This window comes from Vicia villosa, unplaced genomic scaffold (genome assembly GCF_029867415.1).
Source record: "Vicia villosa cultivar HV-30 ecotype Madison, WI unplaced genomic scaffold, Vvil1.0 ctg.000182F_1_1, whole genome shotgun sequence".
In the NCBI taxonomy this organism is placed as follows: domain Eukaryota; kingdom Viridiplantae; phylum Streptophyta; class Magnoliopsida; order Fabales; family Fabaceae; genus Vicia; species Vicia villosa.
In genome coordinates this window covers 378,135-450,223 of record NW_026705057.1, presented here as the reverse complement: position 1 = coordinate 450,223, position 72,089 = coordinate 378,135, and the positions used below count along the sequence as shown (strand labels likewise).

Below are 72,089 nucleotides of genomic sequence, written 5' to 3'. Positions count from 1 at the left end.
AATACGTTTAGAGGCAACAATAATTAAGGCAACAAGGCAACAATATAAGGCAACAGGCAACAAGAGGGATCACCTTAAAGGTGTGTGGGTGCACAATCACGTGGTTCAATTCAGTTATTTATCTTATAATTAGTGAGCTAATTTGTTTTAAACAAGGTTTGCACTCCCTAGGATTACTAACCACGCATTTAAAAAATAAAGGCAGAAAAACATAATGTCCTTTTACAATAAACACCTGCGGGGAAGGGGAAATAAAAGACAGAAAATAAGAGGGAACAATAATTAAGATAAACCCTTGAATGCCTTGATCTTCCTCAAACTCTCAATCGACTCTGAAAATTAAAAGGAAAATAAACAAGGGTGAGTGTAGGCGGAATTCTTTAACATTCGAAAGTAAACTCTAATTTAGATTCTATAAGATAAAAATAAATAATATTTACAATAATTATTAAATAGGAACTTAGCTTTTATTGGCATGGCGCATAATCGGAACATCTTGGCTAACCCTGAAAAATGAAGAAGAGAAAGGGTAGTGCATTACATATTGACAATAAGGGTTATCAAGCTAATAAGGATTAGAGGTTTTTTATGGTGATAAACTCTAAATCTTAAGGGTCACTGAACAAACCTAAAAATACAATTAGTGGTTAAAATTAACAAACCTAAAATTAAAATTAATTAATCTAATTAATAATTAACTTAAGAAAATTTAAGTTTTTTTTTAAAAAATAAAACTAATTATTAATTCTTTTTAATTGTTAATCCACATTCTAAAATTAAATTAAAAACTAATTATTAGTCAAAAACTAAATTAAAGTTATTAACTAATTTTTTTAGCCTAAGATTAACTATTAAATTAATATATTAATTGGGTTTTTAGAAAGTTAATAGCACATAAAAAGTGGTTTAAAAAGAAAAATAAAATTAAAAGAAAGAAGAGAAAAAGAATTATCTGGCTGGGGGCGTGTGATTCAGTGTGGCAATTCCTGGAGGGTGTACCATGAGCTGTGCGCTCTGAATCCTTGGATTACTCCCTCTTTGAATCCAACCACGTACTGCTGAGGGTGTACGATAAGACTCTGAAGACGCCATGCACTTAATCTGGAAGGAAATAATTCACAAAAGAAACAATGTTGCCTCCTGGATTCGAACCCAGGAGTTGAAACTAGTACCCATGGATCATTAGCCAATTGTGCTGCTTTATCTTTCTGATAATATATTAACTCAATAATCATAAATAGAAATCAATAACAATAATGGAATAATAAAAAGAGAAGTCAGAGGGGTCCCACCACCTCGTTCACGCCCAATGAGAGAAGGGGAGAAGACATTGACGCTTTGACCAGCCAATCACAACCTCGCTGTCGCGGGCGAAAAACCGTTTTGTTCCTCTTTTTTGTGGGATGAGACACCTGATGCCTTCTTTGGGCTCGAGTGCTCATAAAAAATGATTTTTCTTTTGTATCGACCAAACTTTTTATTATTTCCAAAGGAGGAAAAGGAAAAAAGCTGCAATAACCTAAAAGTGGGGGGAGAGATCTTTGGGTAAGAGGGTTGGTTATACGAAGGGAAGGTATTAGCACCCAACGTATCTATAGTACTCTATAGGTTTCTTTGCTTTGTTTTTTCATTCCATATTATTGAGAGGTTTTTGTGAAATAGGTGGGACCTAAGGTGTTTGTTTGATTATGCTCGCAAAGATCATCGCGATCCTCTGCATACATATCCCCTAGAGGGAATCAGAGCATCTGTAGCTCGGGGTCTACGGGTGCTAAGGTTTGAATGGTTTTTTTGTTTTGTTATATTTTGCTCGCCAAGGATCGACCTTGTGCCTACGTATTCTCAAAGGGATGTTGAGAAAGTCAGAGCAATCGTAGTTCCCACTTATGCTAGTGGAAGCAAAGGAAAATAGACAAATGTCGTCTAAATGCTAGATGTATCTAATCTATATCATCACATACATCTGTTTGATTTTTGTTTGTTTAACCAGCCTTGTGGCAAAAACTTTCAATGAAGTCAGCCTTGTGACAAAAAGTTTTGATTAATCAGCCAGCCTCGTGGCAAAAGTTTCAATGAAGTCAGCCTTGTGACAAAAACTTTGATTAATCATCCAGTATGGTGGTAAAACAGTTTGATTTGATTAGCCAGACTTGTGGCAAAAAGTTTGATTGATTAGCCAGACTTGTGGCAAAAAAGTTTGATTGATTGATTGTTTGTGATGATATATAAGAGATACTATATAAGAGATACTCCTAGCATAGAGATGAAAAATGTCTAATCTCCTAGGGTATTTGGATTTGGATATTGGGGGATGCTTATAAGAAGCCCGTGGGTCCTTGTACGAAGCCCAAGAGGAGGCTATCCGAGGGTCCTTGCATTGTAAGCCCAAGAGGAGGCTATGGGAGGGACAATCCAGGGTCCTTGCATTGTAAGCCCAAGAGGAGGCTATGGGAGGGTCACTCGTTTGTATAAAGCCCAAGGGGAGGCGTGGTATAGTTGGTTTGAGCTCTTAGAGCGATTTCACCGGGAAACCATACTCTATGTCCTAACCTAAACTAGTGGAGATTCTTTGCACGAAGCCCAATAGGAGGCTATGGGGAACCTAGTGTTGTACTAAGTTGAACGAGCATATATAACACAGTCACAAGTATGAACAAGTACGAACAAATATGCACAAGTACATGAACAAATATGAACAGTTATATGAATAGATATGTATATATGACAGAGTGTGTGTATATAATGGAGTTTATGAAGGAAATATACCTGTAAGCATGCTCCATTTGTATACATAGGGCTCGGGACTCATACTCGGGGAGAAGTCCACTTGAATTCATTCAAAGCTATGTAAACAGGTATTTACAAGGGGCTTGGGACTTATACCTACATGGAGGCCCATGGTATCTTTTTTGGGAAGATTTAAGGAAAACCTTCATTTTTGGTTTGTTATTCAAAGTTAAAAACAAATTGATTGAGATATGTACAAAAGGCGTACAATGAAATACCTAATTTCATGTACTGGAGTGGGTATGTACAAAAGGGCTTGGGACTTATACCTACATGGAGGCCCATGGTATTTTTATAAAACATGGTTGATTGTTTTATTTACAGACGCGAGGTTTGAAAAACCGTTTGAAAGTTTTTGTTTTGAAAGAGTTTTCTGTATAAAGAAAAAACTGTATAAAAGAAAAAAAGAGTGGGTCTTATACTCTCTAATATTCGAGAGGCCCCACATCGTTTTGAAAATCAATTGATCAATTAAAAGATTTAATCAATAGTTTCAAAAGAAGAAATGGTTTATCGTTTTTGAAAAGAGACGCGATCGCTCGTTTTAAAACGATTTGAATTTTGAAAGGAGTCAAATTAATCAAGATGAACAAAAAAATTATCCTTAATTAACACTTAGATGATTAGGGTTTGCTCAAAAAATATTTACAAATGATTAAGTTTGAAAATCAAATGAAAAAAACAATATTTAAAGTATTTAAAAATACTTAAAAATGTATCATTTTAAACCTAATTAAAAATATATCAAATGAATCTTTTTTTGTGATTTTTTTTAATATTGTCAAAATATGTATATTAAATAAAGAGTGTAAAAAAAATGAAGTGAAAATAATGAATTTTGATTGGTTAAATGAATGGTTAAAGTTTGTTAAAAAATGAAAGAAAATAGGTTGCAAAAAATTGGTTTTGTCTCCAATAGGGCTTGAACTCACGCCCTCTCTCTCACCAGCCAAAACACTTGCCAACTGAGCCACGCTTGTGGCTTGTAATACATACGCTTCCAGTTTAATATATTTTAAAACAACAATTTGAATTTTCTGAACCAAAAAACGCGCCAAGAACACAACCCTAACTGATTTTCAAAATTCTTCAAAACTGTGTTGTTTTGATCGATCAAAGGGTCTATCTCACTCGGTTTTGGACGAGGAACATGATGATGACCTTTAATTTCATTTATTTTTGCTCTAAGATGATTAATTCTCTGATGAACACGAAGAACCCTAATTCTGAGATTGATCATGAAATCGTGTATGTGCAAGATAAATAGCAATTGATTGAGGGTTAATGATCCTCATGTGTGCAGAAATGAGATGGTATGTTCATATTTCATTCATGATGCATGATTCATAGAGTTTGAAGTTCAAGTAGCTTACCTTCAAAAACGGCAAAAGTGAGAATCGAATTCTGCAAATGAGAAGTTCCAGTTGTTGTTTCTTGGTCTGGACAGCATCAATGGACCTTATGGAACATGTTTGAATGCTTGGAACAATTTGAATTCATTTGAGCAAGTTCATGGAACCCGATCTGCAGAGCTATGGTGTGAGGATCAAATTTGATGATTTTGATGTTTCAGATCATGGATGATGATTGGGATAGTTCATATTTGGTACATGGATGGTGTTTGGATGATTAACTTGGTCAGAAATGAGCTTAAATGAAAATTGGCATGATAAGTCTCATGTTATGCATATTTGGAAAGTGAGGTAGTGATTTTGAGTTTTAGGTGTTTTTGGGGTGTATGGATGGTTCAAACACATCATATATGATGTTTATGGTTTGTGGGAAGCATCACTTTGGTCAGAACTTGCAAGGGATGGAACTTGCATTTCCTCCTCTTTGAAACTTTATGAAACTTGTAATTCAAGAAAGAAAGAGAAAGCCTATAATTTGTGAGACTTTGGTGTGTATTTGAATGAGGTAATGACCTCTATTTATAGGCCAAACATTCTGAACTCAGAGCTTTGCAACTTGCTTCTTCTTTGGTGATTTGGCACTTAAAGGATAGAAAGGAATCTTACCATTAAATGCACATGGTTAAAGTTACTAAACCATGGTTAAAATTGGCTATGCTTCTTATCTCTTTCCCATCTGTCTCAAATCAGAAAATATCTTCCAATTATTGCCTCTATGTATCATTACTTGGACCATTTGGCAATTTGGTTCATAACTTTGCAAAAATGGCTTGAAATTTCAAGTGAAATGGTCACTAATGTCAAAATTCAAAACCATAGCTACACTCCATATTTTTTCATGCTCTTGGACATTTTGGAAAGCTCATATTACACACTTCAAAACCCTAGTTGAAAGTTTCTTCAAGACCTTTAAGGAAATGGGTGAAAAAGATCCATGAACTTTGGGAAAAATGAAGTTTTAAGTGAAATTTTCAAAAAGTACCAACTTTGAAGCACCATATCTCTTAAATGGTTGATCTTATGGAAAAAAATTATATGTGACAAAGTTGTTCATTGGATCAAAATCTACAACTTTCATGTTGGAAGTTTTTTTCAGTTTGTAGGTGAAATTTTGAGTTATTCCCTTTCAAAGTTTGGAAAAAACCATTGAAAAACACTTAGAAATTTTTCTAAGTATGAAAGTCAAACTTTTGACTTTTTGATTCTTGATTGATTTTCTTGATTTTTCTTGATCAAATGACTTCTCATATCATATATTGATGATTTAAAACTTCAAAAGTCATGGTTGACCAAAATTCCCCAAAAGTCAATGGTGATCTTGTACAGTTGACTTTTTAGACGAATCGCGTTTCTGGAGATTTCAAATGAAACAGGCTATCCTCACCAAATGAGTGGTATGAATGGATCATATTGAAGCATTAGAGGATATTGAGCCATGGTTTGAGTTGTGGCACCATGTCCTGATTAAAAAGTCAGTTATTCAGTGAATTAGGTCAAAACCCTAATTGTCGACCTGATGAAATTGATGACTGTGGACCTTGAATTGAGATGCAATTTCCATGGGATATTGTCATAGGGATTATTTGAGGATGATTGAAACCTTTGATTGACTTCCTGGGGGTTTTTAGGGTTTCCCAAATGTGATCCCTGATTTTGGTCCCTGATAGTTCAAAACTCTGATCTGAGGATTTGTCTGATCAATCTTTGTGTAGGAGATGTTATGAGCCAATGGATTAGGTCAAAATGATGTACTTGGGGTCTTGAGGTCATGTCCCAAGTCATTGGGTCACATCCTGAGCAAAAGTCAGGAGTATGCTATCTTCAGTCAAAACCCTAATTCAGTCGATTCAAAGCTGTTGAGCTTGTTGAAATGAATCTCTGAGGACCAAATGTTGATTATTGATGAAGATGATTCATTTGAGATGAAGGGAGAACAAAACCCTAATTGGTTGTTACTTGTACTGATGAGTGATTTCCTGATTAAATCCTGCTGAGTCACAAGTAGCAAACACAAGCTATGCAATTTTGTTAGAGATGCAAATGATGCATATGCAATGATATGAGGTGGTATCTTAGGTCAAAAATTGGGGTATGACAGATGCCCCTATTTAAGTTTCTTCAACCTGAGACATGAAGATTGAAAATCTTCGTTTTGATAGGGTGGAAGAGACTTAAATATCAGAAGACGCGAATTTTGGACCTAAGATACCAAAACTGCGAATGATGCAAGGATATCTTTACCGAGGGATATCAAAACTGACTCCACTGGGGACAAGAGATTGGGAAGGATGCCTCAATCTGTTTTAGGAAGAGAATCTGTTTTATCGGGAAAACAAGTGTATGCTTCACCGGAGAATGATAGCTTTGTAAGAAAAGCTTACCTATCGACATTATCGACTATCAGCATGGGGATAGACTTGTTTAATAATGCGAAGGTGAAAGGTATGAAACTATATTACCGACTATCAGCATGGTGATAGACTTGACAAGGTAAAAAGAGTTTCAAAGGTTTGGTTAATATTACCGACTATCAGCCTTGTGATAGACATGTTGAATAATATAACCAGAACAAAAGGATTACCGACTACCAGCCTCGTGATAGTGGTTTTGAAGACATGATCAATTATCAGCCGAGTGATAAAATGATCCTGGAGACTTTGCTAGGGAAATTACTGGTTATTCAGCCTTGTGAACAGTAATAAGGCCCTGATTGTCAAATGGTCTTCATGATTGATTTCCTAGAGAGGAAAAATCTTTTGAGAGAGACATAAGCTGCTCAGATGATGAGGCTATTGCTTATGGTCTATTTTTCACGACTCTATTTGAGGAATCGGAATTTGAATTTTTGGTAAAGACAAAGTTCTAACCAAGAATGAATTGGAAAGAAACAATCAAACAACACTTTGTACCCAATGAGGAATGAACTCGAATGGGTATTTTCTCCTTCGTTTTGAGAGGAGAAACTAAAGCAACCTTCTTCCACGAGGAATGATCTCAGTGGGGAACTGGAGAAAGAAGATGTTCTTTCTGCTTATGGGTGACAACCTACTTGGAGAGATGACACGCCCATATCTGTCTCTTTTTTTTCTTTTCTTTTTTTCTTCTTTTTTTTTTTTTTTGAGGATAAATATATCCTAAACAAGTAAGTATTGAAAAATGCAAGAATGCATAAATGATGCAAATATGTATGAATGATGAATGTCAAGAATGTAGCATGCATACTGACAATACTGACAGACAGAGGAGTATATACTGGAGAAGGACCGACGTCGCAATACAACCAAATACTTGGCAAATGTTCTTCAACACGGTGATGAATGGTGCTGCATGTTTTAAACTTCTCTGGGGAAGATAAGCATCTTTTCTCATTGAGATGGAAGAACCTCTTCATTGGTGATGGAAAATCTTCGTCACTGGGGATAAAAGACCTTCTTTACTGGGGATAGAAGAGCTTCTTTACTGGGGATAGAAGAGCTTCTTTACCTCGAGGGATAATTGCTTCAAGAATTCTTTTCTGGGACAAGAATACCGTTGTCTCAACAATTTTTCAGGGAGAATCCTTTTGTTCATCCTATGGAGACGACTGCTGATGTTCCTTCCGTGGTTCACAACTCAAAGGAAAATTTCGCTTTTATTTTGAAAAAAAGAAAGGTAAAGTAAATTCATTTAAAACTTATTTTTTCTTTTTTTCTTGTTTCAAAAGTGAATAACACAATTAAAGCGTCATTTTGCAAGCTAAAAGAAATTAGAGATTGCAAACAAGTGGGCACAAGGCTCAAATTTATTTAATAGGATGGAAATCAGCTAAAGGCGTGATTCCATGGAGTATTTACAAAAGTTGGAAATGGTAATTATGCGGAAAAGGCTACATTGAAAGCAATAACCACTATTCCCTAACAACTTTGAGTTCCAACTGTGCTTGTCGCTTCAGATTGGCGATGATTTGATTGTAGATCCTTTGATGAAAAAGACTCTTCAGGTGGCGAAGTATGGACTGATGCAGTTACTTTGTCATGAATCCCTAATTTTTGCCTAGATTGCCCTTTCAGGTTTTCAATCTACCAGGATGAATTTTTTCTGTTTATTGTCTCTAATTTTTGCCTGGACCGCCCTTTCGGGTTTTCAGTCCACCGAGACGCTCATTTTTGCCTAAGTCGCCCTTTGCGGGTTTTCGACTTACCGAGCTGTTCTTTTGTATTTTTTAGACAAAGTATTTCTTGACTGCATCAGCATTCACAGGATGTGGGAGTTCATCACCATCCATGGTTGTAAGAATCATGGCGCCGCCAGAAAATGTTCTTTTGACAACATACGGGCCTTCGTAATTAGGAGACCATTTGCCCCTAGAATCTGGTTGAAAAGACAAGATCTTTTTAAGCACGAGGTCGCCTTCTTGAAATTCACGAGGTCGAACCTTTTTGTTGAAGGCGTGTTTCATCCTTGCTTGGTACAACTGTCCATGGCATAGAGCAGTCATACGTTTTTCTTCGATTAAGTTCAACTGATCGTATCTGCTTTGACACCATTCAGCCTCTGATAACTTGGTCTCCATGAGGACTCTCATTGATGGGATTTCAACTTCTACGGGGAGCACAGCTTCCATGCCGTATACTAGAGAAAAGGGAGTTGCCCCTGTTGAAGTACGCACTGAGGTACGATACCCATGTAAAGCAAATGGCAGCATTTCATGCCAGTCTTTGTAAGTGATGACCATTTTTTGGACGATCTTCTTAATGTTCTTGTTGGCAGCTTCAACGGCGCCGTTTATTTTTGGTCTATAAGGAGAAGAGTTATGATGCTCAATCTTGAATTCCTCACACAATTCTTTCATCATTTTGTTGTTCAAGTTTGAACCATTGTCAGTAATGATCTTGCTGGGAACACCATATCGGCAAATGATGTTATTCTTGATAAACCTCACAACCACTTGTCTTGTAACGTTGGCGTAAGATGTTGCTTCGACCCATTTGGTGAAGTAATCGATTGCTACTAAGATGAAACGATGACCGTTTGAAGCTTTCGGTTCGATCATTCCAATCATGTCGATACCCCACATGGAAAAAGGCCATGGAGATGATAGAACGTTGAGTAGAGTCGGTGGTACATGGATCTTATCTGCGTAGATCTGGCACTTGTGACATCTCTTCACGTGTTTGTAACAATCAGATTCCATTGTCAACCAATAGTATCCTGCTCTTAAGATCTTTTTGGACATTGCATGCCCGTTTGAATGAGTTCCAAAGGACCCTTCATGCACTTCATGCATTAACATGTCTGCTTCGTGTCTATCCACGCATCTGAGCAAAACCATGTCGAAGTTTCTTTTGTATAGCACATCTCCGTTCAGGAAGAAACTGCCAGAAAGTCTCCTTAGAGTTTTCTTATCTTTGTTTGATGCCCCAAGCGGGTACTCTTGAGTTTGAAGGAAGCGTTTGATGTTGTGAAACCACGGTTTATCATCGATGACTGCTTCAGTTGCAAACACATAGGCAGGCCTTTCAAGGCGCGTAATTCTGACTGTAGGCATATCATTCCAGTGATTAACTTTGAACATGGAAGATAGAGTAGCCAAGGCGTCTGCCATTCGATTCTGATCTCGAGGTATATGATGCAATTCAACCTTGTTGAAGAAAGTCAACAGACGTCTTGCATAATCTCTGTAAGGAATCAAGCCAGGGTGATAAGTTTCCCACTTGTCTTTGATTTGGTTGATCACAAGGGCTGAATCTCCATATATGTCTAGGATTTTGATCCTTAAGTCAATGGCTTCTTCGAGACCCATGATACAAGCTTCATATTCTGCGATGTTGTTGGTACAATCAAATAGTAATCTGGCAGAGAACGGGATATGAGTACCCTTGGGAGTGATGATTATTGCCCCAATTCCATTGCCAAAAGCGTTTACTGCTCCATCGAAAATTAGGCCCCATCTTGATCCAGGCTCAGGACCTTCTTCAGGTAACGGTTCGTCACAATCTTTCATTTTCAAGTACAAGACATCTTCATCAGGAAAGTCAAACTTGAGAGATTGATATTCATTAATTGGTTGATGCGCCAAATGATCGGCGAGAATGCTTCCTTTGACCGCTTTTTGAGCACGGTATTCAATGTCATATTCGGATAACAGCTTTTGCCATCGGGCAATCCTTCCTGTTAATGCAGGCTTTTCAAAGACATACTTGATCGGATCCATTCTGGAGATTAACCAAGTAGTATTGTTGATCATGTATTGGCGGAGACGTTTTGAAGCCCAAGCCAAAGCACAACACGTTTTTTCGAGCATGGAGTAACGGGACTCACAGTCTGTGAATTTCTTACTCAAGTAATAGATGGCATGCTCCTTCTTACCGGTTTCATCTTGCTGTCCAAGCATACAACCCATGGATTCTTCCAACACAGTAAGGTACATGATTAATGGTCTTCCTTCAACCGGAGGAATCAGTATTGGTGGTTCTAACAGGTACTCTTTGATACTGTCGAACGCTTTCTGGCAATCTTCAGTCCATACAACCCCTTGATCTTTGCGGAGAAGCTTGAAAATTGGCCCACAAGTAGCAGTCATTTGAGAGATGAATCTGGAGATATAATTCAATCGTCCGAGAAATCCTCTTACTTGCTTTTCAGTTTTTGGTGCAGGCATCTCTTGAATAGCTCTGACTTTGTCAGGATCTACTTCAATACCTCTTTGGCTGACAATGAAACCCAAGAGTTTTCCAGATCTAACCCCAAAAGTACATTTGTCAGGATTCAAGCGAAGCTGATATTTCCTTAACCGTTGAAACAACTTCAAAAGGTATTCAATATGTTCTTCTTCTGTGCTGGACTTGGCTATCATGTCGTCCACATAAACTTCAATTTCTTTATGCATCATGTCATGAAAGAGAGTAGTCATTGCCCTTTGGTAAGTTGCGCCTGCATTCTTCAATCCAAACGGCATCACTTTGTAGCAAAAGGTACCCCATGGGGTGATGAAAGATGTCTTCTCCATGTCTTCAGGAGCCATCTTAATCTGATTATAACCGGAGAACCCGTCCATGAAGGAAAAGACGTTGAACTTAGCGGTGTTATCGACCAGCATGTCGATATGTGGTAATGGAAAGTCATCTTTTGGACTGGCCTTGTTCAAGTCACGGTAGTCAACACACATTCTGACTTTGCCATCTTTCTTCGGAACTGGCACTATGTTAGCCAACCATTGAGGATACTCAGAGGTGACAAGAAAACCTGCGTCGAGCTGCTTTTGAACTTCCACTTTGATCTTGTTAGCCATATCAGGGTGAGTCCTTCGCAATTTCTGCTTAACTGGCGGACATTCTGGCTTCAATGGCAAGTAATGCTGAACAATATTGGTATCCAACCCAGGCATGTCTTGGTAGGACCAGGCAAACACGTCAACATATTCTTTGAGAAGGTCTGTCAACTTACTCTTGATATCAGTATCAAGCAGCGATCCAATGGTCACTTCTTTTTTGTCTTCTTCAGAACCCAAGTTGATCTTTTCTAAAGGCTCTTTGTGAGGCAGAATGGCTCTTTCCTCGTGCTTAAGTAATCGAGAGATCTCGTCCGGGATCTCCTCTTCTTCCTCTTCTTCGGCTTCGAACACAGGAAACTCAAAGTTGGGAGAGGGCATAGGGTTATTGCATTCAATGGGTTTATCAATAGTAAATCTGCACATGTGATTTATATTTATTTCAGAAAATTTATGAATGCAAGAGTGTATGCAGATTTTTTTTTGAAAAAGTTTTTATTTTTTTTATTTATTTTTTGGTTTTTTAGGATTACCATTTCCAGAAAAAAAAAGCAAAAATAAAACATATAATGTAGGGAATTCAAAATGACACTTTATTTATGATTCATCTTTGAAACAAAGCCCTAAACACAAACTCATTTGTCTTGGGCAGGACAAAGAGGGAAACTTTTTAAACAAAGCCCTATATACAAAGTTATTTGGGCGGAACATTTAAAAGCAAAGCCCTATAAAACATCTCTCTGCTTTGGGCAAGGCAGGAGGTCAAAATAACAGCGAGGTGATTACTTTGAGCGGCGAACAACATTCGGAACGTCAACAGCCTTCCAGTAGCAACGAACTCCTCTGTGTATTATGTATTCAGGAAAATTCTCCTCAGAGTTATCTTCAGTATTGACATTGACCGCTGGTCGAGCAGGATTTGAAGGTCCTGGTTTGTCAACCTTGTTCTTTGTAGAGTTGAAACGGTCTTCTTCTACTTCTTGAAGAGCATAAGACGAGTCACAATCTTCAGAATTTTCAGGATGTATTTCCCAGTCTTCAGGATGAAGAGACTCATTGTCAGCGACACTTTCTGAGTCAACTGCGGGACCATCTTCCCCTTCATCTTCAAAAATGGCATTTATGTGATAATAACCATCTTCAGGATTGTTAATCTTGGCAGATGCATTGAATCCGAAATCTCCAGTAATTTTAGGCTGCTGAGAAAATTGACAGGGCTGATAAACCTCTTCTGGTTGACTATCATATTCAAAGGAATCTCCCCATCCAGTTGGTTGGATGTCCTCAATCGCAATCTTGTAACTTTCAGGTGCAGTATATTTCACCATATAATCAAATTTCCCACTTGGTTGTCCCAAGGTGTCCCAGATTTCTGCAGGAATAGGCTTAGTTTCTTTGCCTTTGGATTTCTGTGACGGAGGATATGGTTCTTCCTGAGATATGTATCCCGAGTCATTGAGATAACACTTCCATTCTTCTTCAGTATCGGGTAAACCTTCTTCGATGCATTCTTCGATAAGGACATTAACCTCTTGAGGAATTGGATTAAGGAATCCTCCACTAATGAATGTCTCTTTGATCGGACGAAGGGTTTCATCTTTCTTGGTGCAGTTTGAGAATGTTGGTGAACATCCGAGACCTGATCTAGTTTCATTCTTGGTCGGGATCACAACTTGCCCCCAGCCAGTGGTAGCTCCATCTTTTACTACTTTTACCGCCTCTTTGTAAGAAGAGATCGATGCTTTCTTTTTGGAAGATTCGTCTTCTAAAGAGAGACCTTGGAACTGAGTTCCTTCCACATCATCAGCACCAATGAAAGAGAAATTGGATAAATGGCTCACCATCAAGGCTTGTTCTCCACTTATTGTTACCAATTTTCCATTTGTTACAAACTTTAACTTTTGATGGAGCGTAGAAGTTACTGCCCCTGCTTCATGGATCCATGGTCGTCCTAACAGACAGCTATAAGCAGCTTGTATGTCCATGACCTGGAAGGTGATTTGAAATGTATGTGGACCAATTGTCATGGGAAGGTTGACTTCGCCAATAACCGATTTTCGCGATCCATCAAATGCTTTGACAACTACACCACTGAACTTCATAGGCATTCCTTGGTAAGACAAGCGAGCAAGAGTCGTCTTTGGCATCACATTCAAGGAAGATCCGGTGTCTACCAACACATTGGACAAAGAGTCTGACTGACAGTTCATAGAAATGTGCAAAGCAAGATTGTGATTTTTACCCTCCTCGGGGAGTTCTTCATCACAGAAGCTTAAATTGTTGCAAGCTGTTATGTTGGCTATTATCCCATCAAAGTGATCAACAGTCACATCATGATCTACAAAAGCTTGATCTAAGACTCTCATCAGGGCTTCCCTGTGGGCTTCTGAATTCAACAGCAATGAAAGTATTGAGATTTTTGAAGGAGTCTGCATAAGCTGATCCACAATCTTGTATTCACTTCTTTTGATAAGTTTCAAAATTTCATCAAAGTCAGGATTCACATTGGTTCCACTGGATTGACCAACATCAGTGTTTTTATTACTAACAGGAGTTTCCACAGGATTTCCCACTGGTGTATTCACAGGATTTTGCCCGGATGCAGGAGCAACAGGCTGTTTCGGAGGTAGCGGAGTATACACACGTCCACTTCTTGTTACACGACTTACATCAGCAATGTTTTCAACAGATGAGAGAGTAGGCAAAGGAACTTCTTGTCCATCTTTTATCATTGTAGCATTGTAGTTGTATGGAACTGCCTTGTCAGAGTTATAAGGAACAGGTCCAGGTAGACAAATGATCAAAGGAGCAATAGGAACCTTCGGCTTGTTGTAAGTAACTTCCATGCGCTCAGGCATGTTGAAATGAGGAACGATGACGTTAACTGTAGGCATTTCCGAGTTGATATCTGAGACTAAAAGCTCATGCGGATAACATCCTATCATGTTAACTTCATTTTCATCCCTATTTCTGTAGATCTCAATAGTACCATTATCTAGCAAAACTTGGAGATCTCTTCTCACAATCGAACACCCGTGAGGATCCACACAACATATTCTACAGGAACCGTATTGATGCTGGCGAAAATTCGGCCCCCGACAAAGAGTAGCGTGCATTTGTACCAAATCTGCTCTTGAGAAGTTGATATTATAGACTCGGTATTGGCCAGGACATCCATATACCATGTTTACAACATGCCCTCCATGATTGGGCAGCGGATTTGCTTGCACATTAGGATTCAAATTTCTGAAAGAGAGGAGATTAGATCTAACCAACCTCTGAACTTCATACTTCAAGGCTATGCAATGCTCAAGATCATGGCCAGGTGCTCCTTGATGATAAGGGCATGAGACCTCAGCTTTGTACCACCATGGGAGTTTCTCAGGTACTGGTGGTGGTGCTTTAGTTTGAACAAGACCTCTTTCAACCAAAGCAGGGTACAATTCTGTGTAGGTCATTGGAATCGGATCGAACTGTGGAGCTCTTTGTACACGATTCTGATTATTGTTTAACTGCTGAGCCTGTGGTCGAGGCTGTTGTTGTTGAAACTGCGGGGTAAATCCCGGATTCGGTGCGGTATTAACGACTGGTGTGATAGAAGCAACCTGTCGCTGACGATTGACATTTCCTCTTGGCCTCCCTTGGGATACCATGTCAACACTTTGTTCTTTCTTCTTTGGGAAACCACTTCCGAACTTTTTGGTTCCACTTGAAGATCCACCTTCTTTAGTTAGACGTCCGGTTCGGACTCCTTCTTCTAGACGCATACCCATGTTTACCATTTCGGTGAAATCACTTGGAGCACTAGCAATCATGCGTTCATAATAAAACGGACTGAGAGTATTCAAGAAGATCTTTGTCATCTCTTTCTCTTTTAACGGTGGATTAATCTGAGCAGCGGTTTCTCTCCATCGTTGGGCATATTCTTTGAAAGCTTCATGGTCTTTCTGAGCCATGGATCGAAGCTGATCTCTGTCTGGAGCCATATCCGAGTTATACTTGTATTGTCGGACAAAGGCCTCACCTAGGTCATTGAATGTTCGAATATTGGTGCTATCCAAACCTGTGTACCACTTCAATGCGGCACCAGTCAAACTGTCTTGAAAGTAATGGATGAGCAACTGATGATTATCTGCATAAGTAGACATCTTCCTGGCATACATCACAAGATGGCTTTGTGGACAAGAACTACCTTTGTACTTTTCAAAGTCAGGGACCTTAAACTTAGCCGGTATTTGTACACTGGGAACCAAACATAGCTCCTGAGCATTCTTTCCAAACAAATCTTTCCCACGGATAGCCTTAACTTCCAGCTGAATCTTGTTAAACTGCTCTTGGAGATCTCCCACAAGATTACGCTGATTTGTGCTATCACCTTGATCATGATAAATCTCATTACCGTCATAAGGAACAGTGTGAACCGTAGGGGTCGGAACCGTCATAGTGGGTTGAGAAAGTGCCATAGTGACTTGGGAAAAAGTTACCCCTGAATGTGGAATAAAAGCCGAACCTTGTGCAGCAGGCGCTTCAGTTGTAGCTGTTTGAACCCCAGAGAAATTATGACGGAAACCTGTACCAAAGCTGAAAGGCGGGCCCCAACCTTCTGGCATGGAGAAAGATGGAATACCGAATGCAACTGTAGAAACTGGAGTAGTGACTTCAGATGTTACTGTCGCTTGACTGTTAGGTGGCGGCGGCTGATTCTGTGCGGCCATTAAGGAGTCAACCAGAGTCGTGAGACTTTCCAACTTTTCCTGAAGGGTGGTCACCGTACCACGAAGTTCAATATTCTCTTGTTCAGAGTGTTCCATTACTCTTCTTCTATTCGAACGAGTATTGTATCTGTGATCTGATTGCGAGCGTGGTCGAGAAACTTTGAGACGCGACAGCTTGACGATCTATTGGAGAAAGATCCAAAAGATGAGACTCTATACAACAGACTCGATATGCAGAATGATGTATGCAAAAAGAAATTTTATGATTTTTCCAAACATTTTAAAGATTATTTCCTTGCAAACATTTGAACACAAACAATTCTTTTATTCATTCATTTTTTTTTTGTTTTTTATTGCAATAATGGGAAATGTTACAACATTGGAGCGTAGCTCCTTACAAAAGCAAATGATAAATAAAAAATCTAAACAAATCCTAAACATCTTCATCAGACGAAGAACCAAATGCATTGTGCAGCTTGAGCTTCATGATTTCTTTCCCATAGTGAGCTTTCAATTCGGCCTTTTCAGCTCTCAGCTTGTCAACAACAGTCTTCCAATCATCAGGAGTCGGAGCGTTGCTTGTCGAGCCTTCCAGATTTTTCTTGCTTTCTTTGATGTACCTCTTGATTGCAGCGTCTTTCTGGCGAATCTTCTCATCTTTGCTCATGAGCCATCCATCTTGATAATAGAGAGTTTCTTCGTGATCTTTCACTCTTTTCTTCAACTTTCTATTTTCCACCTCAGTGCTACGAAACTTTTCTTCCCAAGCATCTTTTTCTGCCCTCATTTTAGCCAAAGTGCGTTGGTATTCCTCCATAGCTGGAATGTTGGGTCGTTGAGACACAGCAGGAAACATGGGTTTTTCATAAGCATAAGGCATTTGGAACTCCTTGGCTCTTTTCTTTACCCAGCAGGTGTAGGCGTCCATGGCAATGCAATTTCTTTCCTCACCTTTTTCTTTCCATCGGATGTCGTACCAAGCTCTCATCATTCTTGCTTTCAATTTTTTAGGATTATCCCCTTCTCGGTAAAAGTATCCTTCCACTGAGGGACCAGCAGGTTTAACTGAATTTGCATACCCGAGTTGTCGTCGGGCTAGGACCGGATTATAGTTAATTCCTCCTTGTGTACCAATGAGGGGTACATTGGCGAACTCTCCACAACTTTCAATGGTTTCTATACCACAGCGAGCCAAGGTATACCAACGAATATCATTATTAGTAAGAGACATAAGTCTTCGAGGCCAACGCAAGCCTTCTCGGTTTTCTGTGAAAATAGGAGACTCAGGTAAGTGTGAGACAATCCATTTGAACAACAAAGGTGCACAACATACAATGATTCCACCGCCTTGGCGATTCCTATGATGGACAGAGAAATACATGTCACCAAGTAAAGTCGGAACAGGATTTCCAATCAGAAAGATCTTTATGGCATTGATATCAACAAAGTTATCGACATTGGGAAACAGAACCAACCCATAGATGAGCAAGGCCAGTATAGCTTCAAAAGCTATCATGCTACCAGTTTCGATGAAATCAAAGGCTTTCTTTATCAGGAAGTGTGAGGTTAAACCCGGGAGGTTTCCTTTGGTAGTCCAATTACTTTCTACTTCAGACTTTTTCATGTGGATACTTGATGCAATGACGTGTGACTTAGGAATGGCTTCCAAACCATTGAAGGGTATTTTGTCAGACACAGGGATACCCAAAAGATTGGCATATTCTTCCAAGGTCGGTACCAACTGGTAGTCTGGAAAGGTGAAACACCGGTAGACGGGATCATAGAACTGAACCAGAGTTTTGAGAAGTCCTTCATCAACATGAGTGTTCAAAATAGGCAAAAGCTTTCCATAACTTTTCCTAAAATTAGAAGGATCTTGTACAGAAGATGCTAACTCTATCAGTCTTTCTACATCATGCGCTTTGAAACCGTACTTTTTGGTATACCTTTTTTCCATAACCTAATCCTATAATGTTTGCAAAGAAAATTCTCTAAATTTTTTGGAAAAATCATGTTTTTATGGAAAAAGATGGGTTTTTTAATGAATGTATGAATGCATGGATGCATGGATGCCACATATTCAAACATGGTGAAACAAACATGGTAATGCAAACAGGGTAACGCGAACATGGTAGCGCGTACATGGTAACACAAACATGGTAACGCAAACATGGTAACGCATAGGTTCAAAGGTCCAAAGTCACGAGCATGAGGTCAGAGAACCAAAAATGGGATAGATCTAGTTAATCACCTGCATGACATGTTCTACTGATACGTCAGAGTCTACATTTTTCTTTCGGATATTACCGGCCTTCCACAATTAAACTCATGAGCCAGTAATATTCTCAAGAAAAACTCGTCTGAGTGTGGTTCTCCGCATGACAACTAATCCAAGTCTTCACCTGAATAGTTTCTGCACCACAACCTAATAAGGCCAGGATGGGTTGGGGTTCTACGGTCTCTCAGCTTCTACAGTTCAATGAAAGTAATAATGTCTTCGCTACGAAACATGCTAAACATATATTACCAACAAGGAACCTCCACTGAGCGGAAGGATTCTCACGTGGGCCTGCACATGACTATACCCTCCACCTAATTTCTTATGTGTACTTAATCCGGGTTAGGATTTGTCCATAATGTATCACTTGTAACAGAACCACAGAACCAAAGAACCAAACATATAACAAAAAATGAAATGAAAAATAAAGCAAATAGAATTAACCCTTCCTTTGGAAACAATAAAAAGATCATTCCCCAGTGAAGTCGCCATTTTTCTGTCGCGGGCGAAAAACCGTTTTGTTCCTCTTTTTTGTGGGATGAGACACCTGATGCCTTCTTTGGGCTCGAGTGCTCATAAAAAATGATTTTTCTTTTGTATCGACCAAACTTTTTATTATTTCCAAAGGAGGAAAAGGAAAAAAGCTGCAATAACCTAAAAGTGGGGGGAGAGATCTTTGGGTAAGAGGGTTGGTTATACGAAGGGAAGGTATTAGCACCCAACGTATCTATAGTACTCTATAGGTTTCTTTGCTTTGTTTTTTCATTCCATATTATTGAGAGGTTTTTGTGAAATAGGTGGGACCTAAGGTGTTTGTTTGATTATGCTCGCAAAGATCATCGCGATCCTCTGCATACATATCCCCTAGAGGGAATCAGAGCATCTGTAGCTCGGGGTCTACGGGTGCTAAGGTTTGAATGGTTTTTTTGTTTTGTTTTATTTTGCTCGCCAAGGATCGACCTTGTGCCTACGTATTCTCAAAGGGATGTTGAGAAAGTCAGAGCAATCGTAGTTCCCACTTATGCTAGTGGAAGCAAAGGAAAATAGACAAATGTCGTCTAAATGCTAGATGTATCTAATCTATATCATCACATACATCTGTTTGATTTTTGTTTGTTTAACCAGCCTTGTGGCAAAAACTTTCAATGAAGTCAGCCTTGTGACAAAAAGTTTTGATTAATCAGCCAGCCTCGTGGCAAAAGTTTCAATGAAGTCAGCCTTGTGACAAAAACTTTGATTAATCATCCAGTATGGTGGTAAAACAGTTTGATTTGATTAGCCAGACTTGTGGCAAAAAGTTTGATTGATTAGCCAGACTTGTGGCAAAAAAGTTTGATTGATTGATTGTTTGTGATGATATATAAGAGATACTCCTAGCATAGAGATGAAAAATGTCTAATCTCCTAGGGTATTTGGATTTGGATATTGGGGGATGCTTATAAGAAGCCCGTGGGTCCTTGTACGAAGCCCAAGAGGAGGCTATCCGAGGGTCCTTGCATTGTAAGCCCAAGAGGAGGCTATGGGAGGGACAATCCAGGGTCCTTGCATTGTAAGCCCAAGAGGAGGCTATGGGAGGGTCACTCGTTTGTATAAAGCCCAAGGGGAGGCATGGTATAGTTGGTTTGAGCTCTTAGAGCGATTTCACCGGGAAACCATACTCTATGTCCTAACCTAAACTAGTGGAGATTCTTTGCACGAAGCCCAATAGGAGGCTATGGGGAACCTAGTGTTGTACTAAGTTGAACGAGCATATATAACACAGTCACAAGTATGAACAAGTACGAACAAATATGCACAAGTACATGAACAAATATGAACAGTTATATGAACAGATATGTATATATGACAGAGTGTGTGTATATAATGGAGTTTATGAAGGAAATATACCTGTAAGCATGCTCCATTTGTATACATAGGGCTCGGGACTCATACTCGGGGAGAAGTCCACTTGAATTCATTCAAAGCTATGTAAACAGGTATTTACAAGGGGCTTGGGACTTATACCTACATGGAGGCCCATGGTATCTTTTTTGGGGAGATTTAAGGAAAACCTTCATTTTTGGTTTGTTATTCAAAGTTAAAAACAAATTGATTGAGATATGTGCAAAAGGCGTACAATGAAATACCTAATTTCATGTACTGGAGTGGGTATGTACAAAAGGGCTTGGGACTTATACCTACATGGAGGCCCATGGTATTTTTATAAAACATGGTTGATTGTTTTATTTACAGACGCGAGGTTTGAAAAACCGTTTGAAAGTTTTTGTTTTGAAAGAGTTTTCTGTATAAAGAAAAAACTGTATAAAAGAAAAAAAGAGTGGGTCTTATACTCTCTAATATTCGAGAGGCCCCACATCGTTTTGAAAATCAATTGATCAATTAAAAGATTTAATCAATAGTTTCAAAAGAAGAAATGGTTTATCGTTTTTGAAAAGAGACGCGATCGCTCGTTTTAAAACGATTTGAATTTTGAAAGGAGTCAAATTAATCAAGATGAACAAAAAAATTATCCTTAATTAACACTTAGATGATTAGGGTTTGCTCAAAAAATATTTACAAATGATTAAGTTTGAAAATCAAATGAAAAAAACAATATTTAAAGTATTTAAAAATACTTAAAAATGTATCATTTTAAACCTAATTAAAAATATATCAAATGAATCTTTTTTTGTGATTTTTTTTAATATTGTCAAAATATGTATATTAAATAAAGAGTGTAAAAAAAATGAAGTGAAAATAATGAATTTTGATTGGTTAAATGAATGGTTAAAGTTTGTTAAAAAATGAAAGAAAATAGGTTGCAAAAAATTGGTTTTGTCTCCAATAGGGCTTGAACTCACGCCCTCTCTCTCACCAGCCAAAACACTTGCCAACTGAGCCACGCTTGTGGCTTGTAATACATACGCTTCCAGTTTAATATATTTTAAAACAACAATTTGAATTTTCTGAACCAAAAAACGCGCCAAGAACACAACCCTAACTGATTTTCAAAATTCTTCAAAACTGTGTTGTTTTGATCGATCAAAGGGTCTATCTCACTCGGTTTTGGACGAGGAACATGATGATGACCTTTAATTTCATTTATTTTTGCTCTAAGATGATTAATTCTCTGATGAACACGAAGAACCCTAATTCTGAGATTGATCATGAAATCGTGTATGTGCAAGATAAATAGCAATTGATTGAGGGTTAATGATCCTCATGTGTGCATAAATGAGATGGTATGTTCATATTTCATTCATGATGCATGATTCATAGAGTTTGAAGTTCAAGTAGCTTACCTTCAAAAACGGCAAAAGTGAGAATCGAATTCTGCAAATGAGAAGTTCCAGTTGTTGTTTCTTGGTCTGGACAGCATCAATGGACCTTATGGAACATGTTTGAATGCTTGGAACAATTTGAATTCATTTGAGCAAGTTCATGGAACCCGATCTGCAGAGCTATGGTGTGAGGATCAAATTTGATGATTTTGATGTTTCAGATCATGGATGATGATTGGGATAGTTCATATTTGGTACATGGATGGTGTTTGGATGATTAACTTGGTCAGAAATGAGCTTAAATGAAAATTGGCATGATAAGTCTCATGTTATGCATATTTGGAAAGTGAGGTAGTGATTTTGAGTTTTAGGTGTTTTTGGGGTGTATGGATGGTTCAAACACATCATATATGATGTTTATGGTTTGTGGGAAGCATCACTTTGGTCAGAACTTGCAAGGGATGGAACTTGCATTTCCTCCTCTTTGAAACTTTATGAAACTTGTAATTCAAGAAAGAAAGAGAAAGCCTATAATTTGTGAGACTTTGGTGTGTATTTGAATGAGGTAATGACCTCTATTTATAGGCCAAACATTCTGAACTCAGAGCTTTGCAACTTGCTTCTTCTTTGGTGATTTGGCACTTAAAGGATAGAAAGGAATCTTACCATTAAATGCACATGGTTAAAGTTACTAAACCATGGTTAAAATTGGCTATGCTTCTTATCTCTTTCCCATCTGTCTCAAATCAGAAAATATCTTCCAATTATTGCCTCTATGTATCATTACTTGGACCATTTGGCAATTTGGTTCATAACTTTGCAAAAATGGCTTGAAATTTCAAGTGAAATGGTCACTAATGTCAAAATTCAAAACCATAGCTACACTCCATATTTTTTCATGCTCTTGGACATTTTGGAAAGCTCATATTACACACTTCAAAACCCTAGTTGAAAGTTTCTTCAAGACCTTTAAGGAAATGGGTGAAAAAGATCCATGAACTTTGGGAAAAATGAAGTTTTAAGTGAAATTTTCAAAAAGTACCAACTTTGAAGCACCATATCTCTTAAATGGTTGATCTTATGGAAAAAAATTATATGTGACAAAGTTGTTCATTGGATCAAAATCTACAACTTCCATGTTGGAAGTTTTTTTCAGTTTGTAGGTGAAATTTTGAGTTATTCCCTTTCAAAGTTTGGAAAAAACCATTGAAAAACACTTAGAAATTTTTCTAAGTATGAAAGTCAAACTTTTGACTTTTTGATTCTTGATTGATTTTCTTGATTTTTCTTGATCAAATGACTTCTCATATCATATATTGATGATTTAAAACTTCAAAAGTCATGGTTGACCAAAATTCCCCAAAAGTCAATGGTGATCTTGTACAGTTGACTTTTCAGACGAATCGCGTTTCTGGAGATTTCAAATGAAACAGGCTATCCTCACCAAATGAGTGGTATGAATGGATCATATTGAAGCATTAGAGGATATTGAGCCATGGTTTGAGTTGTGGCACCATGTCCTGATTAAAAAGTCAGTTATTCAGTGAATTAGGTCAAAACCCTAATTGTCGACCTGATGAAATTGATGACTGTGGACCTTGAATTGAGATGCAATTTCCATGGGATATTGTCATAGGGATTATTTGAGGATGATTGAAACCTTTGATTGACTTCCTGGGGGTTTTTAGGGTTTCCCAAATGTGATCCCTGATTTTGGTCCCTGATAGTTCAAAACTCTGATCTGAGGATTTGTCTGATCAATCTTTGTGTAGGAGATGTTATGAGCCAATGGATTAGGTCAAAATGATGTACTTGGGGTCTTGAGGTCATGTCCCAAGTCATTGGGTCACATCCTGAGCAAAAGTCAGGAGTATGCTATCTTCAGTCAAAACCCTAATTCAGTCGATTCAAAGCTGTTGAGCTTGTTGAAATGAATCTCTGAGGACCAAATGTTGATTATTGATGAAGATGATTCATTTGAGATGAAGGGAGAACAAAACCCTAATTGGTTGTTACTTGTACTGATGAGTGATTTCCTGATTAAATCCTGCTGAGTCACAAGTAGCAAACACAAGCTATGCAATTTTGTTAGAGATGCAAATGATGCATATGCAATGATATGAGGTGGTATCTTAGGTCAAAAATTGGGGTATGACACTCGCACGCGTGGAGAGAAGACGAGTTTTTGACCCACCAACCATGGATGTACACGCGGCTCATCTTCTTCAATAACATCCTGCAAAATATTAGCTACGATTTGCACACGGAATTGCTACCATTTCTGCAACACAATTTGTAGCGAATTCCTGCAGAAATCAAAACTCGAAATAAAAGCGTCAAATACCCAATCCAAATTCCCAGATCATCTCGATATGTCTTGTTGAACACGATGGAGGCACTAGTTTTTATTGGGACGACCTGTAATTAGGGTTTTGAAGCTTTGAAAGCTTTGAGCCCTAACAATGGCATTACCTCATATATACGTTCTAACTCGCCAACAATCGTTCTAAATGAGTTCAAACATCATCATAAGCAGGAATACATGCATGTAAATCATTTAAATGGCATGAATCAAGAATTTAAGTTCAACAAACAAAGCAAACCGTGGTTGAGTATTATGGTGCCTCCTCACGTGCTCTGGGCTTGTTTGTTGAGTGATATGGATTCCTGAGTCGTCAATGAGGAAGATGCAACGTCCAGGATCGATTGAATACGGCTGAGAGTTTGTTTTATGCGTGCCCTAGTTTGTTGTTGTTTTTTACAATTTTTTGAAACCCTTATGCTTCTGCCTCTCTCTATTATCTTCGTCCCCTTTAATACTGCATACACTATGAATATATAAGAGAAGGTTTTAGGGTTAAGACTTGGGCTTGAATCTTGGGTTTTTATGGAAAAGAAATTTGATCCAAAATTATATGTTTTCCTTTCTATTTTTGGACCAATATTCCTCCAATCTTGCACGAATTTTTGAGTCACTTATAATATATTTGGATCAATTAGTATGATTGAAAAAATAAATCTCATGGCTTAAATCAATTATTCTATATTTTATTTGATTTATTTAGTATTTAAATGAATAAAATCCATATAAATAAAAATAAATGTTATAAAAATAGAATAATTGGCTCAAGAGTATTTATTTATCCCATGGACATGTTTGAGATTCAGAAGTTGGGCCCAAAGGTTCAAAACATCAAAATTCATCAATTTGCCTTTTGTGCATTTTCTCAAAATCGCCCAATTTGCGCGAGTCATAACTCCTTCAATTTTCATCAGATGGAGGTGATCTAGGACTTTTTGGAAAGCCCAAGATGTCTTCTAAAACCCACTTTGGAACATATTTTTCATTTGGAGATTTTATCTTGATGATATAGCTCCTGACAAAAAACAGCTTTTCGCGAGCTTCTAGAAGGACCTGTAATGTTTTGACTTATATCTCTTATGCGGAAGCATTTCTTGACCTTGGGCCCAACATTAAAGTTGTAGAGAATCAAATTTCCTTGGAAATGAGATTTGGTTGAGGAATTTATGAGGAAGTATGAAAGAGATATGGTCAGTCAAAGTTGGGGTTGACTTTTAGGTCAACTAGTCGACTATTGATCGTTTGGGTCATTGGGTGAGAAATCTTTTGAATCAGAGTTTGAAAATTGGCATGAAGATCCTTTGAGGCATATGAGAGGCCATGAAGTCCACTTGAGGTATCAGAAGTTGATTTTTCTAGAAAAGAAACGAAACTCTAGTTTAGAGGCTGTTGTTTAGGAGAGAGTGCATCCACTTAGATCTTGAGTTGTTGATACTTGGATGAGCTTGAGTATATAAAAATATGATGGGCAAATTTTGGGGTATGACAGTTTCCCTTTTAAGCGGAACTACATTAGCTCTGACTTCTCCATTTCACCGAGGAGGTATGTAGGCACAAGACTTAATGTCTTGCCAAGCTTATTTTAAAAATAAAACAAACCCTTTTTTAGCATACACGACACATATTTTCAAAAAGGTTCCTGTGGAATACCACAGATATGAGGGGTGCTTAAAACCCTCCCCTTGTATAATCAACACCCGTACCTAAGATCTCTTCTTTTTGTTTTAAAAAACAAACTTTGGGTTTTTTCGTTCTTTTCCCTTTTCCTTTGTAAATAATAAAGCGCGTTGGCGACTTTCACTGAAATATTGAGTCGAGTCAATCCTATGGCTTCGATCTCAGATTTTCCCCGCTACAGACATAATGACATTGTGATGTGTATTGGGTAGTTATTATTCAAATTTTGTGACAATAACTTTGTGTAGTTACAAACTCATTATTGGATTATTAAAGGTTTTGGTGTTGTTAAAGGAAGTAAATGGCAACATACACCAATAGATACGACATGCCAAAAGAATAATGTATTCGGAATGTTTATGTTATTATGAATCTACATTGTTTATGTTTTAAATTTTGTGCATGAATCATTTCCTTTATAATTGGTTTTGTTGAAAAATGTTTTGGTTTTATTCAGATTTTGTAGCATAGGATGAAAACTGATAGATTAATCATATAAGAAAGTCCTAGATTAGATGTAACCTTAAGTTGATAAATAAAAAACCATAAAATAAAACTTTCTTTAAATAAACTTACAAAAAGGTCATTATTTTATTAATCATATCTAAATTCTTTGGCAGAGAGAAAGTTTGACCAAGTATAATCTGCTTCATCACCATCATCATCAGAATCGTTGATGACTGGCCTTTTCACACTTCTTCTTCTTGATCTCTCTTCTTGAGATCTCTCCTGGGTCTTAAAGGTTCAGTGGCGTGGCCTCTTTCAACGACTTGGACCTCTATAGCCACAACAACTTTTATTCTCTCAGTATTGGATGAAGTAACCATTTTGTGTTTTAGTTCGTTCTCTTCTCTAATTTTTTTAGATGAAGTTTCCGCAAAAGTACTCATTTTGATTCTTCCTCTTTTCTAATTTTTTTTTATCAAATTCTTTTTGCGTTTTGGTTCAAAGAGGTTTTTAGCTTTTATATTGGTTCTTCTGATTCTTCCTCTTCTCTGATATTTGAAAGTCTAAAAGACAACAGATTTCACGCATACGAAATTTCCTTCTAATTATTGCTTTCTTTAATTCTCCATGCTTTCTTCTCTTGGTAGTTTGGAAAATCTTATGGATTACTAGCTACCTCGAGCTATTGAATAATTACATCTCTTTGTATTTTCAAATTTATTTTTCCCTTCTTTGATATTCCTTCAACTCCTTCTTATTCATATTTTGATGTACTGATATGTAAATTGTAGGTTATTTGGTTCCTAATAAAATTGTGTCATTTATTTAATACAAGTATTGATATTCAATTCATAAATGGGTGTAACACATGTTATTTTTAGTTCTCTGATATGGTTAAAATGGATACAAGTTAAAATAAGGGGAAAAAATTAAAAGTAGAGAATTCCTTTTTAAAAAACATATATTTTGCCAACGATTATAAAAACTAACCGTGGTTGTAAATTGAACGCTAGAAAAATATAAATTCCAAAATGTTGCAGCTGAGAATTGAATCTAGAACCTTTAGGTCTATCTCAATGATTGAGTTAAGTAACCATTGTGATATAACGCGTGTTTTCGTGTATACTACAATGGTCCCAGGATTGTGATTGTAAGTAACGCATTTACAACAACACTATAAATAACAACACCTGGACCTGCGTGATTATATATCTTTTCGAACCGCTATTAAATGCCTTTTTCATAGTAGTGATCGTTTCAAGCAAATGAATACACTATTAGAAGTGGAATTTCAGCACGAGCGCAATTCAATAATTAGTTTTTCATAAAACCTCATAACCAAAATTTGATCGAGTGTGTTTGTGTTCGAGTTCTACGTTACTTTTTTGCTTCGATTTGTAAAATTTGCAGTTTGTTTTGCAGTTCTAAATACATATTTGAAATCATGGTGAAATTTCGGTTCCAACAGTATATAATTTGTGAATTAATTTCTTAATTTGGTGATTTTCTATTTTTTTTTGTTCATGAAATGTAATTGAAGACGATGAACACACCCATCTTGACAAGGTCTAAGTCAGGGTCAAAAATGTGTTGTTCATACGGGACCAATATATCTTTTATTAGAAAATTAAATTATAGGACATAAAAGGAGTACTCTAACATGATACAAATGAATAAAGGGAGCATCATGGTTATGTGAAGGTTATGTGAAGGTAAAAAAAATATAAAGATGAGATGATAAAATATTTTTGAACAACACATTTTCCCCTAAACTATATGAAGGTTATGTGAAGGTAAAAAAAATATGAAGATGAGATGATAAAATATTTCTTAGGGAATTTAGGGCATGTTAATTTTTTATTGGGATAAATATGTTTTTGGTCCTCCTAAGTATTTTAATATTTCATTTTTAGACTCTCAAAATATTTTCTTAAAAGAATGATCCTTGTAAAATTTTTAATTTTAACTTTTAGTCCCTCCTACAACATTGCGACGGTTTTTACAACATAGCAAAAAAATTAGCGATAGAATTAGCGACGATTTTGATAGGAGGAATCAAAAGTTAAAATTAAAACTTTTACAGGGACCATTCTTTGAAGGAAATATTTTGAGGGATTAAAAATAAATTTTAGATATTTAGAAGGACCAAAAACATATTTAATCCTTTTTTATTTAGATGTTATCGAGAAATTTAACATGAAAGACATTAAAGTTTAAAACAATTAAAATCAACATTATAAACCGCAACAAATGAAAAAAAAGACACCTAAAAATCATATCAAAAAGAGAAAAGTAACAATGAAAAGTTACACATGTTAAGTTTATTTGTTCTTATGTTTACTCTAAATCTCTCTTGTCTGATAAAGAGGTTATGTGGATAGACCATTGTTCGAGTAAAGACAATCTTGAATGTGACATTTGTTATAGGCGACTTTATTTGAGTTTGCTATCCTGGTGAAGTGATTCCTCTAATATCTTCAAGGATGCTAGTTGTGTGACTTTTGCTAACTATATCTCTCAAATAGATTTTGTTGACTTTCCCCTCTTAAATATGAAGTTCACTTGGGTTTAGCTCAATGGTGGTGCCACTAGTAGGTTGAATATAATCATTTCTTCTAAGGGCTGGTGGGATTTTTGGGGGGTGATTACTCAATGAGTCATTCTTAGGGATGTGTCTGTTAGCTGGGGATTTTGACGGACGAAAGAAGGTTTGCTGAAGGAGAGATATTTCGAAGAGAGACATAAAAAATGGCTCTTTGAAGGATATTCGAAGTACCATTAGTGTAAAGTGGGTTTTACCTTGTTGAAATATATTTAAAGTAAAATATCCTTGAAAATAAGGATAAAAGGCTTAGCATATTTTCGGAGAATTTGGAGAGCAAGCTTCGACAGCCACATTGGTTGAATTTTGGCGCCTCAATCAAAAAGAGATTCAAATTCAAAATGATCTATATCATCCAAAAGGACATGTGGAAGCCTTAGGGATTTTTGGACATGAAAATGGAGAACATGGCATTTCGTTAGGAAAAGGTCGTTAGGATCGAACTAGTATAAATTAGAATATTAGCGTTAGATTTTTAGGGTATTCAAATCAATACAAAACTTAATCATACTCAAAGTATCAAAGCATATCAAGAAATGAGTGCTGATAAAGTCTTTTATCTTTCTTTATCGCTTTCGAGTCAAAAGCATTTATCATTCCCGCAATTTCGTTTTACCTTTCAACATATTTTCCTTCCGCTTACAAATTAAACACAAAACTAAACAAAGAATAAACACAATCCATGTATCAAAATCTCAAAACTTAGACCATGTCCTAATATCAATCTAGTCAATTCTGCGAGCAACCAAAATATTTGTTATTTTGGAGGACTAGCAGTTGTTTACTAATTTTCACGGTAAACAAATTGGCACGCTCAATGGGACCTGTGTCTAAATTCCGAGTCACAAATTCATTATTTGTGCTTTTTGTGTTTTAAACATTATCTATTTGTTTAACATTGTTGTATGATATTGAGGAGCAGAAAATCTGCCAACCAACAACAAATACCTAAAAAACATACAATAGGAAGATGGTAAACCCTCCAAACAACAATTCAAAATAAGTCCCTCCCCCGATAGGAGGAAGCACGGTTGCTGCGACAAAAAGCGATTCCATTCCAGTTAGTCCGGGCACAACGGCCATTCCTACATCAAATGTCTCGACGACAATCCCTTCTGTGATAGTTTTGATGGACATACCCTCAAACGCGCATAGTACACAAAATGTTTCTTCTGCAGCAACCCAGGGGCAACCTTTGACCCCTAGGCCTAAAGAATTCAATGTATCTAGGACATTTACATCAGAGTTTTCAATTCCTATGCGAGATTCTCCATATGGAATGCCAATGTCGTTAATGGTAGAATTACGTAATGGAACGCCCACGCACATGTGTCCTTCAGCGACAACCTTTTTGCTTTTACAAGGATCGGGTTCTGGTATCAATCATTCGAATCAAAACATTCAACCACCAAGATTCTCCAACCAGTTTCCTTCTTTCACCAAATATTCATGAGCGACTTTAAGGCAACAAATGGACGAGAGCAACCATGAAATGGTGGGGGTGCTCGCCCAACAAATGAATATAATATTTAACCCATAGATCCAGAATATTGCCCAGAAGAACTTTCATAATGCCCATTCAAACCAACAGATGGTCGCTAAGATGGGATAATTAATAGATTTCTTTGGGTCTCCCAGAGAAACGGTCCAACCACCCATTTGAGATAAGGTAAGAGAGAATACGAGTAGAGCATTCGAAGAAGATCCTATAATAAACCAGACCCAGCCAATCCTAGAAAATCTTAGAGAAAACAATTAGGGAGTAAAGGTCGAACCACTACCAAATTAACAGGCTATATCCAGTAAGGAAGAACCTAAAAAGGTAGTGGTAGTTGATCGAAACCGAAATGTTGACGAAGTAGTCCAGCGTTTCCGACAAAATGAAATGCTAGGAGAAAATAACCTGGCCACCATGATCGAAAGGATTATGGCACGAAATGGGGCGAATATTGGTCTTTGAAGACCAAATTACACTTCCCCCATATCTGAATACATTTTACAAACGGAATTACCCATGGGGCTGATATCAAAGCACATAATATGGTGCTCTCAAACTATGAGGGAAAAGTGGGTCACACTTTGGGGATGATACATGTCGATATAATAATAATAATAATATAACGAGACCCATTATGTTCATAATGATTCAAGCAAAAGCTAACTACAACTTGCTGCTAGGCCGCGAGTGGATTCATGGCATAAGGCCAGTTCCATCTTTGTTGCATCAGAGGATTTCTATATGGTGAAAAAATGGAATTGTAGAAAACACTGAAGTAAATCAGAGCTACTACATGGAAGAGGTGAATCATGTGGATAAAAGGAATTTTGAGAGAAACCTGGCTAACATAAGTCCTTGCAATCCTGTAGGGGACTTTTATTCACCGTCAAAGAATGCCTTGAACTTCCTTACACTCCGCCCCAATGGTTTCCATTGTGACCGTGAAATAATGGATGACGATAATGACGAAGAAGGAAGTCAAAAAATTCGGCCAACTGGCTGGGGAGATGAAGACGAAGACCATGTATGAGTCTGCATTCTCTAGAAATATTTCAGCTTACTTAGCCAGAAAAAAAATAAAGACGGCCCCTATGGCCGAAGTAAGATTTATGGTCGTCAAAGCCAACAACGAAATGAGTCATGCAAAGGGACCAGGGGTAAAATTTAAAGCGGAACTGCCGGACAAGCATATGCCCTTCAGAAAAAAACAAAGGCTAGATGCAATCTATGAAGAAGAGCATTTGGGATTCGAGAAAGACCCAACAATGCCAAATCCCAAAATGATGGCTCAGGATTCGCTCGAAGAAATCAACTTGGTCGAAGGACCTACCAAGAGACCTACCTACAGCAGAGCTAAGCTTAGCCTGGAGACATAGAGGGAGGTAATCCAAATATTAAAAGAGTATAAAGATTGCTTATCATGAGACTATGATAAAATGTTGGGGTTAAGCAGTCAACTAGTAGAATTGAAGCTGCCTTTCAAGGATGGCAAGAATCCCATCATGCAGACTCCAAGGAGATTCTCGTTGGAGATCCTCTCAAAAATCAAGGAAGAAATCGAGAGACTCTTAAGGTGTAAGTTCATCCGAACTACAAGGTACATCAAATGGATAGAAAATATTGTATCTGTTATTAAAAAGAATGGGTCATTAAGGGTTTTGTGGTGTCGTTTTTTTTACCTCCCCGTTTCACTTGGGAGGACGGCACGCTAGACCCTTCACGTGAAATTTGGAAGGAGATAAGCGCCCGCTTGTGGGATGAATTTTGTTTCAGTTCTTCTTACGATAACACACGAACTTTTTTATTATCCTATGAAGAGGAAGGGGAAAAAGATCTCAAATAAACCCTAGGAGTTTGCTAAGTGTGGGGATTCACCTAGACTAGAAATTCTGGAGTCCGAGAGGTCGGTCATACATAGGGAAGGTTTTAAGCACCCTACATATTCGTAGTACTCTACGGGAACCTTCTTTGTGTCTAATGTGTTTGTGTTTGTTGCCAATTGATTGGGAAAGTTTCTCCTTTGTGTTAGGAGAGAGAATTGAATTGAATTAAAAGAAAGACAGACAGACAGACTATTTTTGTTTTTTGTTTAGCTCGCTGAGATTCCTTGTGAACCTCATGCCTACATATCCCTAATGGAAGTCAGAGCTTTTTGTAGTTTGGGGAACTAATTAGGGAAATTAATTGTTTTTGGGTGCCTTGCTTGAAGCTCAAGTTTGAAGCTTGAATTAAATCTCTGTTTACAATAAAGAGACATGAAATCATCTTTATAGAGAGGTATTACTACTATTCCACGACAAACATTTAAAAGTGACAGAAAAGATGAACTTGTTTCATTAAGAGAGGAACCTTACTTGTGTATGTGCAAGTATACTAGTCAAATGTCTCTTGAATGAAAGAAAGATTCTCAACCAAATTAGGGAAAGTTACACAAGCCTGGGAATACGTGCCAGAGCAAGTCTTTCAAAATCCTAAATGGGAGAATGTTTAAAATTAAAATGTAAATGATTGTTTGTTTGTTTGAATGTGGTGAGATAGGAGAAATATATCTCTATAGAGATAAGCTATGTCTATCTACTGTTATGAAAGATTTGATTTTAGCTGGCTTGTATGAGGCCCAAGATTGAGGCTTTTTTAAAGGTTTTTTATTGACTCTGGGAGATGACTCCACTAGGAATTTGATTTTTAACTAAGGAAATTTGTGTTCTGTACAAAGCCCAGAGTTAAGTTTGACTCTATCTGGAGAGTGTTTATTTTATTTTTGGATTGAAAGGTTAATTTAGTGTTCTGTACAAAGCCCAGAATTGTGGCTGACTCTACCTAGGGAGACTCTATTTTGTGTGCCTTGTACAAAGCCCAAGGTTGTGGCTAAATGTTGAGGAAACTGAGTATGGATGACTCTATTTTGTGCCTTGTACAAAGCCCAAGGTTGTGGCTACTTGATGAGGAAGGACTTACTGTGGAGACTCTATTATCTGCCTTGTACAAAGCCCAAGGTTATGGCTCAATGTTGAGGAAACTGAGTATGGATGACTCTATTTTGTGCCTTGTACAAAGCCCAAGGTTGTGGCTACTTGATGAGGAAGGACTTAATGTGGAGACTCTATTATCTTCCTTGTACAAAGCCCAAGGTTGTGGCTGACTCTCTAGGGGAATACCTATAAGGAGGGTTTTAACTCTAAAGGGAGTAGCTGCCTTGTACAAAGCCCAAGGTTGAGGCTGACTTTTAAATGGGAAAAGATCTACCAGTGTGGGATCTTTTGACTCTGGGGGGATTACTCTATTGAGGATTACTCTATTATTTAGAGACTAAAGGTTGATCCTACCGGGGATTGTGCGTTTGTTAAGCAAGGATTGATGAATGAAAAACCCAGGCTTGAAGATTGACTCTATTGGAGAATTTTTTTGAATGATTGACCTAAAGTAGACCCTACCGGGAAATTGGTTTTTATTGACTGATACTGACCTAGGTGGGGCTCAACTAGGGAGTTTTGAAGTTTTAAATGAAAGATGGTGGAAGCTGACCCTTTCCAGGGAATTTAGATTTGAAGGAATGATTTGTGGAAGCTAACCCTTTCAAGGGAATTTAGATTTAAAGGAGTGATTTTGGAGGCTAACCCTTTCCAGGGGATTTGACTTATGAAGATTGATGTGGAAGCTAACCCTTTCCAGGGGATTTTGTTAAAATGGAGGAATTATGGAGGCTAACCCTTTCCAGGGATTTTGGATTAAGTATTTTAGACTTCTTGTTTAAAGCCCAAGATTAAGGCTGACTCCGACTGAGGATAGACAGATGTGGAACCTAGACTCTGCTAAGGAGGAAAATTATTGAAGATTGAGAATAAAGGTGACATAGACTTTCCATGTCTCTCATTCCAAAAGGTGGACTCAATGTTGAAATTGAGACATTCTTAGCTTGTTTAATATCTGGTTTAAAGAATAGAAGAAACTCACCAAAGTAGGCTAAAAAGGTGACTAAAGACCTGTTCCTATGCTTATAAGAAACCTGATGGGTCCTTATATACAAGCTCAAAAGAAAGCTGGGAATATGCTTTTAAGAAGCCTGTGGGTCCTTGTATTGTAAGCCCAAGAGGAGGCTAATCGAGGGTCATCGAGGGTCCTTGTTATAGCACAAGAGAAAGCTATGTGGCTTTAAACTTATTTTGGCTCTAAGAAAATGGGTAAGAGGTTTCACCGGGAATAATTCCTCTTGGGTGGATGTATCCTATTTTGGTTCTAAGGTTTTTTTCAAGATGTTTCACCTGGAATAATTCATCTTGAGGTTTGAACTAAAGATCTCTAATTAGGAAAGAGCCTTCACCAGGAAGACATTCTCAATCCTAGGCCATAGTCCTATAATATATATATAGTTTATTTGTCCTAAGGTTGTACTCAGACGTAGTTCTAGACAACATATATACAGTATATATTTGACAGTAATTTAAATGAAAACTGTAAATTGAAAGCTTGTAAAGCCTAACCTGGATGGAGTGGAGGCCTTTGGAGATGTATGTACAAAGCCTTACCAGGAACTTGGTTGTTTATTGGCAACAATTGAATTTTTAATTGTAAAAAGTTGAATATTTTATTTAAAATAGAAGAAGTGAAGATGGACACTAGGTGTGGTGTCGTTTTCTTTACCTCCCCGTTTCACTTGGGAGGACGGCACGCTAGACCCTTCACGTGAAATTTGGAAGGAGGAAGCGCCCAGGGCGGGATGAATTTTTTTTTCAGTTCTTCCTACGATATCACACGAACTTTTTAATTGTCCTAACGAGTAGGAGAGGGGAAAAAGATCTCAAATAAACCCTAGGAGTTTGCTAAGTGTGGGGATTCACCTAGACTAGAAATTCTGGAGTCCGGGAGGTCGGTTATACATAGGGGAGAGTTTAAGCACCCTACATATCCATAGTACTCTACGGGAACCTTCTCTGTGTCAATGTGATTGTGTTTGTTGCTTTTTATTGGGAAAGTTTCTCCTTTGTGTTAGGAGAGAGAATTGATTTGATATAAAAGAAAGACAGACAGACTGACTATTTTTTGTATTTTATTAGCTCGCTGAGATTCCTTGTGAATCTCATGCCTACATATCCCTAGTGGAAGTCAGAGCTTAATGTAGTTCGGGGAACTAATTAGGGATTTTAATATATTTTTGGTGCCTTGCTTGAAGCTCAAGGTTGAAGCTTTGAATTAAATCTCTGTTTACAGTAAAGAGACATGAAATCATCTTTACAGAGAGGTATTTCTACTATTCCACCACAAACATTTTAAAGTGACAGAAAAGCTGAATTCATTTCATTAAGAGAAGGAGCCTACTTGGTTGATCAAGTATGACAGCCAACATGCCTCTTGAATGAAAGAAGGATTCTCATTCAAATTAGGAAAAGTGTACAAGTCTGGGTTTGTTTGCCTCAGAGCATGCCTTTCAGAGTCCTAAATGGGAGAATGTTAAAATTGAAATTGAAATTGAAATGTTTGTTTGATTGAATGTGGTGAGATAGGGGAAAGATCTCTCTATAGAGATAAGCTATGTCTATCTACTGTATAAAAGATTTGATTTTTTAGCTGGCTTGTATGAGGCCCAATCTTGAGGCTTTTTGATTGATTGATTTTATTGACTCTGGGAGATAACTCCACTGGGGATGGATTTAAACTAAAGAGTTTTTGTGTTCTGTACAAAGCCCATAATTGAGGCTGACTCTAGTTGGAGAGTATTTATTTGATGGATTTTATTTGGTGTTCTGTACAAAGCCCGGAATTGTGGCTGACTCTACCTAGGGAGACTCTATTTTGTGCCTTGTATGAAGCCCAAGGTTATGGCTACTCTGACTAGGGAAGACATTGTTTTTTGCCTTGTATAAAGCCCAAGGTTGTGGCGGACTCTTAAAGAAACTGAGTATGGATGACTCTATGGGGGAAAAGATCCTAGAGGTTAGGAATCTTTGACACAGGAAATGTGGTTTATCTGCCTTGTACAAAGCCCAAGGTTTTGGCTACTTGATGATGAAGGACTCACTTGGGAGACTCTATTATCTGCCTTGTACAAAGCCCAAGGTTGTGGCTGACTCTTAACTGGGGAAGTTATTATTTCATGCCTTGTATGAGGCCCAAGGTTGAGGCTGACTTTTTAGGGAGTTTTACTTTGCTGGAAGATTTATTTATTAAGAGACTGATTTTTTGGAAGCTAACCCTTTCCAGGGATTTTGACTCAGCTGGTGAAATTATCTATTAAAAAGACTGATCTTTGGAAGCTAACCCTTTCCAGGGATTTTGGATTTAAAGGAGTGATTTTGGAGGCTAACCCTTTCTAGGGGTTTTTTTAATTCTTTTTATTGACTGAGATTGGAGACTGACCCTTTCCAGGGGTTTTTGTTAAAATGAAGGAATGAATGGAGGCTAACCCTTTCCAGGGATTTTTAATGATGGCAGAAAGATTATCTAATTGAGACTTCTTGTTTAAAGCCCAAGATTAAGGCTGACTTTTGCTGAGGATAAGCAAATATGGATCCTAGACTCTGCTAAGGAAATTAATGAAGATAAGGGTGACAGAGACTGTCCATGTCTCTCAGTCCAAAAGGTGTACTCAATATGAGATTGAGACAAATGTTAGCTTGTTTAAAGTCTAGTTTAAAGAATGGAAGAAACTCACCAGGATAGGCTAAAAGGTGACTAAAGATCTGTTCCTATGTTTATAAGAAACCTTATGGGTCCTTGTATACAAGCTCAAGAGGAAGCTGGAAATGCTTTTAAGAAGCCTGTGGGTCCTTGTACAAAGCCCAAGAGGAGGCTAGTCGAGGGTCATCGAGGGTCCTTGTTATAGCACAAGCGAAAGCTATGTGGTTTTGAACTTATTTTGGCTTTAAGCAAATGGGTAAGAGGTTTCACCGGGAATAATTCCTCTTTGGGTGGATGTGTCCTATTTTGGGTTCCAAGGTTTTTTTCAAGATGTTTCACCAGGAATAATTCATCTTGAGGGTTTGAACTATAGATCTCTAATTAGGAAAGAGCCTTCACCGGGAAGACATTCTCAATCCTAGGCCATATTCCTATAATATATATATAGTTTAACTGTCCTAAGGTTTTCACTCAGACGAAGTTCTAAATAATATATAAACAGTTCTATACTTGACAGTAATTTAAATAAAGACTGTAAATTGAAAGCTATAAAGCCTAACCTGGATGGAGTGGGGGCCTTTGAAGAAGTATGTACAAAGCCTTACCAGCAATTTATTGATAACAGTTTGATATTTATGATAAACAGTTAAAGGTTTTTGAAAACAGAAGAAGTGAAGATGGACAAAGGTCACATACGTATCTGAAGAGTTTCACCGGGAATAATCCCCTTCAAATACCAGAAGAATATTTTGAAAATAGAAAGGAGATTTTGTAAATACAGTTTTTGAAAATTGACAAAAGTCAACTTAATCATGATAAAGGCAAAGCCCTCACCTAATTAAGACCTAAATGTTTAGGATTTTATCACAAAAATAGGTGCAAGAGATTAAGTTTTGAAAATCAAATAAAAACTATATTTTTTAAAGTATTGAAACATACTTAAAACATATGATTTTAAACCTAATTAAAATATATTAAAATAATATATTTTTTGTGATTTTTTTGGATATCCTTAAAATAGATATATTAAATAAGAAATGTGTGAAAAATCAAGTGAAAATGATTTAATGTGATAGGTGAATTAATTAGTTGAAGTTGTGAAGAAATTGAATGAGAAAAGAGTTAAAAAAAATAGGTTTTGTCTCCTAAAGGACTTGAACCCACGCCCTCTAGGTTGCCAGCTAAAACACTTACCATCTGGACTAGGCGCGCAGCTTGTTATGTGAATACCTCCAAGTCATTATATTTCAAAACAAGTTCATAAATGAGTGAAAAAATAAAATGAAACAAAAGGTCTGAGGGGGGTATCGAACCCCAGACTTAAGGCATGGCAAGAGTTTGGACGCACGCTGTAACCATTGGGACACTATGATGAATTCGTAAGTGACACACCTATCATTCAAAATAAAATAAACTCGTTCTTGGGAAATTTGAAAAATGGCGCCACCATCTTCATCTTCAACCTCAAGCTTCAAATTTTTGAATTTGCTATCTCCTTCGTTTCTCAACCAAACTTAAAGATGTAAACATGGATTTTGCTCGTTTTTGAACGAGGATCATGATGGTATCCTTTGATTTTATTTATTTTCAGTGTAATTCAAAATTCACACGCATGAACACGAAGAAACCTAAAACTGAAATTAAACATGAAATACTCTTAAAAATGGAGATCTGGCTCTGATCAAAGTGTGTTACAGAGTTGTTGTAATGATCCAGATAGCTTTAGTGATCCTCCTGGAAGGTGTTGAGATGCTTAGCTTGGACTGAAACTGCCCAGAACCCCTTGCTCGACCCCAACTGCAACAGCTCTAAATGAGGGGTGAAGATGATGATTCTCCACGTACAGAAGTGTTCCAGAGGTTTGGATCACCTCTAAATGCCTCCCCTGATGTGTTTGAATACTTACTTTCAAAGGAAGAGCTTTGGTTTGAAGAATCCGAGTCTTCTTGCCAAAGAACCTTTGAAAAACTTAAGTATGAAGAAAGAAGAGAGAAAGCAATAATTTTGTTGCTTTGGTGTGTTTAATCCTAAGGAATGCACTTGTATTTATAGGCAAATGATGCAGAGCAATTGGAGATAGTAAGCTTGCTTAGTGAAGTGAGTTTGGTTTTCTTGGCTATGAAGGAATTCACGGAATCTCCAAGGTGCAATGATGGTATTTTCGAGCTAGCTCCCCATCCATTGATCTTTTCTGATCTTAGGGGACAGACATGAAGTGTAGATCTCTCTAATTGGCTTAGAAAAGATTCCAATTGATGAATCACCATTTGCCATAAATTCCTAAATGTAATGATTACTTAATCACATGGCTATGATTTTTGGATGTTTTGGAGTCTTGATGCAAATGATCCAAATGATTCCCTTCAATCTCTTCTGATATATTTGAAGTTTGTATGCACCATTTAGTATAGGTCCTTGCACGAAAATGACCAATACCAAAATTGGTTATGCCTTAAAACTTCACTCCATGGGCTTAACTTTGAACAAGCATAACTCCTAGCTCAAAATGAATTTGGAGAAGGTTGAACACAATTTGGAAATCTCTTAACATGTACTTCAATTCATTAGTTTGGTGTTTGCCCAAAATCTTTAGGGAAATTAGTCAAAAAGTCCCATAAAGTTTGAAGAAAACTAGGGTTTCCTTGCTAGTTTTGTGAAGGCAGTCACTTTGAAGCTCCATATCTCTTCAATGGTTGATTTTTAGCCAAAAACTTATATGTGACAAAGTTGTTCGTTGGATCAAAATCTACAACTTTCATGTTGGAAGTTTTTTTCAGTTTGTAGGTGAAATTGAGATATTCCCTTCCAAAGTTTGGTAAAAACCACTTGAAAACACTTAGAAAATTTTCTAAGTATGAAAAGTCAAACTTTGACTTTTTGAATCTTGATTGATTTTCTTGATTTTCCTTGATCAAATGACTTCAAATATCATATATTGATAATTTAAAACTTCAAAAGTCATGGTTGACCAAAATTTTCAAAAAGTCAATGGTGATCCTATACAGTTGACTTTTTCAAGTGAATTGCGTTACCGGAGATTTTAAGTAAATTAAGTTTTCCTCATCAAATGAATGATATGAATGGATCATATTGAGTTATTGGAGGATATTGAGCCATGCTTTGAGTTTTAGATCCATGCCCTAATTAAAAGTCAACTCTCTAGGTGAATTAGGGTAAAAATCCTAATTGTCGACTAGATGAAATTGATGACTGTAGACCTTGAATTGAAGTGTAATGCCTTATGGATATTTTCATATGAGCTTTTTGAAGATAATTGATGCCTTTGACTAATGCCCTGGAGCTTTCTAGGGTTTCCCAAATGTGATCCCTGATTTTAGTCCTTGATGGGGCTCAAAACCCTAGCCTGGTGAAGTAAACAAACTTGGGTTCAAGTGATGGGTGTCTAATCAATCATAGGTGAATAGAATGAAGTTTTTGAATCCTATGTTTGTGTTAGAGACCACCCCTTTTATTGACTGATCCTTTGCCTGAGCTCTTTTGTTTATGAACACCCTCGATTAAGCACCAGATGAACAAGTGACTGTTCTGAGCATCTGTTTTGATTTTGATGAAAATCCTGAAAGTATGACATCTCAGGGGGGGTCAAAATTAGGGTATGACACTAGGTCACATATGTATCTGAAGAGTTTCACCGGAATAATGCCCTTCAAATACCAGAAGAATGTTTTGGAAACAGATGAGGAGTTTTGTTAATATAGTTTTAAAAACAAACTAAGAAAAGAAAAAGGTGTTGGGTCTTACACTCTATTAGAGGCCCAATGAAAATTGTTTTACTGTTTATGAAAAACAGTTTAAGATGATTTAAAATGATACAAGGTTTTGTTGTCTAAAAACCTGGATCATCTGTTTAAATCGGAGTTTGAAAACAGTTTGAAATATTGACATAAGTCAACTTAATTAGGGTAAAGACAAAGTCTACACCTAATTAAGACCTAAATGATTAGGGTTTTATCACAAAAATATTTACAAGAGATTAGGTTTTGAAAATCAAGTGAAAACTATATTTAAAGTATTTTAAAATACTTAAAAATATGTTATTTTAAACCTAATAAAAATATATCAAATAAATAGTATTTTTTGTGATTTTTTGATTATTCATAAAATAGATATATTAAATGAAGAGTGTAAAAAATCAAGAGGAAATGATTTAATTTGATAGGTAAATTAATTATGTGAAGTTTGTGAAGAAAATGAAAGAAAATAGTGGTAAAAAAATAGGTTTTGGTCTCACCAAGGTTTGAACACACGCCCTTGAAGTCACCAGTTCAAAATAACACCATTGGGCCAAGCGCCAGTTGGTGATTATAACACACACCCATTTGGTTATGTTTCAAAACAAGTGGGAAATCATTGAAAAATAAAAGCATCAAAAAGTCTGGGGCGAGGGGGATTCGAACCCCAGACTTGTGGGCAAGAGAGTACTAAGAGCGCATGTGAGACCACTAGGGCAAACGATGAATTCGTTTATAAAACGCCTACCACTCAAAATAAAATAAACTTCAACCCAGGGATTTGAATTTTGCGCGCCATGGCCATTGTCATCTTCAACCTCAAGCTCTCAAATTTTGAAATTATGATCTTGCTCATTTCTCAACCAAACAGGATGATGTAAACATGAATTTCACTCTAAAGTTCCTCACGAATCCAGATATGTAACTAACATAAATTTATATTAACTATATCTAATGAATTAACTGAAATACGTGAAGAACCCTAGAATTTAAAAACAAAATTAAATGATGATGCTGAAGAATAAATGAATGATGATAGAGGGTTTTTAATCCTCTGATGATGCTGAATGAATTGGTATCGAGATATATTGCAAAGAATACTTAAATAAGAGTGTTAGAGTTTGAAAAAAAATACCTCTAAAAATGGAGGTCGATGGCTATGGTGGAGAGCTTCTGGCTATGGATGAATGATCACAAAAGCTTCCTAGTGACTCAGTGATGTTATCTAGGCACTTGAATTACTTTGAAAGCTTCTGAAATGCTCTGCTCAACTCCTTCTATTTGAGCTTCAAGTGAACATGGAGGTTAGTGATCCTGCACTTACAGATGAGCTGCAACCATCTGGATAGTTTCAGTACACCCTAAGGAATGTGTCTGAATGCTTAGACTTGTTTGACACCCTCTGAATCGATCTACAGACCCCCAACTGACTTTGCTCCAAATTGAAAGTGAAGATGGTGTTCTTGCACTTACAGAAGTGTTCCAGGTACTTGGATCACTTCTAATAAACCTCCTTGAGATGATAGAAGGCTTATTTTCAAAAGAAGAGCTCTGGTTTGAAGAATTCAATTCTTCTTGCCAAAGAGCTTTTGAAAACCATAAGCTTGAGGGAGAGAAGGATAAAGCAAGAATTGGAGTTGATTTGGTGTGTCTAATACTGAGGAGGGAACTTGTATTTATAGGCAAAGATCTCTGTACAGATTGAAGAGAGTGAGCTTGCTTAGTGAGGTAGTTTTGGTTTCTTGGCCATGAAGAAATTCAAGGAATCTTGCCAATGTAAGGATGGAAAAATCGGGATAGCTCCCTATCCATTGATCTCTTGTGATCTTGGGGAACATTTCTTATGTAGAGGAGAGTTCTAATTGGTTGGGAAGAGATGCCTTTGATGATTCACCACTTGGCCATAAATTTCCCAAATGTAATCATTACATAATCACATGTTCTTGTTTTGGGAATATTCTCTGATCCTTATGCCATGGTGAAAATGAATGTATGGCATCTCTACTGATATGCTATGGGTCATGTAGCATCAATTGGTAGAGTCATTTGCACAAATTTGCAAAGTTCCAAAATTAAACATGACCTATAATTTTACTTCATGAGCCCAACTTTGAACAATCATAACTCCTAGCTCAAAATAAATTTGGAGAAGGTTGAGCATAATTTGGAAAGCCCTTAACATATACTTCAATTCATTAGTTTGGAGTTTCTTCAAAATCATTTGGGAAAATTGTGTAAAATGGGCCCAAAGTTTGAAGAAAACTAGGTTAAAAACACTTCGAATTTTTTAAGTTTTTATGACCTATAACTTCCAAGGCTCATATCTCTTAAATGATTGATCTCTTGAAAAAAGTTCCGATGTGAGAAGTTGTTTTATTTTGTGAGATCTACAACTTTCATGTTTAAAGTTTTTTGAGTTATGTAGGTGAAATTTTGAAATCCAAGAACTAAGTCAAAATGCACTAGTTTGACTTTTTGTTGACTTTTTGATCTTTGATGGATTTTCTTGATTTTCTTTGGTCAAATGACTTAAATAATCACATATTGATGATATTGATTCTTAAAAGTCATGGTTTGACCCAAAACTCTAAAAGTCAAAGGTGATCTTGTATAGTTGACTTTTTCCAGATGAAGTGAAATCTTGGACTTTTGTGATGAATCAAGCTCTCCTCCTCAAATGAATGGTATGAATGGATTATATTGAGGTAATAAAAGTTCTTGAGCCATGTTTTGAGTTGTGGATCCATGTCCTGATTAAAAGTCAACTGTCCAGGTGAATTAGGTCTAAAACCCTAATTGTAGACCAGATGAAATTGATGACTACAGATCTTGAATTGAGGTACAATGTCCAGTGGATATTGTCATAGGGGTCATTTTAAAGTAATTGAACCCTTTGTGTGATGTCCTGGAGCTTTTTAGGGTTTCCCAAATGTGGTCCCTGATTTCAGTCCTTGATGGGCTGAAAACCCTAGTATGGTGTCCTGAGCAAACCTGATCCCTGATGACTGGTGTCTAATCAACATAGGTGGATAAATGAATTATTTGAGTCCCATGATTGTTTTAGAGGTCATTTTCTTATTGATTGATCCTTTGCCTGAGCTTCTTTGTTCTTGCACACCCTCGATTGAGTACTAGACAAACAAATGACTGCTCTGGGTACTTGTCTTGAATTGATGAAATGTCTGGAGATGTGACATCTCAGGGGGGTCAAAATTAGGGTATGACAGGTTTGTATAGATTTTTGCGATCAAAATTCTGCAACCCCTAAGTACGAATACCTAATTCTGTAGAAGAAATGTTAGTTGATTTAGCCGCAGGCTTCGAGTATCTTAGTATACTCGGCGAATATTCTGGATATAATTAAATATTCATTGCTGAGGAAGATGTTCCCAAAACACTCTTTCGATGTCCAAGGCATTAGGCACATATGAATGGGTAGTCATGCCTTTCGAATCAAAAAATTCTGGGGCAACTTACCAAAGGGCAATGAATTATATTTTCCATTCGAAAGAATGAGGAAACATGGTTTGAAGATGAATCCTCTTAAGTGTGCCTTCTTTGTGCAGGCAGGAGATTTATTAGGCTTCGTGGTCCATAAAAAGAGAATATAGATCAATCAAAACAAAACAAAGGCCATCATGGAAATAAAAGCGCCTTTGACAAAGAAAGAGTTGCAGTCACTACTCGAAAAGATAAACTTCTTGCGAAGGCCAAGTAGTCTCATATTTTATAGTTGAGCATGCAGTGGTCAAAGTTCCTCAAAATTACGTGGAACTAGAACCTTAGAAACTATTTTTCGATGGTTCTACTCACAAGGATGGAACTAGAGTTGAGATTTTGAATATTTCTCCTAAAAAAATTCCAAAAAAGTTATAGTACAAAATTGAAGGTCCCCCTTGCTCAAATAATGAAGCCGAGTACGAGGCACTAATAGCAAGACTCAAAGCTTTGTTGTAATTGGGGGCAACTAGAGTCAAAATAAGAGGCGGTTCAGAATTGGTGATCAAGCAAATAACTAAAGAATACAAGTGCATAAAAGAGAACTTGATATTCTACTTTGTTGCTACAAATAGATTACTTCAAAAATTCGAATATGTAGACATTGTGTACATCCCTAGATTGAAGAATCAAGAAGCCAACGAATTGGCTCAAATAGCTTTAGGATACAAAGAATCAAAAGAAAAATTTGAAGATTTAATTGAGATTCGAGGAAACATATTGTCTACAAAACTATCCCCTTCAGATATGCAAAATTCGAAACTTGGGTACATAAATGAAGAAAGCTTCGAAGTCTTAGACATTAACAGTCTGGCAGACTCAGATTGGAGAAACTCGATAGTAAATTATTTAAAACAATCCAATGGGAAATGCAGATAGGGAGATCAAATATCATGCACTCAGTTAAGTGCTTATGGGTAACGAATTATTCAAGAAAACGTCAGAAGGAATCCTACTCAAATGTATATGAGAGAGGGGAGCTTATCTGGATTTATCAGACGTACATAGTGGGTCATGTGGAGCACACCAAGCAGACCATAAAATGAGATGGTTTTTATTTCGTTATGGTTGGTATTGGCCTACTATCTTGAAAGATTGTATAGAGTTCGCCAAGGGATGCCAAGAATGTCAAGTCCATGCAGACATTTAACATGTACTGGCAAGTGAATTACATTCCATAATTAAACTATGGCCGCTTCAAGGATGGGAACTAGATCTAGTGGGTGAAATTCGACCAGCTTCGTCCAAAGGGTAGAAGTATATATTGGTTTGAATTGATTATTTTACTAAATGGATCGAAACGATACCTTTGGTAAATGTGGATCCAAAAACTATTATCGAATTCATCCAAAGACAGATAAAATATAGGTTTGGAATCGCAGAAACAATAACGACGAATCAAGGATCGGTGTTTACTGGTTGAAAGATGCAGGAATTTGCAAAAGAAATGGTATTCAATCTGTTAACTTCAACACCATAATATACCCAAGAAAATGGAAAGGTCGAAGCTGCAAATAAGTTAATCATCAGATTAATTAAGAAACATGTGGCAAGAAAGCCAAAAAATTGGCATAAGACCTTAGATCAAGCTCGATGGGCTTGTCAGACTTCCCCAAAGGAAGAAACCAACACTACACCATTTCGCATTACCTTTGGACACAACGCAGTTCTATTAGTAGAAATCTTTCTACAATCTATTAGAATCCAAATTCAAAACAAAATTCCCTCTGACCATTATAGGGAAATGATGATGAATGAATTGGTTGATTTAGACAAAGAAAGGGTACAAGCTTTAGAATTTTTGCGAAGACAAAAGGAGAGGGTAGCCAAAGCATACAATAAAAAGGACAAAGGAAAGATAGTTATGAACGACGATATAGTATGGAAAGTAATACTACAAATGGATTGAAAGAATAATGATTTGGGTAAGTGGTCTCCATATTGGGAAGGACCTTTTCGAGTCGTCCAGGTATTCTCTAACAACCCTTACAATATAGAAGAATTAGCGGAAGATAACGAAAACTTGAAATAAATGGCAAGTACTTGAAAAAGTATAAACCTGTACTTTGAGAAATAAAAATCACACGCGAATAATTTCAAGTAATTTTAACAAAAAGCTAACATGGCATAAATAGAGTGCCAAAATAGGCTTAAATTGTGCATTACAAAATAAGGATTAATCCGAAATAACACCAAAATAACACCAAAATATTCAAAATAATTATAACATCCACTAAACATTGAAATCAGCTAGGAGAGAGGCTTTCATCTGGTTATATTGCAAAGCAGACAAAACTAAGCGACACTCGATCACAAATATTTATTTCCTTAACTCTTTGATATCGGTCTCTAATTATTGGGGCTTATCGTTATGTTGAACTCCCTCTTAGATCTCCTCATCAAGCTCTTGATGATTGAGTTTATGAATCTCGTCCTGACGATCCTTCACACCCTTTATCTGCTTCTTCCATACTGAGATGTTACACTTACAAGTTTGATACTCCTCTTCGAACTTTGAATGCTAACTCTCCATATTTTCAACTTTGGCACTGGAAGCATTAGCGGCATCCCACTTTGCGGTTTGAATTCCCACCTTAGCATCTATTTTTTTGGAGGCTTCCTGCCTTTGAAAATAATCCTCTTTGAGGTGGTCAATCAGGAATCCTAGTACGATTAGCACTTTGGATACTTCGCTAGAAACACTGAGGATGTCAACCTTCTTTACCAATTCTTCAAGGCCTATATAAGCATTATCATTGTGTTCCATGGTCTGGGTTAAGTCGATGTCGAAGACTTTCTCTCTATTTTGACGAAGAAGACTGTTGCCAGCCTTCTCAGAAGATTTATCCCCAGAAGTGGTCGAAGAGGCAGCCCCTTTTTTAGACGAACTAGTTCTAGCGCTCATCATTGCCTTCAGATACCCCATAGGGTTGGTAACTTTCAGTTCAGCTAGTTCCTTTTAAGAAAGACTTGCAGGAGTAATGTTCGAGGAAGTCTTAGGATATTCTATCATCCCAAAGGTTTGCTTTCTTTTCTTTCCCTCCTCATTCTATTTGTCTAGAGCATCGTTTTGGGACTGTATCTCTATTCCTACATGTTCCTCTTCATTATTTTTGGGTTGTTTGTTTCCCTAATTTATTTAGGACAAATGTTTGTCCTCTTCCATCATGTCATCCTGACCATGAGGAAGGATCTCAGGCGATGAATTCTCTGGTTGATCTTGAGCTGTATCTTTAAGGTTTGGCACATTTTTTACCAACTCATCACTCTAAGTGCTCGAGTCTGTTGATTTTTGTTGTTTCTCAATTGAAGAGGGCACGAGATCATTCAGTTGAACCTCGAAGAAGTTATTTACTTCGCTGTTCGAGCCTTTAAATGACCCATTGGTAGAAAGTAGATGAATGGATTGGGAATCTGTACTCATGGACATATCACACTTGATGCTTGAAGTAGCAGTACCGGTGTTGTCATCCTGTAAGAAAAGGAAAACATGGTTAGTCAAAATCAAAAAAACAAAATATAATCCAAATAATACTTAAGTGCATGCCTTGATATTTTTCCCCTAGGGCTAGAGTCATCACTTTTGATGGTCACTAGTTTTTCCACCGCCTGGAGAGGTACAATCTCTAATGCCCGTTGAGCGGCAGGGTTATCAAGCTTTGATTTCCCAAGGACCATCACATGAACAGCAAAACTCGAAGGTTTGGACTTTTTCTTCATGATAAGTTTAGATTAGGTAGGAGACAAGTCCTCAGAGTCAGAGTCAACGCGAATACATTCTCTTTGACTATAACCAAGGCAAGTGCATCTTACAAGATAAGAGATGATTTAGCAAATGTGAAACACTAATATATTTTGAATAGATTTGAGAGTGGTGAGATATCTCAAGGAAAGGTCTTGCACCAATCATCTAGTCTCACTAGACCTAAGGATAATAGATGGGGTTCACATTATACTACCTTGATTCGTTTGGATCAAACGTGGTCCTCCGTGTTAGAGGTGCTTAGTATTATTGATGAAGATGGTTATGGACCATCTCAAGCGGTGGGTTTGATAGAAAAATATACACCTTTAAATTTGCTTTCCTTTTGAAGCTTATGTTAAAGTTGTTTGGCATCACAAATGAACTTTCAAAAATCTTGCAAACAAAAAATCTTAATATTGTGCTTGCTATGGAATTAGTTGATGATGTTAATGCTCGGTTGGCTACATTGAGAGAGAGTAGTTGAGATGATTTATTTATTAATGTCCAAGAATTTTGTGTTGCATAAAGTATTCTGGTTCCAAATATGGTTGAAGAAATACCGGTTCGGGGTCGTTCAAGCAGAAAAGGGAGAACTGTCACTAATCTTCACCATTACCGTGCATAGAATTTTTATGTTGCTATTGACAAAATATGTGTGGAGATTGATCACTGATTTTGTGAAGGAAGTAACGTTGTGCTGGATTGCTTCTCATGTCTTGATCCCAAAAACTCTTTAAGTTTGATGTTGATAAGCTTGCTCGTCTTGCTAATATTTATCATGCAGACTTTTCTGATGATGATCGTGGAAAAATAAGGGAGCAACTTGAAACTTATGTACATCAAGTGAAAAGGCATGCTTCTTTTACTTCTTGTGAAGAAGTTCAAAGTTTGGCTATTAAGATGATTTAAATTGAGAAAGATTTGGCATTTTAATTGGTCTATAAACTCGTTGAGTTGGCTTTGATATTGCCGGTGTCGACAATATCTGTTGAAAGATATTTTTCAGCAATGAAGATTATCAAGTTTAATTAACGCAACAAAATCAACGATGTGTGGTTCAATGACTTGATGATATGTTACACGAGCGGGTGATATTCAAGTCACTTAAAGATATTGATATTATCCGAACATTCACCGCAATGAGGTCTCGGAGAGGGCATTTTATCTCCTAATTTTATTTAGGACAATATTTGCATGTTAGGTTTCACCCCTCTTATGTACCACACTTTACAACTATTTATATATTATGTCACATGTAATTTGTGGTTAGAATTTTTGCTGCCTAAAATTTTTGTCTCTGCCAATAATATATTTGATAGTTATTTTTTAACTATCAGTAAAATAAATTAATGAGTATACTTGTGGTCCTATAATATCACTCATCTTTTGTTTTTTATTCTTCTCATATCACGAAAAGATGTAAAACAACTTGCTATTTTGTAAAAAAAAAAGGGAATGAATTCTTATGCTTAATAAGTTTTTATTTGAACTCTTTACTGCCGGGTGTTAAATGGACAAATGCAACATATTCGGTTGATATAAGGGAGTAAATAGCCTTGTAAATTATAAATTACAAAGTCACAAAATCATTTCTTACATGCAAAGAGGAGAAATATGCCTCAAATTGTTAAGTATGTTTATGTGATGATTATCTTTTTATTCCTATTACTTTTTTTTAAATAAGCAACTGAATATAAGATAACGCACTAGGGGTGCAACCCTTACATCGAGAACACACTAGGAAGTTTTGTTACAAAGTAATGGTAATTTATACCAATCATAAAAATAGATCCTACTTGGAGGTTCCCTATTACAAATCCATCTCCATAAAAAAAAAACATAATATTTGATATCACCTCATCATAACTAAAAACACTGTTATAAAAAATAATTGTATTTCTCATCTTCCAAGTACACCAAATTAAAGCTATCCATATTGTGTTTAGAATAGCTTTAATGTTGGTGTTTTTCACCTTTTATTGAATGCTTCCAAAGCTCTTGAATTCCTCAAGAGAAATCTTAACATCATTACCCAACCACGTGTAAATTCTATTCCAAACCGCCTTTGTGACATGGCAATGGTAGAAAATATGATCAAAAGATTCCGGATGGTTAGAGAAAAAAATGCAATCTATGGAAGTGATATTAGACACACCTCTATTGACAAGTTGTACTTTTAGCGGAAGTCTATTGATGAAGAATCTCCAAGTAAAAATCTTGATCTTTGCCGGGATGATAGTCTTCCAAATAATATCCAATATCTTGATGGTGGGAGTTGACCAAGCTAGATCCTTTGCATTAGACACCAATTGCGAAACACTAGACACCCTGAAATCTCCGTTTGAGGTGAGATTCCAATGAAATTCTTCGGTTGCCAAGTTATCCGACACTACACCTTAAAGAGGCGCTTTTAAGTCCCTAAGTTCTTCACCAATAACCGTACCCATAACGGGGGAGATGATGGTAGAAGCGTTTGGGACCGAAGAATTCAAAACATCCGTGCCAAAGATGGCTTCCAAGTTCCACATAATGACGCCATTGTTCCAATTAAAGAGGTCACTCACCACACATAATTTGTTGGTTGTACGATCAAACAAATACGGAAAAGAAACACAGAGCGGTTGATCGACCAACCAACAACTATGCCAAAAAAGAATGTTATTACCGTTCTTGAACTCACAACTAACCCAATCGGTGAACCCTTCACCCAAATCATCCTCTTTGAAATCATTAAGAACGATGTCTCTCCACCATCTAGAATCATCTCGATTTAAAAGATCCTTGCTAGAAGCTAGTACTTTTATCTTCGGGTTATGATATCTCAAAAGTAAAAATCTACCACATATTGCCTTGTCCTCCTTTAAATTTCTCCACTTCCATTTAAGAAGAAGGGATTTATTCATTTCTCCCACATCTCTAATGCCTAACCCTCCTTTCCCTTTGGGTTTGCATACATTCTCCCACTTGACCCAATGGATGCATCTTGATTTCACATTCCCACTCCACAAAAAATTGTTTAGAAGGCTTCTTATCTCTTGCATGATTTTACTCGGAGCTTTATAGAAAGAAAGGGTGAAAATTAGGATAGCATTAAGAACGGATCCAATAAGAGTCACCCTCCCTCCAATGGATATGCTTCTTCCCTTCCACTTAGTTAGCCTTGATTTCAAGTTGTCAATAACTTATCTCCACACCTTTTTCTTGTATGCACCTTCACCCACCCAAATACCAAGGAATTTAAACGGGAAGCATCCTTTTTTGCATGCAAGGAAAATTGTCGCCGACTTGATGAACCAATCTCCTATGTGAGTTCCAAAAAAGTTGCTTTTATGGAAGTTGATCTTCAATCCGGAAACCATTTCAAATCCTCTCAACAACACTTTTAAACTCCAAAGATTGTCATAAGTAGGTTCTCCTAGTATGATAGTATCATCCGCAAATTGGAGAATGTCCACAAAGTCGTCAACTCCATACTTGAACGGTTTAAAGTCCCCCACCGACACCGATTTCTTAGTTAAAGCAGTTAATCCTTCCATAGCAAGGACAAACAAGAAAGGTGATATGGGATCACCTTGACGTAATCCTCTTTGAATCTTGAAATCTTTTGTTGCACTTCCATTAACCAACACGGACATGTAGTTGGTAAAAATACTAGACTCCATCCATTTCATCCATTTTTTGCCAAATCCCATCTTCTCCAAAATCCATCTTAGATAATTCCAAGAGATCGAGTCATAAGCCTTTTCGAAATCCACTTTGAGTAATAAGCACCCTTTCTTCTTCATTTTTGCCAATCAAGAATTTCATTGACCATTAGAACCCCATCCACCATACTTCTTCCCGGTACAAAAGTGGTTTGGTTGGAAGAGACCAACTTGTTCACTACACCCCTCATTATTGCCGCTAACAACTTTGCAATAATCTTATAAATACTCCCCACTAAACAAATGGGCCTATATTCAAACAAGTCTTGCGGGTTCTTCTTCTTAGTTCAACAAATGTTGAAGGTGAATCACTTTTATTCTTATCAAATTTTCTTGTTATATCATATATGTTTTTTTATCCAATTTGAGTTATATTATTTTCTAAAAAACATTTTTCATTATAGCGTACCTACATAAGTGTTTTAAAGATTCAGATTGTCCCAATAGTTGTCCAAGACCTAAGATCATGAAGTGTATCAACAAATTCAAATGCATGTGTAAGATGCCAGGATATATTCCACCTCCATGATTCTGTATTTTTATCCATACCCAATAGAGTTCTCAAGTGGTGTGCTAAAATAATCCATGCTTGTTTTTCTTTAAGGTGAAGTTATAAGTATGGTGATTCGTAGTAGTTTTTATTGTTTTTATTGTTTTTGTATTTTTTATTTTTATTGTATTTTCTTAATTTCTCGACTGTAGTTTTTTATACTTTTTGTGTTATTTTTGCGCACTTATATTATGTTGGATTAATTCCTCTTTTTTCATTGTTATAATATATAATTATTATTTGTCTTTTAAAAAATAAAAAAATAATACTACAGGAAAATATTATATTAGCAATTGAAATATTGCTACAGTTAAATACTCAAGTTAATTTGAGATTGATGTTTAAGTTGGGAATGAAATTTTTGTAGTTAGTACTTATTTTTCTAAAACAATCTAATAAATTGTAGTTTTATTATGTTTTTCATCATGTTATAATTTTTATTATTAAAGTTAAAGATGACTAAGTAGAAAAAAACATAAGAAATTTGCAAATTCTCCAATTTAAAGTATAAAATTAAAAAGTTAACATTTTTAAGTATATAAAATACTTTTAAAAACAATTAAGTAGTTCATAAACTCTATTAATCTTAAAAAATTTAAATCAAGTTTGTTTAGATTTTTTAGTATATTCTTCTAAATAAAAAAAAAGGTACGTCTTTACATAAAAAATATTGTCTGTAAAATAGATATGAAAAGTTTCTTATTTCCTATGTTTCAATATCTTCTCTTTACGAACTAGCTTTGTCTCTTCCTCTATCGGTCTTCGATAATACTTCTTCCTTTCTCCATCGTCTTTTTATGTCTCTACCTCTCCATGTACTTGACCATAATTGTCTTTGTTTCAATTGACCTTTTCTATGTTCCAATCGACCTCGTGTGCATCTCTGATCGGTGTCTCTATCTGCAATCGACTTCACCTCCATGTCTATTTGATCTTGCCCCAGTCATATTGATCTCTCAGGCTCTCTCCAATTTCAATAAACCATAACAGTCATCATCTTTTCTCTATTTTCACATGGAGCCCTTATCTGGCTATTTAACTACTATAATTTGTATTTTGTGTTATTTTATGATTTTGAAATTTTTTCCACCAAATAAATTATCGGGTCGAGTTGCAGACTATGAAGCTCTCTTTAAGACGTTTCCCAGAACTTTCCTAAATTATGCAAAGCAGTGGGATTATCGTATCGCCTCCAGGATTAGACAACGCATTTCTATATTGTATAATTATTACTTGCATGGTAGATAATCGATTTTGAAATACACCATCTAATGGTATTAAGACCATTCGAATATGGTATAAATACCATCTTAGTATCAGGTATAACAACCAGTCGTAGTAATTTCTCAAACCAAGAGAAATTTCAATAGTTCTCCAAGGAAAATTCGATCATAGTCATTTGACCACTCAAAAGGATTTCTCAAACAAATAGAAATTTGAATATTTCTCTAAAGAGAATCCAAAAAAATATACTTGATAATTTCTCAACTCAAACGAGGAGAAAAATTAACATTATTCTCTAAATAGAATTAAAGAAAGTACTCGAAAAATTCAACGAGTAAAAGAACGGGGCGGAAGTTAGCGCTTCGATAATTCGAAAAATGCAGAGTTATTAGAGTGAGGAAGGAAAAACTCAACAAAATGAATTTAAAAAAGTGGTTTCAGAAGTAATGTCAAACATTTATAAGATTGTGCATAAATAAATGTGTCTACGACTTGAACCTTTGCATAGCAAGTAGGATTCTAGTTCAACCAGAGTGACACAAATTTCTTGAAATCTATCTCAAACATCAAACCCGCACATGCACATAACCTTTTCTTAATTTGTATTCTAATAGCACATGCTTTAATGACTCTGCACGTGTATCTCGGTTTAGTGAAGGCACTAGGAATTATGCCTTGAAATTCTTTAGAAACGACCTAAGTTCCACAATCGCAAAGGTGAGTATATCAAAAGTAGTCTTGTAGCCTAGATACTCCCTCGTACAGAGTATAGATCTCATTAAGAGTTTATACCATCTCATGCTCTTATTGCTCCAGGATTCATGCTTCTCTTATTCACAATAGCATGATCATTTCATATTACTCACAACTTGTTATTACCCATTGAACCTATTTTTTGGGATCTCTATTCATTTAGCTCGGGTTACCATCATGAGAAACTTATTTTTTTTATAGGCACTAGTCCCATCCTTTTTTATGTATTATGGACTTTCTCTCTAGCTAATCTTTTCATCAAAGGATCTGCTAAATTTTTATCATTGCATACATGATCCATTCTTACAAATCCTTTAGAGATATAATCTCTAACAAAATTGTGCTTTCTTCCAATTTGATGTTTTTTTACCAGTATAATAACGGTTCACAATTTTTGCAATAGACGCGGTACTATCATAGTGGAGCAATTCAATTGACATAGGTTTTTCCCACAAAGAGATCTCAACTAGCAAGCATCTTAACCAACTTGCATCTTCACTTGCACTCGCTAATGCTATCATCTGAAACTCCATCATGAAATGACCCAAGATAGTGTGTTTCTTTGATTTCCAAGATACAAGCCCCCCAGCTATATTAAATATATAGCCACTAGTTGCTTTGGAATCATCTGATAAGGAATTCCAATTTGCATCAATGTACCCTTCAACTACAGCAAGAAATCTTAGATAATGTAAACATTCATTGTCTTTTTAAGGTCCCGCGTGACTCACTCAATAGCTTGCCAATGCTCATTACTCAGTCTACTAGTAAACCTACACAACAATCCAACGACATATGCAATGTCAAGTCTAGTATAATCTGTAGCATAGCTAATACTGCCAATGATGCTCACATATTCTATTTGTCAAACACTTTCACATGTGTTTTAAAACAACTTCACGCTTGGATCGCATGGTGTTCTCGCAAATTTACACTCAAAGTATTTATAATTATTTAAGATTTTTTCCACATAGTGTGATTGATCCAAAGAAATTTCTTGCTCAGATCTCATGATCTTGATGATAAGAATCACGCTAGCCTCTCCAAGGTATTTCATATCAAATTTGTTGCACAACAATGATTTCACATCATTAACGACATGAATGTTTAATCCAAATATGAGTAAATGGTCTACATAGAGACATATGATAGTGCAAATGCGATTTTGATAGTTGTACTAAATGCAATTGTCACTTCCATTCACTTTGTACCCATTTAATATCTTTAAGTTATCAAACTTTTTTTTCCATTGCATTTGATCTTGTTTTATCCCATACAAAGACTTATCTAACTTACAGACCTTATTTTATTGTCGATGAATCACAAATTCTTCCAGTTGGTTCATATAGATTTCTTCTTCTAAGTCACTGTTTAAAAACTATTTTAACATCCATTTGATGTACTATTAAGTTATAAACAAAAGTTATTGAATTAAGTATCCTAATAGATGTAATTCTAGTGACTAATGATGAGAAGGTGTTAAAGAAATCTATATAAACTTACTTGCTCTTTAGCACTTGATAACGCGAAAATGTATCGTTTATTTGGCTTGATTTACATATATTATTTCCCTATTTCATCTTAATTATGTTGCTTTATGTTGGTATTATGTTGGTATTTTCATTGTTTTAGGTTTTATGTTCGTTTTGAGGACTATTTGTGAAAAGGAGAAGAAATGGAGCTAAATCCACTACTATTTATGCTTAAAAGATGAAAAAGGGGTGCTGAAGTATGTGAGGGGTGCAAATAGGATGTACCAAGTTTAGAAGTCCAGCCCACGAAGGAGCTGAAGCTCCCATTATGAAGAAGCTGAGACGACCGTCTAAGGGCCCAATTGCATGGAGACGCCCGTCTCCAAAGTCCAAGGGCCACGTCATCAAAGGAGACGTCCGTCTCCCAAGTTCACCCACGTTCATAGGACACGTCACATGAAGGAGACGTCCGTCTCCAACAATCCAGCCACTTTGAGACCCACGTCTCAAGACTCGTTCAAAGATAATTTAAATTTGAAGGCCCACGTCTCCGTTCTATACTCCACCAACCAAGTCTTCCTATATTTTCTCAACTTCCCACGCCATGATCTCCACTACTTCTCACATGATGCTGAAAGTAACTTCCACTTCCATTCACTATATAAAGAGTCTGAGCATTCATTTGAAATCATCCAAGTTTTAGGCGCGGAAGCGCTGTTCATAGTTTTAGGCATAAATTATCACTTTGTAAAAGTGGTAGTTTCTCACATTGAGGAACTACCACACCATTAGTTTTAGGCCTACAACTTATGTACTCTTGGATCACAATCTTGCCGACATTATTTCAAAGCTTCATTCAAGTTTCAAGATTTGTTTTGTTCGTAATTTTATTCAAGTTTGTTTCGTCTGCTTTACTTCCAGGTTTATTTATTTGCAATTATTTTAGCTTCTTGTTCTTATAATATTGTTTTATCATTACAAATCTAAGTATGCGCATGTTCATGGTTAATAATTATAATTTCATGTTTAATAATTATAATTTCATGTTTGTTTCTTTAAGTATGTCTGGCTGATTTATTTAGATGTCGGTATGTAAAGTAATCTAACAAAAGGGATCCGAAATAAATTGGCTTAATTATGTTTTATTAAATATCACTTGTTTTTGGTTTGTATGTCTAATTTAATTAGTAAGTCTTAAAATCAATAGAGCGAAAGTTTGAGGTCTTAAGACGGTTAAAGGTTAAAATCAATAGAGCGAAAGTTTGAGATATTTAACTTGATAGTAGACATAGGACATTAGTTTTAAGGATGGCGAAAGCGTATTAGAACTAATTAGAACTTATTTATTTTCAAAAAGTGTTTTTATACCCGCGCGGGATGGCGAAAGCGTACATTAAGAGTTAGGATAGTAGTCTAAATCAACAGAGCGACAATTTGAGAGGAGGACTTTTAATCAATATAATTAATAAAGATCTTTAATTGAATTAACACCATAGCCAATGGACCTTCGGATCACCTAAGTTAGATGAAATACATACTGATATCCGTTTGTTATTATATTTTATTTAGATTTAGGACTTTAGTTTCCCCATTTATAAAAAACCCAAATATCATTAGCCTTAGCTTTACATAGTAACTTTAGATAACGGTAGGTCGATTTATAGTCCCTGTGGATTCGATATCTTTTAAAACTACACGACACGACTGTGCACTTGCAGTTATCCCGACTAATAGACACGTAAAGTCACGATCAGCACTATCTTCCCAATACCCCTCTTGATTCTTGACACTACAAATAATTGTGTACAAGCACCCGAGTAGGCATATTGGTCGATACTCATTTAACTCTTGCAGATTTTCTATTTTTTGTTTTAGTCTTAGAAAAGAATAAGCTATCTCCTTTGGGAGCTTTGCATTGCTATGTTATTCATTAACAAACTTCATTATATCTCATTGGAAAATTCTTTAACACTTCTAGACTTCTAGAGGAAACCAAAGTTAAATCCATATATGACTTCGGGCTCTTGTTTCCATTACTTTCCCACACCACTTCTTTGATCTTAACATAAGTAAAAGCTTCCTCTAGTCTTTCCCTTTTTTCCATAGATATTTTTTTAACTCTTTTCCTTATAAAATAGATTTATTGGTACTGGCTTCACACTACTTGAAAATTCATTTTTAGTGATCGATTTAGTCACCGCTGTAGTGACCGAATTAGCCACCAAAATTTGATATTCGTGAGCCAATTTTAAGAGATCACTAAATCGGTCACTAAAAAATTTAATTTTCTTTCAATTTTAATTTTCTTTCAATTTTTAAATTTTATAAAATTTTCATTTTTTCGTTTAAACATATAATATATTTATATTAAACTATATGTATATATGTTTAAATATAAAATATAACAATAGATGATAAGCGGTGTACTAACAAGTTTCAATTAAAATACACTGAGGTTACAAGGTCAGTTCCTAGGTATCACAACTTTTAATTTTATTTTACGAAAAAGAACATTAAAATCGGTCTCTAAATTCGGTCATTAAATTCGTCGCAAAAGCTTAGCGACTAGCACTTTTTCAACCGAAAAATAATGGTCACTAAATCGATCACAGAATATTTTAGTGACCGATTTTTAAGCTTTTTCAGTCTCTAATTTGATCCCTAAAATCGAATTTTCTAGTAATGTCATAGAATATTTCTTCAATGAAACACTTCATTTCATATTTTACATCTTCCATTTTATCAACTTTTTCCCTATTTGCTCCAATTGGTTATACGATGTTCCTCCTTCTATCCAATATATTCATTAAATTATCCTCCAATATGAACCAAGTGCATTTATTTTCTATTGCGAGAATACCCAACTATTCCATCATATCAATGAATTCCTTAAATTCTACCATTTCTCCTTTTCTGATCAGCTCACTAATTCCTTTTCTTTTTGGGTAAGGTTTCGGTGACTTTAACGCGACAAAGTCACCGTAGCTTTGTCTCTTTCACTCTCATGTTTTGCCCTTTTTTTCATTTTGTTATAATTTGTTATTTACACTGTTTGCACTGAAGTTACCGTAATTTCGCGTAACAAAGTCACTCAATCCAATTCCTTTCGTTTCCTTCTACTTGTAACAAATGAATTTAAACAAGTAAAAAAATATCATATATTAAAAAAATCACGTCTAATTGCCAATATTTTTATAGTGAACATCTAAGGTCCAAAACAAAATCCATTTTCCCTTGTGCTATAGATTACTTTGAGAGTAATAATTTTTTGCAATTTTAAAAGAGTGGTGCTATGTGTACACCATATTATGTTACAATGTATTTACACCGTAAAATTTTCTAATCATTTTAAGTTTGGCATAAAATTCAAAGCATGTAAAAAATTATAAATAAAAAACAAAAGTATACATAACCGTATTTATATACGGTGTTGATGTAAACTCAGGTGTATGATTAGCATTTCTCATTTTAAAATAACACATTTATAACTAAAATCAAAGTGTTTATGTCAAATATAAAGTTTTCATGTTCCAATGTGATATGATTGGTCTAATATTAACACGACCTTTCTAGAACTCTACGGACTTGACAAAACTATGTTATTGCAAATTAAATGAACTAAAGTAAAATTTTACTAGAGTTGTAAACTTTTTACAAAAGTAGGAATGTGATCTAGAAGTTAACGGAGTTGAGAAATATCATGTGTTTGATTAATAAATAATTTTTCAAGAAAGGACTTTTTTTTATATAGGCAATGGAATTAGAAAAAGGGTACAAGGGATACTCCGCCCAAAAACAACCGGAAAGCTCCTACTACTCGAAATAAACGAGCGGTAGAATATTCCAAGTATGAAAATTACATAGCTCCCCTAAGTTTTAAAAAGATAGAAGCCAATTCCAAGAGAAAAGGATTATATCCGACATACACTCATTGAAACTAAAAAGCTCATTCTTGAAAATAATCGCATTACACTTCATCCATAAACACCAAGCCGTAGCTAACCAAATCACCTCCACAATGGTCCTCTTGGCTACACACTTCACTTTTTCACAAAAGAAGAAAACCGAAACAAAATTGTCGAAAGACAACTCCGGAATATGACCTATCAAAGCAAACACCTTCCTCCAAATGTGCAATTCTACCTCGCAATCCCCAAATAAATGCGTTAGAGTTTCCTCCTCCGTCATACACATGATACAGATTAAGTCATTATTATCCACCAAAATTCCTCTCTTGTACAATTGATCTTTAGTTGCCATTCTGTTATGTATCGTGCGCCAACCAAAAAACAGAATTTTGGACGAAACTTTAACCTTCCACAACGAATTCAAAGCTTTAACCAACATCGGATTTAAAGGGGGGCCTGAAAGATTGGCCTTAAAATGATCGTAACAAGAATCAACCAAGAACTCAAGGTTCGTGTTCAATCTCCAAGCGAAGCTGTCCTTGACAGCAGCCTGCGGATGCTGTTGTTGCAACAGCAGACCAAAATCCTGCATCAGAAAATTGGGAACAGCGCTGTCCACTGTCAACAACCGCTGCCAGTCCTAGATCCAACCTGCAGGCACAAAAAAGCCGCAATCAGCAATGGCGTGGTGATGATTTTCTGCCACCTAGAACACTTCCGGGAACGCTTCCATGACTGGATGCTGGTCCATTCAACAAGCATACCAAAAAGGTATATCCTCTCCATTCCCCACATAACAATCAACCGCCCCCGCGAAATGATTATTAAGAAATAACTCGTAATTTTCGGAAAGCAAAATGTCTCTCTACCTTATGGAATCTTTCTTTTCCACCACGGATTTATCACTAATTAGCACTTTTAGTTTCACATTTTTGTATCTAGCTTTAAGAATTCCACGCCACACCCCTTCATCTCCGGATAATATCCTCCACTTCCATTAACTAAGTAATGTCGCATTCATGATCTCCACATTTTTGACACCTAATCCTCCTTCCTCTTTTGATTTGCAAACGGTGTCCCACCTCACCCAATGAATCATCCATTTTAGATCTCCCCCACCCCAAAGAAAATTGCTTTGAATTGACCAAATCTCATTAAGTACCTTCGACGGAGCCTTATAGAAAGATAATGCATATATAGGGATATCATTAAGCACCGAATTAATCAAAACCACACGACCCGCTTTACTAAGATTCCTTCCTTTCCAACTGGCCAACCTCTTTCTATAGAACGAAATTAAATCTTTCCACATTGAAAGATTCCTCGGATTGCCACCCACTTTAACACCAAGGAATTTGAATGGAAAAGTTCCCACTTTGCAAGAGAGAAAAGTCGACGCCGCTTCTAAGAACCAATCTCCAACGTTGATCCCATAAAAATTACTCTTATGAAAATTTATCCTCAACCCCGACATTAACTCAAAACCCCTTAAGATGGCTTTCATACTCCATAAATTAGAGGTATCTCCCTCCAAAAATATAATAGTGTCATCCGCAAATTGAAGTATATCAACTTCCACATTATCGTTCACCTTAAAACCCTGGAATTCGCCTATTTCTTTAGCCTTCCTCATTAGAGCCGTAAGAACCTCCATGACCAAAACAAATAAAAAAGGAGACAACGGATCACCTTGACGAAAGCCCTTCTCCACTTTGAAATCTTTAGTGGTGCTTCCATTGATAATAACTAACATAGTATTGGAAAAAATGCAACATTCCATCCATCTCATCCATCTAGCTCCAAACCCCATTCGGATCAAAATGTTTCTCAAAATATTCCAACTCACACGATCATATGCCTTTATAAAATCAACTTTTAACACTACACAACTTCTTTTATCTCTCTTAACAAAATCCAACATCTCATTCACCACAAGAACTCCATCCAAAATGTGTCTACCCAGAACAAAAGCCATTTGATTTTTTGAGACAAGTTTTCCAATTACACATTTCAATCTAGCCGCCAACAGTTTTGCAATGATCTTATACAAGCTACCGACGAGACAAATCGGTCTAAATTCGGACAACGATTGAGGATTTTTCACTTTAGGAATAAGAGTGATAAAAGAAGAGGTACACGCTTTCATAAGCCTTGCCTTCTCAAAGAATTCTGAAACAAGTCTAGCCACATCACCTTTGACCACTTCCCAATTGCCTTTGAAAAAAAAAAGAGAAAAACCATCCGGACCGGGACTTTTGTTACCATCACACGCCCACACGGCTTCCCTAACCTCCTCATCCGTAAATAGCCTCTCCAACCAAACAACGTTGCCCTCACTCAAACAAATTAAATTTAAATTATCCGGAACGGGTCTCTCAAAATACTCCTCTATAAAAAAATCTTGAAAATAACTAAACATCTCATTCTTTATGTTTGCTACACCCTCCACCCGACCACTCCTTCCCTCCAAGGAAGTAATAGAATTTCTTCTTTGTCTATCCTTGATAGTGTTGTGAAAGAATCTTGTATTCTTATCTCCTTCCTTCAACCAAAGTTGTCTAGATTTAAATCTAAGCATACATTCTTTCACATTTAAATTATGCCAAATCTCCTTTGTGACCTCACGCCTACTTTGAACCAAGATATCCACATTATCGCCACTGTTATCCACCAATAGATTATCCAACACATTAAGGTTTTCCACTTCCTCTTTAACTTTTAAATCAACCCACCCAAAGACCTCTCTATTCCAATCATGAAGGCGAAATTTCAAGCGTCTAAGTTCCTCATACAAAACAAAATCTCCCCTACCGGTGTCATTCATCTTTCCCCATTCTTATAAAGTAACAGTCTTAAAACGATCATGTTTGAACCAAGCATTATTAAACCTAAAAAGTTTAGGGCCCTAGTCAACCTTCACGTTATTCAGCCGAATTAGAGTGTGATCTGAAATGTATCTACACTCAATTCTTTGATCCACCACACCCCAAACATCCAACATCTTCCTAGATATCAAGAACCTATCTAGCTTACTCATCGCCCTTCCATTGTCCTTAAACCAAGTGAACTTCCCTCCAACAAAAGGTATGTCCAACAAATTCATGCTCTCCATGAATCCTCGGAAATCCGCCATCCCTCTACTATTAGTGTAATGGCCTTCCCTTACTCTCTCCTCCCTATACAACATCTCATTAAAATCACCCATAACACACCATTCCTCATTGCCGCTTTTAGTCTTCCTATCCAACAAAGATCTCCACAATAATCGTCTTTCGATTACACTATACGGAGCATACACATTCACATGGTTATAACAATCACCTTTCAAAATGATGTTGATTTTTACATACCCTTTCCCAATGAAGCTATAGTTAAGAGAAACAACATTTTCGGTCCCACCCGAGTGACTGCTAGTAGAGACACGTGTCCTCTCTACTGTTTCCCCTACTTCACTTCCTTCCACATTTTCTGTTCTATCGAGAGAAGCATTAAATTCCCCGTTATCCTTTTTCTTATTCCCAGACACGCTTTCCATGCAGTGAAGGTCAAAAACCACCTTTTTGCCTTTTGACATAAAGTGCTCATTATTATGTGAAAGTTTCAAGTTGTCACCCGTGCTATCAGAATGTGAAATCTCCTTTGCCCCTGGATCTTCTTGAACAGTCCCTTTCGGCCTCCCTTGTTCCTCAAACAACTTTTCTTCCTCGAAACTACCACTATGATCTCCTGACTCCGCCTCTTCTGAGTAATCTCCCGCCGGTGAATCATCTTAATCTAATCCCTCCTCATGCAAATTTATCATCGCCGGCATCAATTCCTTGAGCATGGAAGGATCTTCTCTGATGCTAATATTGTACGATACGCTATCAATAACAACATTAACTATTACGTTAATCACCTCCATCCACCCAGATTTGATGCACATCCTTGCTTCTTCCATACTGTAACGGGCCAAAGTAAGCTCGTTGCATTTTATGAAAGATCCTCTGATTTTCGCTAGCTCTCTGAAGAAACTTTCTCCCCACACATGACATTGAATACCCAAAACTCTCAGCCATAAAAATCTTTCAGAATCCACATCTGTTGTGGTCTAATGGAACTAAACCATTACTCCCACCACTCTTTCCGATCTTTTATAAATCCCTCCACCTCACCACACACCAAGTCTTCTAGAATACAGAGATTAGGACCCAAAGCCGTAAGTCTAATAGAAAAGAGACCCTCTTCATGGAAAACCTGCTTAAGATTCATAGCTACTACTGAATCTTTAATAACTCCAGTAAATGCCTTTCAGTAACGGCTAAACTCCTCCTTCTCCGAATTAAAGAGCACTGTTTTATTCTCCGGCACTTCAACACCAGGTCTAATAGAAGCTTTTCTATTCGTAGTGACTTCTACGAAAGATCGTTTATCCATCCATGCCCTTGAACTTTGGCCATGAACCTTACCTCCGTTCTTTACCTTAAGAACCTCCTTGCCATACTTATCTTTATTCTATAGTTGCTAAACTGGTTTCTTTAGTTGTCTCTGAAACCTTGGTAAATTCACGAACAACTCCTTACCTTCAAGGGCCAAACTATCTAATTTTATGGCCAGCATTTTCTCGTCCTCCACATTCCAGAACCGCACAAACCCGTATCGCCGCCCGTGGCTTGTGCCTTTTAGATATGATAACCACTTCATCTATGTCCCCATCTCTTTGAATTCAAACAACAAATCCCTTGCCTTCCACTTGCTTCCAAATTCTGTGAAGAAAAAAATTGTCACCGCCGAGTCCGCCTCCTTCTTCCCTCCTCCTCCCGCCACGTCCCATCTTTCTCCCACAAACCTTCTATTGAACCTCCTTTCCACCTTCGTCCACCCATCCCCTTATTTTAACATACTATTTTCTTGCTCTTAGCCTTGGATGAAGGATATTTTTCAAAAAAGGATGTGACAGAGTTATCAAATTTAAAATTTAGTATGTTTAATTTTATTTATTTAACAAGAATATATAAACCAAAATAACAAACAATAGTTTAGTGTGGGATCTCTATGTTAGTTGAAAAGTTTCGCTACATTTATTGAAAACTTTAAGCATGGATATATATATATATATATATATATATATATATATATATATATATATATATATATATATATATATATATATATAATATAACAATAAATGTTAAGTGGTGTACTGACAAGTTTTAATTAAAATACGCGGAGGTTACAAGTTGAGTTCCTAGGTATCACAACTTTTAATTTTATTTTACTGAAAGAAACATTAAAATCAGTCTCTAAATTCGGTCAATAAATTCTTCGCAAAAGCTTAGCGACTAGCACTTTTTCAGCCAAAAATTAATGGTCACTAAATCGATCACAGAATATTTTAGTGACTGATTTTTAACCTTTTTCAGTCTCTAATTTGATCCCTAAAATCGAATTTTCTAGTAATGTCATAGATTCTTTCTTCAATGAAACACTTCATTTCATATTTTACATCTTCCGTTTTATCAACTTTTTCCCTATTTGCTCCAAATATGATGTTCCTCCTCCTTCTATCCAATATATTCATTAAATTGCCCTCCAATATGAACTAAGTGCATTTATTTTCTTCTACGAGAATACTCAACTATTCCATCATATCAATGAATTCCTTAAATTCCACCATTTCTCCTTTTCTGATCAACTCACTAATTTCTTTTCTTTTTGGGTAAGGTTTCGGTGACTTTAACGCGACAAAGTCACCATAGCTTTGTCTCTTTCTCTCATGTTTTGCCCTTTTTATCATTTTGTTATAATTTGTTATAAAAAAAATGAATATGCTCGTGACTAAACAAAAATAAATGAATCAAAAATTAAAAATCAAAGCATACAAATGAAAATCACCAAAAGAAAAATGATTGTGAAAGAGTGGTATTAAAGAAAGATATATATTTTTTGAAAAATAGTGACTTACCAAATTAAATTTTGCTATTTTATCTCTAGATTTTTTAAATCAAAATAAAAAATCATATTTTTTTTTGTAAGCACGACCACTTTACAACCAAAACAAACACCTTAGTGATCCTTGAATGATAATTTATCTTTTGATTTTTAAACATGAAATAAAAAATGTTTCTACAATACGTGCATTGTCCAAATTATGAGGAAAATACTAACCATGGAGGGATACTCAATGAAATCCCGATTCTAACGAATAATTGATTTTTAATCTCAACACTACAAATTATACATTTTATGAGAAAGTTTTCACTCAACCAATAAATATCTGAGGTATAATTCCTGGACGCGTCGCATTTAATATTTTATATAAAAAGTACCATATGTTTTATCGGTTGGAATAGATGATTGATGGGAAAACTAGTTAAGAGAACATGGTTCGGATCCCACCAATTGTTGTTTATGTTTCTATTTTATTAAAAATGGTGTAATTTCAAATGACTATATTCTTTATGATGGAGTAACATTGTTGGTGAAGACAATGAAAACTAATATATTATTTTCAATTAAGGTGGAGATTGTTGGGGTTGGATGAAAATATAGATGTTAAAGAAGTCCCACATAATTTAGTTTTGTTAAAGAAAAGGGATTCCAAGATTATATAAAGGATGCAAGTTCTTCGTTACAATGTGCATCAGTCAAAAACACTTTAAACTTGTATTTGACTTTCTTTGTTTTCTTATACTCTTGTTTTAGAGTGATGTGAGATGTAGTCAAATATTTGTTCTGGAAGGTGTTTGGTATACTGAGGGCTTAAGGTGATTGAGAGTAAATTATGTATTGTAATAATTTTTACATAGTATTATTCTCTAGCTGTCATTTGACGAAGATCGTGGTATTTTCTCAAATTTTGAAATTTCCGCGTTAAACTCTTGTGTTTTTATTATGTTCCTCTTTTTTTTCTTTGATGTATTTTTTCTCAACGCTAAGTTCGAAAACTAAGTCCATTTTCCTTGTGCTATAGACTAATTGGAGAGTAATAATTTCGCAAATTCAAAATAGCACATTTATAACTAAAATCATTTTGTTTATTTCAAATATTAAGTTTTCATGTTTCAATGTGATATGATTGGGTCTAATAATCATTCGACTTTTTTAGAATTTTATGGACTTGAAAAAGATTTGATTATTGGGTTATTATTAATTTTCGCCATGTCTTTTTTTCTAATTCAACTAGAAATCCAATAAAATAAAAAAGAGCAATACAAGATATTGAGGGGACATAGAGCCTAGCCCAATATTAAAGTAATTAAGAATTGGAGACATACATCCATATATCATATGTACAATCTAGCGAACCACTTTTGGCGCGAAACCAAATTGCAAAAAAAAATGATATATGAATACACAATCACTAAACTCAGATTTTGAAAATGGAGAATGAAATCGACCGCCAACACGATAACAACTTTATTAACCAACAACTTACTCACAAATAGTGATAAGTAATCACGGACATTTCTGACCACACAGTCCGAAATCAATCACAGACGGCTGAACCAGAAAAAAAAGACCGTAGGGGTGATAAACTCGAACCGGAGCTAGAATCCACACACCACAACAATCTGAAGAAACCGAAATTCCCTAACGCAGTTGAGACAGACAAAATCTTGAAACCTGCAAATCTCATCAGATCTAGAACCAATCAGAAATTCAAGAGACAATAAATCAACAAACTGGCGAGCCATTTCTCAAGAACACTTCGGAGAAGGAGATGAAAGAACCGAAACCGAGTTGCATCAAAACCCTCCCGCCAGCGAGCCATTTCTCAAAACTAGATTCAACAAAATCGGATCTGAAAAGTTTTGAAACGAATCTGAAACAGTAACACAAAACCAACCCAGAACCACAATCTTCTTTCATGTCTATCCGGAAACAGCCGTCGACACATGTTGAACAAGACCACCGAAAATGATGAATCGCCTAAACCAAACTCCGGGAAGAAGAGACTGAATAAACATAGGAGAGAAAGACCATTATTTAAACAGGGTTTATAAAGAACCGAGACGGACTACCGGCGTAAACCGGCAATCCTCCAGCCCACTCCAAGGCTACATCGGAGTGAAACTATTTGAATTTTTGGGAGAGAAGTGGTGCAAAAGTTTAGAGAAAAGGCAGAGAAAAAGTTTTAGAAAGAGAACTATCCTCCAGCCCATGTCATATGAGACGAATTTGGAAAACAACCCTTAAAAAACAAAAATTTTATCCTTGTTCATTTAGGATTTTCCTATTTTGACCCCATTGGATTTGGTAAACAATATTAGTGAGGTGGCACTATTGTGTTGACTTTTTTTATTAATTTTTAATTTTATTTTAAATGACGTAAATTATCAACATTAACTTTTTTTAAATGCTACGTGTTTTTGTTTTTGTTTTATGGTTTTGAATATTTAAAACATAAAATAATATCAAAATTAGTCTCAAATTAAATGACGGGGATTAATTTGTTCTCCAATTTTGTTTGTTAATATTTTATGTCTATTCTAAATTTAATAATTATTGTTTATGAAAATATTTGAAGTTAAAATAATTAATTGGTTTAAAGGTTAATATTTTGTTCCCAATAATTATTTTTATTTGTTTTATTTATTTTAAATATTAAATATTAAATTATATTTTAATATTTTTATACTATGTTTTTAGTATTCAAAACCAAAAAACAGTAACATAAAACACATGGCATTTGAAAAAAGAAGTCAACGTGGATAATCTACATTATTTAAAATGAATTAAAAATTAAAAATGCCAATTATTTCAATTATTTCAACTATAGTTTTAATGTTAAATAATTTCAATTATTTCAACTATAGTTCTAATGTTAAATAATACTTTTAGATTTTATACGAATATTATTATATTCCAATAATTATATATTTATATTAAATATATTTATATAAAATATATTTATATATATTCATGAATTAATATACTCATTTAAATTTAAATAAAATGAATAGTTAATATTTTTTTCATATTATTTAAATATTTATTTTATATTTATTTTATACTGTTTTATAAAATGTATTTCTTTCGAATTTTATATTCATGTTCAACTGTGTCATAAATATTTTCATGTATAGTGTGTTAATCCATTGTATTTATTTTATATTTAATATAATTTGATATTTATATATAGTGTGTTGTAAATATATTCATATAAATATAATTTCATATTTTAGATGTTTGATAAGAATATATCAACAAAAATAACAAACAAATGTTTAGTGTAGGATGCTAAGTTAGTTGAAAAGTTTCGCTATATTTATTATGTATGTAGACAACTTCAAGCATGCATATACCCATTAAAACCTAATTCATCCTTTGTTTTTTATTCCTCTCATATCATCTTTTCTTATGGTTAGTAAGTTTTTAATTTAACCTCTTTACTAGAAGTGTTAAATGGACAAATGCAACATATTGATGTATTAAAAGGACACTTAATAATGATTATACTTTTAGGAAGTACTTTATAACTCAAGAAGCGTTAAAAACTATTCGGTTGATATAAGGGAGTAAATAGCCTTATAAATTACAAAGTCATAAAATCATTTCTTACATGCAAAGAGGAGAAATATGACTCAAATTGTTAAGTATGTTTATGTGATAATTATCTTTTTATTCCTATTTCTTAGTTCAACAAATGTTGAAGGTAAGTCATTTTTATTCTTTTCAAATTTTCTCTTTACACCATATATGTTATTTTATCCCATTTGAGTTATATTATTTTCTAAAAATCTTTTTTCATTACAGCAATCCAACATACGTGTTTTAGAGATTCAGATTGTCCCAATAATTGTCCAAGACCTAAGATCATGAAGTGTATCCACAACTCCAAATGCTACTGTAAGATGCCAGGATATATTCCACCTCCATGATTCTGTATTTTTATCCATACCCAATAGAGTTTTTCTTTATGGTGAAGTTATAAGTATGGTGATTCGTAGTAGTTTTTATTATTTTTTGTGTTTGTATTTATGTTTTTCTATTTTTATTGTATTTTCTTGATTTCTCGACTGTAGTCTTTTATACTTTTTGTGTTATTTTTGCGCACTTATATTATGTTGGATTCATTCCTCTTTTTTCATTGTTATAATATATAATTATTATTTGTCTTTAAAAAAAAGTTAAAAAATAGTACTACAAGAAAATATTATACTAGCAACTGAAATATTGCTACAAAAAAAGCTAAATATTCAAGTTAATTTGAGATTGATGTTTAAGTTGGGAATGAAATTTTTTTAGCCTGTACATATTTTTCTAAAAAATCTAATAAATTATAGTTTTATTATGTTTTTCGTCATGTTATCGTTTTTAGGAAAAAAGGGTGATGCACTGACAGTATAAAATAATTTTACACTGTCAACTAATGAGGATCATGAATCAGGATAAGTCAGACTGAAAATTTAAAAAAACTTGTATGACATGGCAGAATGTTATATTTTAATTGGTGGACAATGTAAAACTTTTTTACACTGTCAATGCATAACCACCAAACTCTTATTTTTATTATTAAAGTTAAAGATGACTAACTAGAAAAAAACATAAAAAATTTGCAAATTCCCCAATTTACAGTATAAAATTAAAAAGTTAACATTTTTAAGTATATAAAATACTTTTAAAAACAATTAAATAGTTCATAAACTCTATTAATCTTAAAAAATTTAAATCAATTTTGTTTAAATTTTTTAATATATTCTTTTTAACAAAAAAGGTAAGTCTTTACATAAAAACTATTGTCTGTAAAATAAATATGAAAAGTTTCTTACTCTCTGCGTTTCATTATCTTCTCTATGCAAACTAGCTTCGTCTCTTCCTTTATTGATCTCCGATAATATCTCTTTCTTTCTCCATCGTCTTTTGATGTCTTTACTTTTCTCTGTACTTGACCATAATCGTCTTTGTTTCAATTGACCTTGTCTATGTTCCAATAGACCTCGTGTGAATCTATGATCGGTGACTCTATCTGCAATCGACTTCACCTCCATGTCTATTTGATCTTGTCCCTCATATTGATCTCTCAGGATCTTTCAAATTTTAATCAATCATCACATTCACTAATCTTTTCTCTATTTTCACATGGAGCCCTTATCCGGTTATTTAACTACTATAATTTGTATCTTGCGTTATTTTATGATTTTGAAAATTTTGCCACCAAATAAATTATTCGGTCGAGTCGCAAACTAGGAAGCTCTCTTTAAGACGTTTCCCCGCACCTCCCAAAATTATGCAAAGCAGTCAGACTACCGTGTCGCCTCCAGGATAAAACAATACATTTCTATATTGTATGATTACTACTTGCATGGTAGATAATCGGTTTAGAAATACACTATATAATGGTATTAAGAACATTCGAATATGGTATAAATACCACCTTAGAATCTGGTATAACAACCAGTCGTGGTAATTTCTCAAACCAAGAGAAATTTCAATAATTCTCCAAGGAGAACTCGATCATGGTCGTTTGACCACTCAAAAAGATTTCTCAAACAGATAAAAATTCCAAGAATTCTCTAAAGAGAATCCAAAAATTTATACTTGATAATTTCTCAACTCAAAAGAGCAAAAATTAACACTATTCTCTAAATTGAATTAAAGAAAATACTCGAAAAATACAAAGAATAAAAGAAAGAGGCAGATTTTAGCGCTTCAACAATTAAAAAAATGCAGAGTTATGAGAGCGAGGAATAAAAAACTCAAAAAAAAAAAAGTTTTTGTTGTGTTTTGAAATAAAGCATATGTACTCTTTATATATTGAAGTAAGCTAGTCAAGGAATGTATTCTTAACAATGTGAGACTTAGAGTTTATTTTCAATTAACACATAACCACACAGAAAATCTAATAATGTGGGACTTAAAAAAATTTTAAATTCATCATATTAGAACATGGACATGCAACATTTACCACTTGAATTTAAAAAAGTGGTTTCAGAAGTAACGTCAAACATTTTTAAGATTGCGCATAAACAAATGTGTTTACAACTTGAACCTTTTCATAGCAAGTAGGATTCTAATTCATTAAGAGTGACTTAGATGTCTTGAAATTTATCTCAAACATCAAACCCGCATACAATATTTTCTTAATTTGTATTTTAATAGAAAGTGCTTTAATGACCCTGTACGTGTATCTTAGTTTAGTGAAGCCTCTAGGAGTTATGCCTTGAAATTCTATAGGAACGACCTAAGTTCCACAATCGCAAAGGTGGGTCTATAAAGAGTAGTCTTGTAGCCAAGACACTCTCTCATACAGAGTATAGATCTCATTAAAATTTTATATCATCGCATCCTCTAATCGCTCCAGGATTCACGCTTCTCTTATTCACATTGGCATGATCATCTTATAGTACTCACAACTTGTTATTATCCATTGAACTTATTTGTTGGGATCTCTATTTGTATAGGTCGGGTTACCATCATGAGAAACTTGTTTTTCTATATGCACTAGTCCCATCCTTTTTTGATATATTATGGTCTTTCTCTCTAGCCAATCTTTTCATCAAAGGATTGGCTAAATTTTTATAATTGCATACATGATCCACTCTTAAAACTCCTCTAGAGATATAATCTCTAACAAAATTGTGCTTTCTTCCAATTTG

At 35.8% G+C, this 72,089-nt stretch overlaps 2 protein-coding genes and 1 long non-coding RNA gene across 3 annotated transcripts; 1 reads left to right on the top strand and 2 right to left on the bottom strand.

Annotated features, from left to right (window-relative positions):
* Positions 1–51,079: 51,079 nt before the first annotated feature.
* Positions 51,080–51,682, bottom strand: LOC131625072 (uncharacterized mitochondrial protein AtMg01250-like). The gene has a single exon (XM_058895972.1). The coding sequence runs from the start codon at positions 51,680–51,682 to the stop codon at positions 51,080–51,082; it is 603 nt and encodes a 200-aa protein (XP_058751955.1).
* A 2,775-nt stretch (positions 51,683–54,457) lies between these two features.
* On the bottom strand, positions 54,458–59,860 carry LOC131625071 (uncharacterized). The gene is made up of 2 exons (XM_058895971.1): positions 59,527–59,860; positions 54,458–54,795 (listed from the first exon to the last, which is right to left on the bottom strand). Exons 1-2 carry the CDS (start codon positions 59,858–59,860, stop codon positions 54,458–54,460), a joined length of 672 nt encoding a protein of 223 aa, XP_058751954.1.
* Positions 59,861–68,985: 9,125 nt separating this feature from the next.
* Positions 68,986–69,574, top strand: LOC131625054 (uncharacterized). The gene is made up of 2 exons (XR_009290716.1): positions 68,986–69,145; positions 69,247–69,574. It is a non-coding gene; the product is annotated as an uncharacterized LOC131625054 (long non-coding RNA).
* The last annotated feature ends 2,515 nt before the right edge of the window (positions 69,575–72,089 follow it).

Coding starts and splice junctions, on each gene's coding strand:
- LOC131625072 (XM_058895972.1), bottom strand. CDS start 51,682: ATGAAGAAGAAAGGGTGCTTATTACTCAAAGTGGATTTCGAAAAGGCT.
- LOC131625071 (XM_058895971.1), bottom strand. CDS start 59,860: ATGGCAACTAAAGATCAATTGTACAAGAGAGGAATTTTGGTGGATAAT. Junction 54,796..59,526: donor GCTTTTTAGTTTCAATGAGT/GTATGTCGGATA, acceptor TTCTTGCTGTAG/TTGAAGGGTACATTGATGCA.